The sequence below is a fragment of the Pseudophryne corroboree genome, chromosome 1 (genome assembly GCF_028390025.1).
Source record: "Pseudophryne corroboree isolate aPseCor3 chromosome 1, aPseCor3.hap2, whole genome shotgun sequence".
Classification (NCBI taxonomy): domain Eukaryota; kingdom Metazoa; phylum Chordata; class Amphibia; order Anura; family Myobatrachidae; genus Pseudophryne; species Pseudophryne corroboree.
In genome coordinates, this window is record NC_086444.1 from 1,153,715,102 (window position 1) to 1,153,787,190 (window position 72,089).

The 72,089-nt window shown below is 47.2% G+C and overlaps 1 pseudogene; it reads left to right on the forward strand.

Moving 5' to 3' along the window:
* The first annotated feature begins 41,377 nt into the window (after nucleotides 1-41,377).
* LOC134957101 (5S ribosomal RNA) lies at nucleotides 41,378-41,496 on the forward strand (annotated as a pseudogene).
* The last annotated feature ends 30,593 nt before the right edge of the window (nucleotides 41,497-72,089 follow it).

Below are 72,089 nucleotides of genomic sequence, written 5' to 3' on the forward strand. Positions count from 1 at the left end.
AGAAACTGGGTGTCTCCCTAGTATTAGGAATGCTCAGATGGAAAGAAGCGAGATGTAGTGATTTAATACGTAGAGAACCCGAAATGCTGTTGCTAAGGGCAACAGCAAAACCCTAAAGGGTTACCAACGGGTGTGGCAGTAAACTCCTTGGTCAGAGATGGAATAATAGACACAAGGAGAGTCTCCACAATCCTAGTCCTCACTTGCAGTGCACAGGTTCAGCTTACTGCCACTAAACTGACACCTGAACACCTTGCACAGTGAGAAAGGATTTTGGCAGGCAAGTCTGAGAATACAGCCGCAAACTTGCTAGGTTCACAGAGTAGCAAAAGAACCCCAGCAGGTTAAACGACTGACTCCAGTCTTACTGCTAGGTCTGGATTGGCAGAGTGTAATACCAAATCCCAAGGCCTATTTGCAGTAAGCAACACACAAATACAAAGTTTACACAGTACTAGCTAGCTTTCAGGAACTGACTAACCAACAAAGATTCAGCAGCATCTGCCTAACCTGAGAAGAGGGTTTATATAGCAGGTGCTGTCCACGCCCCACTCAGACCTCACAGACTGTGAGCACAAAAACCAGCACCGGATCCCCTGCCGTGCACAGAGCCTGTAACCACTGCACAGCAAAAGACCCGAACTGGAGTATCAGCTACGCTCAGGTTACTCCGCTAGCACTTGTCTCCCGGTTGCCATGACGACGTGGCAGCACAGAGCAGGAGACCCTAACAATAACCTGGATTTTGTGGCAATTACAGAGTCATGGTGCAATGAAAATCATGACTGGGACATAGCTATACCAGGATATAATTTATATAGGAAGGATAGAATAGGAAGAATAGGAGGAGGGATAGCAATGTATGTGAAAAAAAGCATAAATGCTACTTTAATACAAAATATTGAAGACAAAACTGAGGCCCTTTGGGTCACCATAGAAACCGGGGAGAAGGATGTTATTCGCATTGGGGTGATCTATAGACAACCAGGCCAGGGGCAGGATTTGGACAGGAACCTATTGTTGGACATCACTAAAATAGCTTTAAAGGGAGAAGTCATAATCATGGGAGACTTTAATTTACCTGATGTAAATTGGGAGGGGTCTTTTGCAAGTTCAGCTACAAGTGGCAAATTTCTACATTCCTTACAGGGAGCATCTCTCAAGCAATTGGTGATGGAGCCCACTCGCAAAGATTCAATATTAGATTTAATTCTTACAAATGGTGATAGGATATCCGACATATATGTGGGTGAGCACCTGGGATCCAGTGATCATCAAGCAGTATGGTTTAGTATAAAGACAGGATCCAACTCCTGTCACACAAAAACAAAGGTGTTGGATTTTAGAAATGCTGATTTTGCAAAAATGGGGAGATGTTTAAGTGATTCATTGGCGGACTGGTGGAACTTGAAAGGAGTGCAGGAGAGGTGGGAAAAACTGAAAAGTGCAATACTAAGTGCAACTGATCTTTGTATCAAAAGGGTTAGGAAAAGCACCAGGAAAAGGAAGCAAGTGTGGTTCACAAAAGAAGTATCAACTAGTGTGAAAGCAAAAAAGATGGCTTTTAGGAAATACAAACAGACTCAAAATAATAATGACAAAGAGGTGTATCTTGACAAACGGAAGGATGCTAAGAAAGTGATCAGACGTGCAAAGGCAGAAGCTGAGGAAAAAATGGCCCAGTCAGTAGATAAAGGGGGCAAAACTTTTTTTAAGTATATAAGTGAAAGGAGAAAATCAAATGGAGGAATAATAAGACTTAAGACAGAGAGTGAGCATTTGGTGGAGGGTGACATGGCAATAGCAGATCACCTAAATAATTATTTTTGCTCAGTATTTACTACAGAAGAAGGGATGGGGCCACAGTTAAGTTGCAAGGACATTCATAAAAATAAGGTAGTTGAAAGTACATTTACAGAGGAGAAGGTCCTAACAGAACTTTCACAACTAAAAGTGGATAAATCAATGGGAACAGATGGGATACACCCAAGGATACTTAAAGAGCTAAAAGATGTGCTGGTTACACCGTTAACAGAATTATTTAACCAGTCACTAAATACAGGTGCTATTCCAGAGGACTGGAAAAGAGCAAATGTAGTTCCACTGCACAAAAGTGGAAGCAAGGAAGAAGCAAGTAACTACAGACCAGTAAGCCTTACATCAGTAGTGGGGAAAGTAATGGAAAAACTATTAAAAGAAAGAGTTGTGGAATATCTTAAATCAAACCACTTACAGGATCCAAAACAGCATGGATTTACTGGTGGGAGATGATGCCAAACAAATCTTATTGACTTTTTTGACTCTGTGACAAAAATAATAGATCAAGGGGGAGCTGTAGATGTAGCATATCTAGACTTTAGTAAGGCATTTGACACTGTCCCACATCGCAGACTGCTAAATAAACTTGAAAGCGTGGGGGTGGATTATAAAACAGTTAAATGGATAAGAACCTGGTTGCAGGATAGGAAACAGACAGTTGTAGTTAATGGAGTGCAATCTATGGAGGGAAATGTTACCAGTGGAGTACCGCAGGGATCTGTACTTGGTCCAGTTCTCTTTAATATCTTTGTTAGTGACATTGCAGATGGTATTGAAGGGAAGGTATGCCTTTTTGCAGATGATACAAAGTTATGCAACAGGGTAAACACACCGGGAGGGGTAAAACAAATGATTGATGACCTAGGTAGGCTTGAGAAATGGTCAAGAACGTGGCAACTACAGTTTAATGCTAAAAAATGCAAAATCATGCACTTGGGTCTCAAAAACCCAAAGGCTAAATATAGTATCAAGGGTACTATAATGGAAACTACTGAGGAGGAAATGGATTTAGGAGTCACTATTTCAAGTGACTTGAAGGCAGGAAAGCAATGCAACAAAGCAATGAGAAAGGCAAGTCAGATGCTTGGTTGCATAGGGAGAGGAATCAGTAGCAGGAAAAAAGAAGTGATAATGCCACTGTATAGGTCATTGGTGCGGCCCCATCTGGAATATTGTGTCCAGTTCTGGAGACCATATCTCCAGAAAGATATAAATACATTAGAGAGAGTGTACAAAGAAGGGCAACTAAAATGGTGCATGGCCTACATCACAAAACTTACCCGGAAAGGCTAAAAGATCTTAACATGTATAGTTTGGAGGAGAGAAGGAAAAGGGGGGACATGATAGAAACTTTCCAATATATCAAGGGTCTTAACAAAGGTCAGGAGGGAAACATTCTTCAAAGGAAGAGAAATATTAGAACTCGAGGACATACACTGAAACTGGAGGGGGGGAGGTTCAGGGGAAATTTAAAGAAAAAATTACTTCACAGAAAGGGTAGTGGATAAGTGGAATAGCCTCCCATCAGAGGTGGTAGAGGCTAAGACTGTAGAGTAATTTAAACATGCTTGGGATAGGCAGATGAATATCCTTACAAAGAATTAAGGTTCAAAAAGGGTTGAGATTACCTAAAGGATAAAAAAAAAGGGGCAGACTAGATGGGCCAAGTGGTTCTTATCTGCCGTCAAATTCTATGTTTCTATGTTAACACACATACATGGCCAGCGATACAATTACCATATTTTGCTCAATGCTTTCTACGATCCAGTTCCTCCATCTTTAGCTCTCAACTCCAGCTAACAGAAGCAAAATATTACCAACACTCCATCTCGCTCAGGACCCAGGGGAAAAAGAACAGAGACCTCTCTTGTGTCTGCTATCAGCTATATACCATGTAGTTTGGGGAGTGCAGAAACTAGTCTAGGGGAGGGATCATTCTCATTCATGATGAGTCACTGGTCAATTCATATGCAAACAAGGTTCAGCCTTGATGGACAAATTACAGGAGATAGCCACTGGTCAGGCATGCTGTCTTCCAGGAAATCCATTGTTCTAATAAGAGTGACTTTAGCTTTCATACATTTAATAATATCTACTTGTTGCAATGAGCTACAACGTAATAACATGCATCAAATTGATATACACATTAATCTGGTTGCTTTAATAGCAAATACGACATGTCCATCTTGCTTTGTTCCAATAATACACATACATGAAATTACTCCATTATATAATTAAAACATTATGATGTCTGGTGCTTGATATGTTCAAATTATGTGCTGTATGAAATATGTATCGAATCTATCTCTGTGGCATGTCTATGTAAATGCGTATTTTACCATATATTGCTGTGCTCGCTGCGCATATTTGCAAGCATAGCGACTCATAATGTGTGGAGTCTGTATGTTCTCTCTATATAATATTTTTGACTTCGACAACAGGGAATAACATCGGGGTGTAGAGTTGGATCTTGATCTGAGGCACCAATGGGCTAAAGCGTTCCCAAGATGCACTGCACAGCCTCCTCTATATCCCCGCCTCCAGGCACTGGAGCTCCGTTTGTAAGTTGGTGCCTACAGTGCAGGCAGCTAACAGGGAGGACTGCGTTAGGCAGACCTGAAAAGAGCTTTTCTGAGAAGAAAAACTTCAAGAGCCGCAACACAGGTGACTAGATGCTATATGTCATACTGACATATCGTGCTGTGGCTCCATCACCTCCCCCAGTGCTCCAGTCTCATCAGGTACACATCACCGCTTCTGCTCTCCTGGATCGCGTGGCCGCACTTACAGGGAGGAGGTAAGAGGGTCCCCCATGTGGGACCCGCCGAAATCGCTAATCTGGACGCGGTCCAAGGAGACGGACAGCGCCGCTGGCGTGGACACTGTGGCCGTGCAGGAACCCCACTATATCCACCAGGGCAAGGAGCACAGGTCGGATTTACTAAAATCCGTTCATTACAGGCTCCATAGTACCCGGTAGGGAAGCCCAGCAGAGGGGATAAGGCGCTGACCTGTAGCCCCTCCTCCATCCCCAGGCACCATCTACAGCGGATGTTCCCACCCTGGAGCTGCATCTTATCAGGCTCCCGGGGGCTGCCGTCCCGCTGGTTGGTGCGGCTGTGGTGGCAGGAAGCTGCTGGTGGCAGGTCCTCCTGGACGGATGTGCGGCTGCCGAGGGCCAGGAGTCTGGAGAGCCAGGCACTGCGGCGGGGATCGCTGCGGTAAGGTCCTCTAGTGGTGACACAGTATAGTGTGTCAGAGACAGAAGCTGGCTAAAGCTGTGTGCTAACAGCTGAGTATGTCTCCTGTGCTGGGGGCAGCCATGTTGGAGACCAGAGCATTACCAAGTAAGTTCCCATCCTGTATCCAGCCAATCCTGGGTGTTCTCCCCTTACAAAAGGGGACTGGCTCAGAGGGAGAGTGCAAGTGTTTCAAGTTACCTCCTTGTGAAAGGTTCTCCAGCTCTGTGCTCCCAGGTTACTTCTGGTGCCCTGGTCCTGGTTGCTCTCATCTATCGGTTACCTAAACGCTGCTGCAGTCCTGCTGTCTAAGTCCATTGCCACTCGCGGAAGTGCTCACGGAGTCCCAGCTCGTAGAGGAGCTCCAGGTGCTAACGGTGGTTCTCGCAGACGTCTTCATTTCTTCAAAGTCCAAGTTCTTCTTCCTCGTCTTTCAATCACAAATCACAGTCTTCATTTATTCAAAGGTCACGTTCTTCAGCCTCGTCTTTCAATCACAAATCACAGTCTTCATTTCTTCAAAGTCCAAGTTCTTCAGCCTTGTCTTTTAATCACAATCTTCAGTTCTTCTTTACCGGAGTTCTTCAGCTTCACTCTTCAAGTCATTTAACCATAGACTCTAATTCTTCCAGGTTTATCAATTTCTCCAATATTCGTGTACAGCCTGTTATTCATTAAAACTACAATTATCTTCCTACGGAGTCCTCCTTTTCTTTACGCCCTCCGGCCAACGTTAACAGTTAGTTTGGCCTCCACCCCATGAGGAGGAATTACATTCAGCCGCCCCATTTACTCTCCTCACAGGTAGCTGTTCCATCAGCCAAAACTCGGTTGTTGGAACCCCAACTTACTGGGCGTAAGCACTGGCCCAATGGATCTGGCAAGTGAGCAGGCTACCGGGGGCGATGCCTCTGTGGATATTCTGACTCGTCTAAATAAACAGGAGGCCATGCAGGCACAGATTGTACAGTTCATGCAGTGATATGTCCACTAATTTGGATTCTCTTCACACAGCCATATCCACATCTCGGACTCCGGCTCCAGCTTCCAATCCGCCAGCAAGCACCTAATCCTCCTGTGTCGATTCCAGTACCTCGTTTACAACTACTGCCACCTAGTACATTCGATGGTAGTCCAAAGCAATGCCGAGGGTTCCTCAATCAATGCGAGATACAGTTTGAGCTTCAGTCAGCTAACTTTCCATCCAATTTGACCAAAATCACATACATCATTTCACTTTTGACCGGACAAGCTCTGGATTGGGCTTGGCTCTTGTGGGAGAGAGCTGATCCCATACTCTCGAATTACCCGGAATTCGTGGCAACTTTTCATAAAATCTTTGACGAGCCAGGCCAGACCACCTCTGCCTCTTAGGAGATTCTGCGTCTGCATCAGGGAACCCGTTCCGTCGCCCAGTACGTGATCCAATTGCATACTCTGTCTTCCAAAGTGGGCTGGAATGAAAAGGCTCTCATTGCCGCCTTTTGGAACGGTCTCTGCGACAAAATTAAAGATGACCTGGCCAGCCTGGATGTGCCAACTAAGCTCGATCTGCTAATTTCTTTATGTAACAAGATTGAGGAGCGCTCTGCTAATTTCTTTATGTAACAAGATTGAGGAGCGCTGTCTCAAGAGAACAAGGTTCGAGCGGCCCAAACCTTGGGCCTATCCCACTCCTAGACCATCCTCACCGCCTGTTGAAGAACCCATGCAGGTCAACCGCTCTCGTCTCACCAATGAGGAACGTCAAAGACGCAGACAGGGCAACCTCTGCATGTATTGTGGGCCCGCCGACCACTTCGTTAAGTCTTGTATTTAGCGACTGGGAAACTCCCGCTCCTAGCTTATGCAGGAGAGGTTAAGCTAGGAGCATTCCCCAACCAATTTATCAGGAAGGAGTCACTGTTGGCTGTATGTCTGGAACTTCCCTCTATTTCCCTTCATGTTGCAGCACTTTTGGATTCTGGAGCTGCAGAAAGTTTCATTACTTCTACCTTAGTCCGACAGTCTGAAATACCAACCATTCGTCTGGAGCGAGCTATTTCTATCACCGTGGTTGATGGAAGTTATATACCTGAAGGGATATTCACCCACCGTACGGTTCCTCTGAAGATGAAAGTTGGTATTCTCCATTCTGAAGCTATCTCTTTCTTGGTAATTCTCAAAGCATCTCAAAAAATAATCATAGGATTCCCATGGTTACAGGAGCACAACCCCCGCTTGGATTGGCAAACTATGGATGTACTCGCTTGAGGGAAGTCGTGTTCTTGAAGCTGTTTATCCACCGTCAAGCCACTCCTTACCCTACACTCCACTGATCTCCTGGATGCCTATCAGCCCTTTCTGGACATCTTCAGTAAGCAGGGGGCGGATACTTTGTCTCCCCACCAAAGTTGGGACTGCCCTATTGATTTACTGCCTGGTAAAACACCTCCCAGAGGCCGAACGTACCATTTATCTCTCCCGGAAACCCAAGCGATGTCGGAGTATAGACAGGAGAATTTGGCCAAAGGGTTCCTCTGGCCTTCCTTTTCTCCAGCCGGGGCAGGGTTTTCTTTTAAGAAGAAGGACGGAGGATTACGGCCTTGCATCGACTACCGGGGCCTCAACAAAGTTACAGTTAAGAACAGATACCCCTTGCCCTTGATTCCTGAACTATGGACCTGCGTGGAGCTTATAACCTTATACGCATTTACACGGGAGACGAGTGGAAGACTGCGTTCAATACTCGTGACGGGCATTACGAATATCTGGTGATGTCCTTTGGCTTATGCAATGCTCCAGCAGTCTTCCAGAATTGTCAACAAATTATTTCGAGAACTCCTCCATAAGTGCCTGGTTGTGTATCTGGACGATATTCTAATATTTTCCAAAGATCTGAAGGTCCATCTGGAACAGGTCAGAGAAGTCTTGTGACGTCTAAGGGAAAATCGACTCTTTTGTAAACTTGAGAAGTGCACGTTTGAGGTGTCCTCCATCCCCTTCTTAGGTTACATCATTTCCGGAAGGGAATTACAGATGGATCCTGCCAAAGTCCAAGCAATCAGAGATTGGACCCTTCCTACCACTTTCGCCAATTTCTATAGGAAGTTCATTAAAGATTACTCCTCCATCATTGCTCCGATTACAGCACTAACAAGAAAAGGGTCGAAATTTTGCAGCTTGGCCACCTGAGGCACTAAAAGCCTTTTAGTTTCTGAAATAGGCTTTCGTGTCAGCTCCTATCCTTCGGCAAACTGATTTCAGTTGTCCTTTTCAGGTAGAGGTGGATGCTTCTTCAGTAGGAGTGGGGGCCGTCTTATCCCAATTCTTCGAGGATCAGAAAGCTCATCCTTGTGCTTATATTTCCCAAAGATTCTCTCTGGGAGAACAAAACTATGCCATTGGGGAACAAGAATTGCTTGCCATAAAACTTGCATTTGAAGAGTGGAGGTACTTGCTGGAAGGAGCTCAGCACCCAATCTCTGTAACCACAGATCACGAAAATCTTTTATATCTTCAGACCGCGCAATGTTTAAACCCATGGCAAGCCAGTGGGCACTCTTCTTCTCCCGTTTTTCTTTCAAGCACAGTTATCGTCCAGGGTCTCTTAATTGGAAAGCAGATGCACTTTCTCGTTCATTGAATTCAGATGAGTCCACAGATCTTCCGGACAGACAATTCATCCTAGATCCTGCCTCCTTTGCTGCAACTCATACTACTTCACTTCGTCCACCGGGTAGAACCTTTGTTGCACCAGAACTCCGAAAAAGACTGCTCATGTGGGCTCATACCTCACCTTGTATGGGTCATGCATGTAGCCTCAAGACTCTTAAATTAATCCAGCGCTCTTATTGGTGGCCTCATCTGAAGACGGATGTTTTGGAATTCATCGCTGCCTGCCCAAAGTGCTCCCAACAAAAAAGTCTAAGAGGATCACCATCTGGTCTTCTTCATCCGCTATCAGTTCCACAAAGACCCTGGACACACATCTCCATGGATTTTATAACTGACCTGCCTGTCTCCAGAGGACAAAACACCATTTGGGTCATTGTGGACCGATTTTCCAAGATGGCGCACTTTGTCCCACTCACAGGTCTTCCAACCGCTCCGCAGCTATCGAAATTGTTCATATCAGACATCTTCCCGTTACATGGACTTCCACAAGAGATAGTTTGATCGAGGGCCTCAATTTGTGGCTAAATTCTGGAGAGCACTGAGTTCAGCCCTTGGAATGAAATTAAGTTTCTCCTCTGCATACCATCCCCATTTGGATGGCCAGACTGAGAGAGTGAACCAAGACTTAGAGACTTTCCTACGACTCTTCATGTCTTCTTCTCAGGACGATTAGCTGGACTATCTTCCATTTGCTGAATTCGCTCATAATAATCTTTACCATTCCGCTACCCATTCCACATCCTTTTATGTGAACTATGGACTTCATCCACATGTTCCTGTTTTTCAATCTCTTCCAGCTCTCGAAGTACCTGCCGCAGAGTTAGCCCTTCAGCAATTCACTATGATGTGGAGACAAGTTCATGAGGCTTTGCTTAAAACATCCAATAAATACAAATTCTTTGCAGATCGGAAACGGAAGGCTGTCCCTAGTCTCAAAGTGGGGGATCAAGTCTGGATTTCTACTTGAAACTTAAGACTCAAAGTCCCTTCCAAGAAATTTGCCCCCAGATTCATTGGTCATGTCCTATTGAAAAAGTATTGAATCCAGTAGCATACAAGGTTACATTGCCTCCGTACTTGAAAATCCCAAATGCATTTCACATCTCCTTACTGAAGCCTCTCATACTTAACCATTTTCGGGCTGCGCTCCCTAGACCTCCCTAGACCTTCTCCTTGAGCAAGCTGCTCAAGGAGAAGAATTTGAAGTTCATAGGATCCTTGACTGTCGTAAAAGATATGGTCGTCTCCAATATCTTATTGATTGGAAGGGTTATGGACCAGAGGAAAGGTCCTGGGTTTCTGAAGAGGACGTCCACGCTCCAAGATTAGTCCAGGCCTTTCATACCAAGAATCCAATGAAAGCAGAAGGGTGTTTCGGAGCCCACCCTAAAAAGGGGGGGGGTACTGTCAGGCTCTGGAGCCTTACCTCCGGCGGGTGCTCCCAGGGGTTGCCGTCCCGCTGGTTGGTGCGGCTGCGGCAGCTGGGAGCTGCTGGCGGCAGGTCCTCCTGAACGGATGTGCGGCTGTCGAGGGGTCTGGAGAGCTGGGCACTGCGGCGGGGATCGCTGCGGTAAGGTCCTCTAGTGGTGACACAGTATAGTGTGTCAGAGACAGAAGCTGGCTAAAGCTGTGTGTTAACAGCTGAGTATGTCTCCTGTGCTGGGGGCAGCCATGTTGGAGACCAGAGCATTACCAATTAAGTTCCCATCCTGTATCTAACCAATCCTGCCTGTTCTCCCCTTACAAAAGGGAGCTGGCTCAGAGGGAGAGTGCCAGTGCTTCAAGTTATCTCCTTGTGAAAGGTTCTCCAGCTCTGTGCTCCCAGGTTACTTCTGGTGCCCTGGTTGCTCTCATCTATTGGTTACCTAAACGCTGCTGCAGTCCTGCTGTCTAAGTCCATTGCCACTCGCGGAAGTGCTCACGGTGTCCCAGGTCGTAGAGGCGCTCCAGGTGCTAACGGTGGTTCTCGCAGACGTCTTCATTTCTTCAAAGTCCAAGGTCTTCTGCCTCGTCTTTCAATCACAAATCACAGTCTTCATTTCTTCAAAGTCCAAGTTCTTCAGCCTTGTCTTTTAATCACAAATCACAGTCTTCATTTCTTCAAAGTCCAAGTTCTTCAGCCTTGTCTTTTAATCACAATCTTCAGTTCTTCTTTACCGGAGTTCTTCAGCTTCACTCTTCAAGTCATTTAACCATAGACTCTAATTCTTCCAGTTTCATCAATTTCTCCAATATTCGTGTACAGCCTGTTATTCATTAAAACTACAGTTATCTTCCTACGGAGTCCTCCTTTTCTTTACGCCCTCTGCCCAACGTTAACACTTAGTTTGGCCTCCACCCCATGAGGAGTTATTACATTCAGCCACCCCGTTTACTCTCCTCACAGGTAGCTGTCCCTTCAGCCAAAACTCGGATGTCGGAATGCCAATTTACGCCCAGCGTGACAGTAAGCACTGGCCCAATGGATGCAGCAAGTGAGCAGGCTACTGGGGGGCAATGCCTCTGTGGATATTCTGACTCGTCTAAATAAACAGGAGGCCATGCAGGCACATATTGTACAGTTCATGCAGTTCACGCAGCCATATCCACATCTCGGACTCCGGCTCCAGCTTCCAATCTGTCAGCACCTAATCCTCCTGTGTCGATTCCAGTTCCTCGTTTACAACTACCGCCACCTAGTACATTTGATGGTAGTCCAAAGCAATGCCGAGGGTTCCTCAATCAATGCGAGATACAGTTTGAGCTTCAGTCAGCTAACTTTCCATCTGATTTGACCAAAATGGCATACATCATTTCACTTTTTTTTTTAATTCTTTATTTTCATTTTGCAAATTAAAACAATTTCCATATATTTCAGTATATATATCAAAAATAAAACTTTGACAGTAGTCTCATAGCATGGTAACTGTAGTCATAAAGATGGCAACAAAGAAAAAAGGATACAGATATTCCATCATATGCTGTACATCGTTCAATATGAGACATAATATTTGAAGGAAAGAGCTACCTCGTAACAATATCACTCATTAACGTAGTAACTATACAAAGTGTGAGGCAACAAACATTTAGAAACAATTAGAAAGAGAAGGACAAGGGGAAAGGGGGGGGGGGGGGAGTGGAAAAGGTCACAGATGTAGATCATTTGCAAACCAGAGAGGAGGCATTAGCAACCTTTTAAACTTTTTTTAAGTATATAAGTGAAAGGAGAAAATCAAATGGAGGAATAATAAGACTTAAGACAGAGATTGGGCATTTGGTGGAGGGAGACAAGACAATAGCAGATCACCTAAATAATTATTTTTGCTCAGTATTTACTACAGAAGAAGGGATGGGGCCACAGTTAAATTGCAAGGACATTCATAAAAATAAGGTAGATGAAAATACATTTACAGAGGAGAAGGTCCTAACAGAACTTTCAAAACTAAAAGTGGATAAATCAATGGGACCAGATGGGATACACCCAAGGATACTCAAAGAGCTAAAAGATGTGCCGGTTACACCTTTAACAGAATTATTTAACCAGTCACTAAATACAGGTGCTATTCCAGAGGACTGGAAAAGAGCAAATGTAGTTCCACTGCACAAAAGTGGAAGCAAGGAAGAAGCAAGCAACTACAGACCAGTAAGCCTTACATCAGTAGTAGGGAAAGTAATGGAAAAACTATTAAAAGAAAGAGTAGTGGAATATCTTAAATCAAACAACTTACAGGATCCAAAACAGCATGGATTTACTGGTGGGAGATCATGCCAAACAAATCTTATTGACTTTTTTGACTCTGTGATGAAAATAATAGATCAAGGGGGAGCTGTAGATGTAGCATATCTAGACTTTAGTAAGGCATTTGACACTGTCCCACATCGCAGACTGCTAAATAAACTTGAAAGCCTGGGGGTGGATTATAAATCAGTTAAATGGATAAGAACCTGGTTGCCGGATAGGAAACAGACAGTCGTAGTTAATGGAGTGCAATCTATGGAGGGAAATGTTACCAGTGGAGTACCCCAGGGATCTGTACTTGGTCCAGTTCTCTTTAATATCTTTGTTGGTGACATTGCAGATGGTATTGAAGGGAAGATATGCCTTTTTGCAGATGATACAAAGATATGCAACAGGGTAGACACACCGGGAGGGGTCAAACAAATGATTAATGACCTAGGTAGGCTTGAGAAATGGTCAAGAACGTGGCAACTACAGTTTAATGCTAAAAAATGCAAAATCATGCACTTGGGTCTCAAAAACCCAAAGGCTAAGTATAGTATCAAGGGTACTATAATGGAAACGACTGAGGAGGAAAGAGATTTAGGAGTCACTATTTCAAGTGACTTGAAGGCAGGAAAGCAATGCAACAAAGCAATGAGAAAGGCAAGTCAGATGCTTGGTTGCATAGGGAGAGGAATCAGTAGCAGGAAAAAAGAAGTGATAATGCCACTGTATAGGTCATTGGTACGGCCCCATCTGGAATACTGTGTCCAGTTCTGGAGACCCTATCTCCAGAAGGATATAAATACATTAGAGAGTGTACAAAGAAGGGCAACTAAAATGGTGCATGGCCTACATCACAAAACTTACCCGGAAAGGCTAAAAGATCTTAACATGTATAGTTTGGAGGAGAGAAGGGAAAGGGGAGACATGATAGAAACTTTCAAATATATAAAGGGTCTTAACAAAGTTCAGGAGGGAAACATTCTTCAAAGGAAAAGAAGTATTAGAACTCGAGGGCATACACTGAGACTGGAGGGGGGGAGGTTCAGGGGAAATTTGCGGAAAAATTACTTCACAGAAAGGGTAGTGGATAAGTGGAATAGCCTCCCATCAGAGGTGGTAGAGGCTAAGACTGTAGGGCAATTTAAACATGCTTGGGACAGGCATATGAATATCCTTACAAAGAATCAAGGTTAAAAAAGGGTTGAGATTGCCTAAAGGATAAAATAAAAAAGGGGCAGACTAGATGGGCCAAGTGGTTCTTATCTGCCGTCAAATTCTATGTTTCTATGTAACCTCCATCCTCAGTGTATAATCAGGGGTGCATAATCAGCATAGGTCTTAGTGGTCTTAAATTCTATCCAATGAAGCCAAGTAGCTATATAGTCTGAGTATTTGTCTAAGGCGGCAGAGTAAACATCCTCCATATGCATATAAAAATCAATGCGTTGGAACCACTCCCATATTGTCGGCGGGTTAACGGACTGCCAGTGTACTGGGAGTACAGCTCTTGCCACGTTATTTAAGTGCTTAAGGAGGGACTTCTTGTAGTGAGACAGGGGGATATTTGAGTGTGACAAAAGCCAAAAATCCGGACCCGTTGGTACTGGGCCTCCCAAAATCTCTATTGATAGTTCAATAATTGTGCTCCAGAAGGGGGCAGTAGACGGGCAATCCCACCAAATGTGGATCAACGTGCCAGTATCTCTACTACAGCACCAGCACAAAGGAGAAACTGAGGGGTAAAATTTATGTAAAAGAGACGGGCACCTGTACCATCTCATCAGTAATTTGTATTGTGTTTCCACAACTTCCAAGCTAGTGGAGCATTGTGCTATAACCTTGCAATGTGTGTCCCAGTGGATCTTAATTCCCCGGAGCGCCAAGTCTTTATCCCAAGCATCACAGAAAGAAGGGACAGGAGGGAAGTAGCCCTGCAGAAGGATTTTGTAAATACCCGACACTACATGTGAGGGGCCATCGCCTGATTGCACATGGATTCAAAGGGAGTAAGAGCCTTATAAAGGTCTATCGCTCCTCTCTGTGAGGTAATGAAGTGGTGTACCTGAAGATAGAACCAATAATCCTTAGCAGGTATATCGCCCGCTGTCTGTATCTCAGAGAATGTTTTGAGTTTGCCATGTGCAAGCAAGTGAATTACCCTAGTCACACCTGCCCTCTCCCATCTAGAAGCAATCTTATTGGACCTTCCCGGGGGGAACATCGGGTTATCGAAAATAGGCATAAGGGATGTTTGTCTAGACGAGACTCCCATCCTATAACGAAGCGTCCGCCATAAAGCTAAAGTGGGCCCCACAGTGGGATGTAATGAGCGGCTAAATTTAGGAGACCAGGGCAATGCTTGTAGATTAAGAGTGGTGGAAGAAGTCTCCAGGTCGACCCACTGTTTCCTATATGGACTGGGGCGGGACCAATCTACAATCCTATGCAGTATCGTGGCATGATAGTATGCAGAAATCATAGGTAGTTGTTGTCCGCCTTGAGATTTCAGTCTAGACAAATGGCTATGTTTGAACCTAGGTTTCCGTCCGCCCCAAATGAAGTGGCTTATCGCCTTGTGCGCTTCAGCTAAGAATTGAGGGGGAAGATTCAAAGGGATGGTTTGAAAAAGATATAACAGCCTGGGGAGAATATTCATTTTCACTATATTTATACGGCCCAGCCATGAAAACCTCTGCGTGAGCCAATGCACCATCTCCTGTCGCAGTTTGCGAAGAAGAGGGATGTGGTTAATGGTAACTATAGTGTTGAGTGCCGAAGGGATTTGAATCCCTAAATATGTAATATGGGATTTTTGCCATATGAATTGAAATGACTGCGATAAGAGAGAGGCCGTTGTAGGTGGGAGCGTAACATTCATTGCCATAGATTTGGAATAATTAATTTTCAAATTTGATAGGTTTCCGAACCGTGTGAATTCTTTCATAAGGTTAGGTAGAGAAATCAAAGGATTAGTTATGACTGCCAGTAAGTCATCTGCGAAGAGGGCCAAGCGATGGTTAACGTTGCCCACCTGCAGGCCCGTAATGTTAGGGTTGCATCTGATCGCACGGGCCAGAGCCTCCATACACAGGACAAAGATTAAAGGTGACAGTGGGCAGCCCTGGCGTGTGCCATTAGAAATTTGTATTGGTTCAGAGAGAACGCCATTCACCCTAACCTGAGCAGATGGAGCTCTATACAGTGAGAGAATCCTCTGTAAGAAAACATCTCCCAGACCCAGTCGTCTGAGCACCGCTTCCATGAAATCCCAGTCCACCCGATCAAAGGCCTTCTCTGCGTCTGTGGAGAGGAGCATGAAGGGGGTGTCAGTTGCCTGTGCGTGTGCTATCAAATCAATGACTCTGATAGTGTTATCTCTTGCCTCTCTGCCCATAACAAAACCGACCTGATCAGGGTGGACTATATCTGGTAATAATGGCCTAAGGCGATTAGCCATGAGTTTTGCAAATAGTTTAATATCTACATTCAGCAGCGATATCGGCCTATAGCTGGAAGGGAGTGTCGGATCTTTAGATTCTTTTGGTACGACAGTAATATGGGCACTCAGGGACTGGCCCGACATAGGGACCGCTGATGATATAACATTGCAGGCCTGCAGGAGAAGGGGGTTGAGCTTATCTTGAAAGGCTTTATAATATGTGACTGGGAAACCATCCGGCCCTGGGCTTTTGCCATTAGGAGATGACCCTAGGGCGGCCAGTAGTTCTTCCCCAGTGAAAGGATCATCTAGGGCCTGAGCAACGCCTGTTGGAAGAGTCGGAAAAGTAATGTCATCTAAAAATTTCTGTATGTTATGTTTGTGATCCATGCGTGCAGATGATGTACGCGCGGAGGTCAGATTATATAAGGCCGAGTAATAAGTATGAAAAATCCCAGCTATCTCTGTATCAGAGGCATGTGACAACCCGTCAGTATCCGTGAGTTTAGATATATATGTTAAGGATCTTTGAGCCCTAAGGGCACGTGCCAAGAGTTTACCGGGTTTATTTCCCCATCTATGGTGTTTATGTCGACATTTACGAAATGCCCTGCGAGTACCATCGCTGAGCAAAGTATTAAGAGCTTGTCTCGCCGTTTGGAGTTCGACAAATGTATCTGAAGCTAACGTGGATTTATGTGTCAATTCTAATTTTTTTATTTTCTCCAATAGGGCGTTTCTACACTCAACCTTTTGTTTTTTCAGGTATGTGCCCAGTTGTATGCACTTGCCTCTTATCACACACTTATGTGCCTCCCATAGTGTTACCGGGGAGACATCACCAGTCGCATTTAAAGAGATGTAATCCTCTATTGCCTTCTCAATCTGGGCTCGGCAAACAGGATCCCGAATAAGTTGTTCATTGAATCGCCAACGCCAGTGTTTAGGGGGTGGATGTCGGAGAGAAAGTGTGAGTGTGACTGGGGCATGGTCTGATAGTGCAATTTGGCCGATGGTTGCATCAACCAGTAGATTCAGATGGGCATGGCTCACGCAGAGGTAATCTATTCGGGAGTATGAGTTATGTGGGGATGAGTAAAAGGTAAAATCCCTATCTGAAGGGTGTAGAAGACGCCAAGTGTCAACCAATTGAAAATCGTTCAAAACAGCTCTAAATCGTCTGGATTCTCTAAGAGTAGTTCTCGGAGACCCAGAAGAGGAATCCAAGCGGGGTTCAAGGACCCAGTTAAAATCCCCTCCCACCACCAAAGTACCCACCAGGTTTTGCTCAACCAGTTCTAAGAAATCGGGTTTGGCCCTGGTTAGGAAGGTAGAGATTAACAAAAGTGAATGTCTGATGGGCTATGGTAGCTCTAACCAGAATCCCTCTTCCATCACCTATTAACATTTCCGAGACATCTGTCAGTCTCAGATGCTTGGCAAAAAGAATGGCGACACCCCTAGCCTTCGCTCCGGAGTAATCGTTAAAGTAACCATTTAGGAAGTGGCGAGAGCGAAGACCTGGGGAAGCCCCCCTCTTGAAATGTGTTTCCTGTAAGAAAACAACCTCTGCCCCATCAGTATGTAAGGTGTGTAGTAAGCCTGACCTCTTTTCAGGGATATTTAAACCTTTCACATTGTAAGAAACAATTTTTAAGTTAGCCATAATGGAAGGAATGCAGGAACCAACTTTCTAAACGATGTACCATAGCTATAGCTCCAGCATATTCTAGCACCAAGAATTACCTGGAATTGGTGGTGGCATGGGAGGGAAGGGGTGGGTAGGGAAACAAATGAGGGAAGAGAAGAGGACACGGAAAGCTTAACATAAAAAAAAAACAAAGACATAGAAAACAACATACAATAGCAACCTCTGCATTGAAAGCCATGGGTGAAAACTAAACATCCCATGGTCTAGGAAATGTACAGCAGAGAAGGGGGTCCAAAGGGTGAGAACGGTTGCAACAATTCTTTATAATTGATTAAATGAGTATTTCAGAGGGATACGTCATGGGCAGGAAGGAGAGGAGCGGAGAAAAAGAAAAACAACCGCCATCTCCCATCCCTCCGCTCAATCCCACATAGCACACACAAAACTTCCCAGGCAAGGTACAAACAGAACCTCTACCAGTGAGAAAACAGTAAGCATTCCCAAAGCAGTGTAAGTCCATACATTAAGTAAACAGTGAGAGAATTAATGTGAGCATTTAGAGAGATAATGCAGAGAAAAAGGCCATCACAAATTAGAGTGACGAGTGCAGTCACGGGGTTTCAGAGGTATCATCAGTCCTGCCAGCACGATTGCGTCATCTGGGGTTGCTCACTCTTTTCCAAGGCTCCCTGCGTGAGAGCGATGCAGTGGGAAGTTGTAGGGGGTCCGTCCAATTTGGCAGTGATATTAACGGTAGTCCCAGTGCAGAGCAGAACGATGGGACGTCTTCATAATCTTCAAGAGTATAACGGGTCCCATCACAGGTCACTTGGACACAGAGGAAACCCCCAGCGGAACCTGATATCATTCTTCCGAAGAGCCTCCGTGAGAGGGTGGAGAAGACGTCCCAGCTGTAGAGTTGCCCATGAAAGGTCCTGAAAAATCTGTATGTGATGGCCATTAAAGTCAATATTCGAGGCCTGTCTGGACTTCTGTAGGATAGTCTCTTTCACTTGAAAATAATGTAGACGGCAGACGACGTCTCTAGGCCTTTCTGTGGGTGCTCCTTTCGGTCGGAGTGCCCGATGTGCTCTGTCAAACATTATTTGAGAACTAGGGTCGGCACCAAGAAGGTCGTTGAATATTTTAGTTAACGCAGCAACTAAGCCTTGAAGAGGTACATCTTCCAGTAGACCTTTGACCCTCAAGTTATTTCGCCTACCTCTGTTATCCATATCATCTAATCTGCGTCTCATTTCAGTGGTGGTACGCAAGTATCGAGATACAAGATCATGTAAGTCAGTGAGCTTGGAATCCATTTCATCCCTGTGGTCTTCCAGGTCGACCACTCTATTCGCTACTTGCGTGAGATCAGATTGGATGGTGGAGAGACTCGCCTGTAGAGAATCATGAATCCGTTTTTCCATGCTGGATAAATCCTGCTGAATGTCTTGGCGAGTCAGAAGAGAGCGTAGCTGTATTAGGACTGCTGCCATGTTGGCGGATTCTTTACTGGCAGACCCAGATTGGCGTTTTGGGGAAGAAGTCGGAGCCCTATTATCCTCCATGATGTTCGACGTGAAGGATTCAGAGAGGGGTGTAGAGGTAGTGGTGTCGGATACGGGAGTGCCAAATAAAGTACGAAAGGCTGCAGCTTGCAAGGTTGCGGATTTAGCTTTTGAAGATTTACCAGAACGGCGCCGTCTTGTCATTTGTCTGAGTGGAGAGAACAGAATCCAGAACAGTGCCTCGTGGAAGGGATTGTTAGGACATATCCCAGTAGGTATTGCAACACATTATCCCCTCTGCGCAGCTTGTTCACATTATAGAAGAATATACAACAGGCAGTTATCTGTGGGCGCAGGAGTCAGCAGCAGGGCTGCATACAAAGGAGGAAGGTTGGCTATGTCCCCCAGCTGGTATTCACACAGCCCAGGTGAGGAGACTGTGCTGTTACTGGAGGCTAAAGATGGCCGCCGTGGAGCAGCAGGGGAGGCAGCTCACTCGATGAGCTTCAGCCAGCCTCTTTCAGCAGGACACAGCCGCGGGGAGAGCTCTCGGTGGACGATGGAAGGGCCCAGGGTGGTATCAAGCTGGCGGGGAGTCTCCGCGGGCGACCGCAGCGGTCTGTTGTGGAGCGCGCGTCCCGGAGCTCACAACCCGGCCGCGGCTCAAACTAAAGGTCCCGGCTTCCGGAGCTCGACTAGGCCGGAAGTCACGAGTGTCCGCACTGCCGTCTCCCGGTTCCGTGAGTGGGGAAAACAGGTAGGGGGATTGCAGGGCACTGTTGGCCAGGTCAGGGATCCAGTGGGGTACCCCAAATATAGGTGGAAAGGGGTGTAATAGCCCAGTAGATGGGGGAGCCCTTTTCTCACACATCTGGCCACTCAGCACGCCAAGCCACGCCCCCAGTGCATGCAGTTTTAAGCGATAACGCTATTAGTAGTGGGTACCGTGTCGTAGTGTAGGAGATTTCAGGGCGGGAGTCCGCAGCAGGCTTATAGGTACACTGAAGTTGAGGGGGGAACAGAGGCCGCAGCCGAAAGTCGTCAGTGGTACCCCAGATGCTGGATGCCAGATCTCTCCCACTCCATGAGACTTCAAGATGGCCGCCGCTGTGGAGCACCTTTGCCCGGAGGTCCCGAACGCTCTGCTCCCGCCGGCTTCAGCCGCACAAGATGAGCCCAGACGGTAATGGGGTGCAGAGAGGTAAGCGCCGGCGAGCGGCCCGCCAGTGAGGACAAACCCGGCCACCCGCGCGCGGCTCCGTCTCCCGTCCAGGATTTCCTCCAAAATATAGTCCCCGGCTTCGCGGAGGTGAGAGGGCCGCAACCCGCAGAGTTGGCCTAAGCCTCCTCCCGATTCCGCGGCGCACTCCCACTGAAGCAGGGGTACAGGGTGAGAGATTGGGGCACAGATGCCGGGGGATTGAGGGTGCAGAGAAGGGTGAAAAGGGCTTTTTGCACGAGTGCAGGCAGGAGCCCTTGGAAAGTGCAGCTCTCCCAGTTGCCAGCCAGGCCACGCCCCCCATCATTTCACTTTTGACCGGACAAGCTCTGGATTGGGCTTTACCCTTGTGGGACAGAGCTGATCCCATACTCACAAATTACCCGGAATTCGTGGCAACTTTTCGTAAAATCTTTGACGAGCCAGGCCGGACCACCTCTGCCTCTTTGGAGATCAATATCTGACAATATCTGACCAGTATGGTAATCTGATAATAATTGAGCAGTTCATCAACTGTAACACAGTGGGTGTTGTCTATTGTATCTCCTGCAGCTGTGATATGAAATACGTGGGCATTACAACCAGAGCCCTGAAACAACGTGTTTTGGAACACATTGGATCAGTAAGAAATGCTCCAGCTGATCTCTCCAAAATGAAAAAATTTACATCTGTAGCACATCACTTTTACAACTACCATCAAAGCAATCCGAAAGAATTGAAAGCCTTCGGCTTGGAGAAAATCAACCTTGGTATACGTGGAGGAGATCTTATGCAGGAATTACTTAGACATGAATCTGAATGGACATTCGAATTAGACTGCTAGGCACCAAAAGGCATGAATGAACATATCAACTATGCAGTGTTCCTATAATAATAATAATAATAATAATAATAATAATCTCTTTCTCAGCGTTTATATCTATAGCTATTATTACTAACATCACTAACCCTATCAACACTACCTTATACAATTACACATAATATCACTTACCATTAGCAGCTCACCTTAATTATATCATGATTCAATACCAAACCATTACTTACTAGACATGATTCAAAATACTTGCTCACTTGAATTATACTACAATATATCACTTATCCCTACCCGACTCATGACTAATTCATTATCAATTCAAGGGAAACACTACCAGATTCTCTTACACATTTTCTCTATCGTCCTAGTGGATGCTGGGGTTCCTGAAAGGACCATGGGGAATAGCGGCTCCGCAGGAGACAGGGCACAAAAAGTAAAGCTTTAGGATCAGGTGGTGTGCACTGGCTCCTCCCCCTATGACCCTCCTCCAAGCCTCAGTTAGATTTTTGTGCCCGGCCGAGAAGGGTGCAATCTAGGTGGCTCTCCTAAAGAGCTGCTTAGAAAAGTTTAGCTTAGGTTTTTTATTTTACAGTGAGTCCTGCTGGCAACAGGATCACTGCAACGAGGGACTTAGGGGAGAAGAAGTGAACTCACCTGCGTGCAGGATGGATTGGCTTCTTTGGCTACTGGACATTAGCTCCAGAGGGACGATCACAGGTACAGCCTGGATGGTCACCGGAGCCTCGCCGCCGGCCCCCTTGCAGATGCTGAAACGAGAAGAGGTCCAGAATCGGCGGCAGAAGACTCCTCAGTCTTCTTAAGGTAGCGCACAGCACTGCAGCTGTGCGCCATTTCCTCTCAGCACACTTCACACGGCAGTCACTGAGGGTGCAGGGCGCTGGGAGGGGGGCGCCCTGGGAGGCAAATGAAAACCTTTTTTGGCTAAAAATACCTCACATATAGCCTCCGGGGGCTATATGGAGATATTTAACCCCTGCCAGAATCCATTAAAGAGCGGGAGACGAGCCCGCCGAAAAAGGGGCGGGGCCTATCTCCTCAGCACACAGCGCCATTTTCCCTCACAGAAAGGCTGGAGGGAAGGCTCCCAGGCTCTCCCCTGCACTGCACTACAGAAACAGGGTTAAAACAGAGAGGGGGGGCATTAATTTGGCGTTAGAAATATATAAAAGATGCTATAAGGGAAAACACTTATATAAGGTTGTCCCTATATAATTATAGCGTTTTTGGTGTGTGCTGGCAAACTCTCCCTCTGTCTCTCCAAAGGGCTAGTGGGTCCTGTCCTCTATCAGAGCATTCCCTGTGTGTGTGCTGTGTGTCGGTACGTGTGTGTCGACATGTATGAGGACGATGTTGGTGAGGAGGCGGAGCAATTGCCTGTAATGGTGATGTCACTCTCTAGGGAGTCGACACCGGAATGGATGGCTTATTTAGGGAATTACGTGATAATGTCAACACGCTGCAAGGTCGGTTGACGACATGAGACGGCCGACAAACAATTAGTACCGGTCCAGACGTCTCAGAAACACCGTCAGGGGTTTTAAAACGCCCGTTTACTTTAGTCGGTCGACACAGACACAGACACGGACACTGAATCCAGTGTCGACGGTGAATAAACAAACGTATTCCTTATTAGGGCCACACGTTAAGGGCAATGAAGGAGGTGTTACATATTTCTGATACTACAAGTACCACAAAAGAGGGTATTATGTGGGATGTGAAAAAACTACCGTAGTTTTTCCTGAATCAGATAAATTAAATGAAGTGTGTGATGATGCGTGGGTTCCCCCCGATAGAAAATTATGGGCGGTATACCCTTTCCCGCCAGAAGTTAGGGCGCGTTGGGAAACACCCCTTAGGGTGGATAAGGCGCTCACACGCTTATCAAAACAAGTGGCGGTACCGTCTATAGATAGGGCCGTCCTCAAGGAGCCAGCTGACAGGAGGCTGGAAAATATCATAAAAAGTATATACACACATACTGGTGTTATACTGCGACCAGCGATCGCCTCAGCCTGGATGTGCAGAGCTGGGGTGGCTTGGTCGGATTCCCTGACTAAAAATATTGATACCCTTGACAGGGACAGTATTTTATTGACTATAGAGCATTTAAAGGATGCATTTTCTATATATGCGAGATGCACAGAGGGATATTTGCACTCTGGCATCAAGAGTAAGTGCGATGTCCATATCTGCCAGAAGATGTTTATGGACACGACAGTGGTCAGGTGATGCAGATTCCAAACGGCACAAAGGTGTATTGCCGTATAAAGGAAGAGGAGTTATTTGGGGTCGGTCCATCGGACCTGGTGGCCACGGCAACTGCTGGAAAATCCACCGTTTTTACCCTAAGTCACATCTCTGCAGAAAAAGACACCGTCTTTTCAGCCTCAGTCCTTTCGTCCCTATAAGAGTCATATCTGCCCAGGGATAGAGGAAAGGGAAGAAGACTGCAGCAGGCAGCCCATTCCCAGGAACAGAAGCGTTCCACCGCTTCTGCCAAGCTCTCAGCATGACGCTGGGACCGTACAGGACCCCTGGATCCTACATGTAGTATCCCAGGGGTACAGATTGGAATGTCGAGACGTTTCCCCTTCGCAGGCTCCTGAAGTCTGGTTTACCAAGGTCTCCCTCCGACAAGGAGGCAGTATGGGAAACAATTCACAAGCTGTATTCCCAGCAGGTGATAATCAAAGTACCCCTCCTACAACAAGAAAAGGGGTATTATTCCACATTATATTGTGGTACTGAAGCCAGAAGGCTAGGTGAGACCTATTCTAAATCTAAAAAAATTTGAACACTTACAAAGGTTCAAATCAAGATGGAGTCACTCAGAGCAGTGATAACGAACCAGGAAGAAGGGGACTATATAGTGTCCCGAGACATCAGGGATGCTTACCTCCATGTCCAAAATTTGCCCTTCTCACTAAGGGTACCTCAGGTTCGTGGTACAGAACTGTCACTATCAGTTTCAGACGCTGCCGTTTGGATTGTCCACGGCACCCCGGGTCTTTACCAAGGTAATGGCCGAAATGATGATTCTTCTTCGAAGAAAAGGCGTCTTAATTATCCCTTACTTGGACGATCTCCTGATAAGGGCAAAGTCCAGGGAACAGTTGGAGGTCGGAGTAGCACTATCTCGGATACTGCTACAACAGCACGGGTGGATTCTAAATACTCCAAAATCGCAGCTGATCCCGACGACAAGTCTGCTGTGCCTAGGGATGATTCTGGACACAGTCCAGAAAAAGGTGTTTCTCCCGGAAGAGAAAGCCAGGGAGTTATCCGAGCTAGTCAGGAACCTCCTAAAATCAGTGCATCATTGCACAAGGGTCCTGGTAAAGATGGTGACTTCCTACGAAGCAATTCCATTCGGCAGATTTCACGCAAGAATTTTTCAGTGGGATCTGCTGGACAAATGGTCCGGATCGCATCTTCAGATGCATCAGCGGATAACCCTATATCCAAGGACAAGGGTGTCTCTCCTGTGGTGGTTACAGAGTGCTCATCTTCTAGAGGGCCGCAGATTCGGCATTCAGGATTGGATGCTGGTGACCACGGAGGCCAGCCCGAGAGGCTGGGGAGCAGTCACACAAGGAAAAAATTTCCAGGGAGTGTGATCAAGTCTGGAGACTTTTCTCCACATAAATATACTGGAGCTAAGGGTAAATTTATAATACTCTAAGCTTAGCAAGACCTCTGCTTCAAGGTCAGCCGGTATTGATCCAGTGGGAAAAACATCACGGCAGTCGCCCACGTAAATAGACAGGGCGACACAAGAAGCAGGAGGGCAATGGCAAAAACTGCAAGGACTTTTCGCTGGGCGGAAAATCATGTGATAGCACTGTCAGCAGTGTTTCATTCCGGGAATGGAAACTGGGAAGCAGACTTCCTCAGCAGGCACGACCTCCACCCGGCAGAGTGGAAACTTCATCGGGAAGTTTTCCACATGATTGTAAACCGTTGGGAAATACCAAAGGTGGACATGATGGCGTCCCGTCTGAACAAAAAACGGGACAGGTATTGCGCCAGGTTAAGAGACCCTCAGGCAATAGCTGTGGACGTTCTGGTAACACCATGGATGTACCAGTCGGTGTATGTGTTCCATCCTCTGCTTCTCATACCTAAGGTACTGAGACTTATAAGACGTAGAGGAGTAAGAACTATACTCATGGCTCCGGATTGGCCAAGAAGGACTTGGTACCCGGAACTTCAAGAGATGCTCACAGAGGACTTATGGCCTCTGCCGCTAAGAAGGGACTTGTTTCAGCAAGTACCATGTCTGTTCCAAGACTTACCGCAGCTGCGTTTGACGGCATGGCGGTGGAACGCCGGATCCTAAGGGAAAAAGGCATTCCGGAAGAGGTCATTCCTACCCTGGTCAAAGCCAGAAAGGAGGTGACCGCACAACATTATCACCACATGTGGCAAAAATATGTTGCGTGGTGTGAGGCCAGAAAGGCCCCACGAAGAAATTTCAACTCGGTCGATTCCTGCATTTCCTGCAAACAGGAGTGTCTATGGGCCTCAAATTGGGGTCCATTAAGGTTCAAATTTCGGCCCTGTCGATTTTCTTCCAGAAAGAAGTGGCTTCAGTTCCTGAAGTCCAGAAGTTTGTCAAGGGAGTATTGCATATACAACCCCCTTTTGTGCCTCCAGTGGCACTGTGGGATCTCAACGTAGTTCTGGGATTCCTCAAATCACATTGGTTTAAAACCAGTCAAATCTGTGGATTTGAAGCATCTCACATAAAAAGTGACCATGCTCTTGGCCCTGGCCTGGACCAGGCGAGTGTCAAATTGGTGGTTTTTTTCTCAAAAAAGCCCATATCTGGTTGTCCATTTGGACAGGGCAGAGCTGCGGACTCGTCCCCAGTTCTCTCCCTAAGGTGGTGTCAGTGTTTCACCTGAACCAGCTTATTTTGGTGCCTTGCGCCTACTAGGGACTTGGAGGACTCCAGGTTGCTAGATGTTGTCAGGGCCCTGTAAATATAGGTTCCAGGACGGCTGGAGTCAGGAAAACTGACTTGCTGTTGTCCTGTATGCACCCAACAAACTGGGTGCTCTTGCTTCTAAGCAGACTATTGCTAGTTGGATGTGTAATACAATTCAGCTTGCACATTCTGTGGCAGGCCTGCCACAGCCAAAATATGTAAATGCCCATTCCACAAGGAAGGTGGGCTTATCTTGGGCGGCTGCCCGAGGGGTCTCGGCTTTACAACTTTGCCGAGCGGCTATTTAGTCAGGGGCAAACACGTTGGTAAAATCCTACAAATTTGATACCCTGGCTAAGGAGGACCTGGAGTTCTCTCATTCGGTGCTGCAGAGTCATCCGCACTCTCCCGCCCGTTTGGGAGCTTTGGTATTATCCCCATGGTCCTTTCAGGAACCCCAGCATCCACTAGGACGATAGAGAAAATAAGAATTTACTTACCGATAATTCTATTTCTCGGAGTCCGTAGTGGATGCTGGGCGCCCATCCCAAGTGCGGATTATCTGCAATACTTGTACATAGTTACAAAAATCGGGTTATTATTGTCGTGAGCCATCTTTTCAGAGGCTCCGCTGTTATCATACTGTTAACTGGGTTCAGATCACAGGTTGTACAGTGTGATTGGTGTGGCTGGTATGAGTCTTACCCGGGATTCAAAATCCTTCCTTATTGTGTACGCTCGTCCGGGCACAGTATCCTAACTGAGGCTTGGAGGAGGGTCATAGGGGGAGGAGCCAGTGCACACCACCTGATCCTAAAGCTTTACTTTTTGTGCCCTGTCTCCTGCGGAGCCGCTATTCCCCATGGTCCTTTCAGGAACCCCAGCATCCACTACGGACTCCGAGAAATAGAATTATCGGTAAGTAAATTCTTATTATTACACACTTAACACTCTCACCAACTTTCAACATACTTCACTGAGATATTTCCTTACCCTTACCCTTCTTATAATTGTTGTTAATACACAATTTGACACTTGTTTTCCTTCTGACACATTGCTTATAATACGACATTCTATCATAAATCATTTTATGTTTCCATATACTGAAACTATTTAAGGGATTAATAGTAAGCATCAGTGCTTAGTAGGTATAGCGGTCACTTATAACTAGTGATGAGCGGGTTCGGTTTCTCGGAAACCGAACCCCCCCGAACTTCACCCTTTTTACACGGGTCCGAGCCATACTCGGATTCTCCCGTATGGCTCGGGTAACCCGAGCGCGCCCGAACGTCATCATCCCGCTGTCGGATTCTCGCGAGATTCGGATTCTATATAAGCAGCCGCGCGTCGCCGCCAGTTTCACTCGTGCATTGGAAATGTTAGGGAGAGGACGTGGCTGGCGTCCTCTCCGTTATTGTTGAACTTGATTGTGCACTATTGCTTAATTGTGGGGAGGGCTGGGGAGCAGCTGTATACTATAGGAGGAGTACAGTGCAGACTTTTGCTGATCAGTGACCACCAGTTATCCGTTCTATGCCTGAAAAAAACGCTCCATATCTGTGCTCAGTGTGCTGCATATATCTGTGCTCACACTGCTTAATTGTGGGGACTGGGGAGCAGCTGTATTATATAGCAGGAGTACAGTGCAGAGTTTTGCTGACAGTGACCACCAGTATACGTTGTCTGCCTGAAAAACACTCCATATCTGTGCTCAGTGTGCTGCTTTATTGTGGGGACTGGGGACCACCAGTATAATATTATATAGGAGGAGTACAGTGCAGAGTTTTGCTGACCAGTGACCACCAGTATATAATATATAGCATTACGGTACAGTAGGCCACTGCTGTACCTACCTCTGTGTCGTCATTAAGTATACTATCCATCTAGATTCTATACCTGTGGTGCATTTCAGTTGTGCAGTTTGCTGACACAGTGACCACCAGTATATATAGCAGTACGGTACGGAAGGCCACTGCTGTACCTACCTCTGTGTCGTCATTAAGTATACTATCCATCTACATTCTATACCTGTGGTGCATTTTAGTTTTGCAGTTTGCTGACACAGTGTCACAGCGCCGCCGCGGTCTCCATACTTACCCCTCCGGGCGCGCTGGGTCTCCGTGCGGCCGTCCTCACTGGCGGTTCCCGGCGTCCAGCGCTTTGTCCGGCCAGCGTGTGCGCTCGACATCCACGGGAGGTGCGGGTGACGTCATCGGTACCTCCACCAATCAGGCCCTGGCGGGAAGTTCAAATTCAGACGCCGGGCAATGCTCCGGCGCCTGAGTATCATCGTTGCTGCGACTGTGGTGGTGATCTCCAGAGCTCCCGTTTCTCCGTGCTTCCCTGCATCTCCGTGCCTCAGCACCTCCGTGCCTCAGCACTCAGCACCTCCGTGCCTCAGCACCTCCGTGCCTCAGCATCTCCGTGCTTCCCAGCACCTCCATGCCTCAGCATCTCCGTGCTTCCCAGCACCCCGTGCCTCAGCATCTCTGTGCTTCCCAGCACCTCGTGCCTCAGCATCTCCGTGCCTCAGCACTCAGCACCTCCGTGCCTCAGCATCTCCGTGCTTCCCAGCACCTCGTGCCTCAGCATCTCCGTGCCTCAGCACCTCCGTGCCCCAGCACTCAGCACCTCTGTGCCTCCAGTGTCTCCGTGCCTCAGCACTCAGCACCTCCGTGCCTCAGCACCACCGTGCCTCAGCATCTCCGTGCTTCCCAGCACCTACATGCCTCAGCATCTCCGTGCTTCCCAGCACCCCGTGCCTCAGCATCTCTGTGCTTCCCAGCACCTCGTGCCTCAGCATCTCCGTGCCTCAGCACCCAGCACCTCCGTGCCTCAGCATCTCTGTGCTTCCCAGAACCTCGTGCCTCAGCATCTCCGTGCCTCAGCACCTCCGTGCCCCAGCACTCAGCACCTCTGTGCCTCCGGTGTCTCCGTGCCTCAGCACCTCCGTGCCTCAGCACTCAGCACCTCCGAGCCTCAGCATCTCCGTGCCTCAGCACCTCCGTGCCTCAGCACTTCCGTGCCTCAGCACTCAGCACCTCCGTGCCTCAGCACTCAGCACCTCCGTGCCTCAGCACTCGGCACCTCTGTGCCTCCAGCACCTCTGTGCCTCCAGCACCACTGTGCCTCCAAGCATCTCAACGTCTCTAAGCGCCTCAGCGCCTTCAAACACCTCAGTAACTCTAGCATTTCGGTGCCTCCAGCACCTCAGTGCCTCCAGCACCCCAACATCGCTCACAGTAAGCTTTTGGTACTCTCCACCAATTCATCAGCACCTTTACAAGTCTTGTCTTTCAGGAGACCTTCAAGCATTCACCTGTGCCTCCTGCCTACCGTCCTAATCCTGTATGAGGAAGACCTACATCCGGCCATCTCTACTGCGACCCAGTAGCGGTTCCTCTTCCCAGTCACCGGAAGAAACCCCGAGTCCACAACACTTCCAAACCAGGTCAGTGATAGTATACTCAGGCCACATGGACCCGGGGAATCGGAACACAGAGTCAAGCGCCATCCAAAGTTTGGCTTCCCGAGTTCAGTCTCAAGAGGCGACACAGGGTCAGGTGATGCAATATCTCCAGGAATTGTCCGGCCGATTGGATAAAATGCAAGCATCCTTAGCCTCCGCAATTCCGGCTCCAGCTCCCGTAACTGCTCCAGTTGCTGTTTCCAGTAATGTCCAACCTCCTGCCGGTACCAGGTCACGTCTTCAGCTTCCTACTCCTTCCCGCTATAATGGGAACCCAAAGAATTGCTGTGGTTTATTAAATCAGTGCGAGGTGCACTTCGAGCTGCTCTCTCATAACTTCCCTATGGATTGCTCTAAGGTAGCGTATATCATTTCCCTGCTTGAAGGGTCAGCGTTGGATTGGGTGTCTCCGTTGTGGGAACGATCTGATCCCGTGGTTTCCAACTACACCAACTTCATCACGTCCTTTCGAAGAATCTTCGACGAGCCCGGCAGGATGACCACTGCTTCTTCCGACTTGCTCCGTGTTCGTCAGGGCTCCCGTTCCGTGGGTCAGTACGTGGTTCATTTCCAGACCATTGCCTCTGAATTGCGCTGGAATAATGACACTATGAGAGCTGCCTTCTGGAACGGTCTCTCCGACCGGCTGAAAGATGAGTTGGTCACAAGGGATCTGCCGGATCCATTAGAAGAGTTGATTTCCCTTTGCGTCAAGGTGGATCTTCGGATGCAGGAGCGTGGAAGAGAACGTAGCCGTTCAGATCGTTCCAGGTTCCGGAATCCTACTCCTAGACCGGTGGCTATGCCTAGCTCGGACGAGCCCATGCAAATTAACCGATCCCGACTGTCTCCGGAAGAACGACAGCGTCGTCGTGAGGGTAAACTTTGCCTTTACTGTGGAGCCGCAGATAATTTCCTCAAGTTTTGTAAATCCCGTCCGGGAAACGGGCAGGCCTAGCTTGTTCCGGAGGAGTCAAGCTGGGGGTTACGACAAAATCTTCTCCAATTTTGGACTGTTTGCTTCCTGTAACTTTAGTCACCGATTCAGCCTCCAAGTCTTGTGAAGCCCTGTTGGATTCCGGAGCTGCGGGGAACTTTGTTTCTTCCTCCTGTGTCCAAAGCATGGATTTAAAGTTACGGCCTATCGAGCGGCCTATTTCGTTGACGGCTATCAACAGTACTAGAATTTCCAAGGGTCTCATAATGTGGCGCGCAGAGCCAGTTAAGCTGCAGGTCGGGGCTCTACATCAAGAAAGTCTGGAACTCTTGGTGATTCCAGAAATGCATCACAATCTGGTCCTTGGAATGCCTTTGCTGAAAATTCATAAAACCCACATTGACTGGAAGTCTTCTCAAATTCTGTCTTGGTGTTCCTTTTGTCACGCTAACTGTCTCACTCCCGTTTGTCCGCTCCGTGTCTCTTCTAAGACGGATGAAGAGCATATTCCGGAGGCGTATCAAGGGTACAAGGATGTGTTTTCGGAACAAGCAGCTGATCTGTTACCACCTCATAGGCCTTGGGACTGCCCTATTGACCTTGTCCCAAGGAAGACGCCACCTCGTGGTCGCACATATCCCCTGTCTCTTCCCGAGACTCAAGCTATGTCGGAATATATTAACTCCAATCTGCTCAAGGGATTTATTCGTCCCTCTTCCTCCCCTGCTGGAGCGGGCTTCTTTTTCGTGAAGAAGAAGGACTGGGGGTTGAGACCATGTATCGACTACCGCGGCTTAAACGATATCACAATCAATAATAAATACCCCTTGCCACTAATCACAGAGTTATTTGATAGGGTTCGTGGCGCCCGCGTTTTCTCCAAACTCGACTTGAGGGGAGCTTATAATCTTATACGCATCCGAGAAGGGGATGAATGGAAGACTGCCTTCAATACCCGGGATGGGCATTACGAATACCTGGTGATGCCGTTCGGTCTTAGTAATGCTCCCGCTGTTTTCCAGGGATTCGTCAACTAAATCTTCCGAGACATGTTATATCAGAGTGTTGTGGTATATTTGGACGACATACTGATTTTTTCCAAAAATCTTGTTGAACACAGGACTCAAGTCAAAGAAGTGCTCCACCGTTTACGAGAGAATCATCTCTATGCTAAGCTTTCCAAATGTACCTTTGAAGTAACATCAATTCCGTTCCTCGGTTATATCATCTCGGGGACGGAGCTTCGCATGGATCCGGAAAAGCTATCTGCCATTCGTGACTGGACTCAGCCTCTCTCTTTAAAAGCAATACAAAGATTCCTGGGCTTTGCGAATTACTACAGGAAATTCGTTAGAGGTTTCTCCACCATTGTTGCGCCCATTACTGCCTTGACGAGAAAGGGCTCTAATCCGAGTTTGTGGCCTCCTGAAGCCATTGAGGCCTTTTCCCACTTGAAGTTAGCTTTGATGTCTGCTCCTGTTCTCCAACAACCAAATTTCGATGAACCTTTCTTCCTAGAGGTTGACGCATCTTCAGTCGGGGTTGGGGCCGTTCTATCTCAGTACTCCGACGATAAGAAATTACATCCGTGTGGCTTCCATTCTCGTAAATTCTCTCCGGCCGAACGAAATTACACTATTGGAGACCAGGAACTTTTGGCAATTAAATCCGCCTTGGAAGAGTGGAGATACCTCTTAGAAGGGGCTAAACATGTGTTTACCATTTACACGGATCACAAAAATTTGTTGTACATCAAATCCGCACAATGCTTGAATCCTCGCCAAGCGAGATGGGCACTTTTCTTTACTCGATTTTCTTTTGTTATCAAGTACCGGGCCGGGACTCTCAATACTAAAGCAGATGCGCTGTCCCGTTCACAAGTTTCCACAGACGAGGATGAATCTTTTGAGCGGAGTTTAATTCTAAATCCAGTTTCTGTCTCCGCTGCTTTAACTACTCCAGCTCCTCCTCCTGGAAGAATGTCCGTACCTGCTAGATTCCGGCCAAGAATATTACAGTGGGCCCATAACTCCAAGTTTTCCGGTCATCCCGGTGCCCAGAAGATGTACAAGTTTATGCAAAGGTCTTACTGGTGGAACACCATGAGGAAGGATGTACAGGATTACGTTAATTCTTGTCCACAGTGTACACAACATAAATCTCCTCGCCTGCCTCCTGCTGGGTTGCTTCGTCCTTTGCCTATTCCTGTGAGACCCTGGACTCACATTTCCATGGACTTCATCACTGACTTGCCCTGTTCCAAGGGTTGCAACACCATCTGGGTGATCGTCGACCGTTTTTCGAAGATGGCACACTTCGTTCCATTGACTGGTCTACCGACAGCTCCGAAACTAGCTCTACTATTCATCCAAGAACATTTTCGGTTGCATGGGTTGCCACAGGAAATAGTCTCTGATCGTGGGGTACAGTTCACCGCATGGTTTTGGAAAGCCCTCTGCTCAACTTTACAGATTAAACTTTAGTTTTCCTCCGCTTATCATCCCCAAACGAATGGACAAACGGAACGAGTCAATCAAGATCTAGAGACTTTCCTTCGTCTTTATCTCTCCCCTTCACAGGACAACTGGGTGGAGTTGTTACCTTGGGCGGAGTTTGCCCATAACCATTCGTTTCATTCTTCCACTGGTGAATCTCCATTCTTCGTCAACTACGGGTTCCATCCACGTGTTCCGGAATTACCAAGCCTTCCGATAGAAGAGATTCCAGCTGTAACGTCCACTCTACAACACTTCGGACAAATTTGGAGTAAGATTCATGCTAATCTTAAGAAGGTTTCAGTCCGGTACAAGTTCTTCGCAGATAAGAAACGGCGAGCCGCTCCTCAATACAAGGTTGGTGACAGGGTATGGCTGTCCACACGTAATCTCCGGTTGAAGGTGCCCACCATGAAGTTTGCTCCAAGATTCATCGGTCCTTACCCTGTGCTACAAGTCCTAAATCCTGTGGTCTGTAAGCTGGGTTTACCTTCTCACCTACGTATACCAAATGCCTTCCATGTTTCTCTTCTTCGTCCTCTCGTCCTTAATCGTTTTCATTCAAAGACCTCTAGCCCCACCTCTGTGCAGACTGAAACGGGAACAGACTTCGAGATCAAAACTATTCTAGACTCTTGTTACCTTCACAAGAATCTGCAATATCTGGTGGAATGGAAAGGATATGGTCCTGAGGAGAGAAGTTGGATAAAGGCTTCTGAGGTCTCGGCTCCTCGACTAATCCGGATTTTCCATTCTAGACACCCTACGAAACCAGCAAAGTGTCCAGGGGCCACTCCTAGAGGAGGGGGTACTGTCACAGCGCCGCCGCGGTCTCCATACTTACCCCTCCGGGCACGCTGGGTCTCCGTGCGGCCGTCCTCGCTGGCGGTTCCCGGCGTCCAGCGCTCCGTCCGGCCAGCGTGTGCACTCGACGTCCACGGGAGGTGCGGGTGACGTCATCGGTACCTCCACCAATCAGGCCCTGGCGGGAAGTTCAAATTCAGACGCCGGGCAATGCTCCGGCGCCTGAGTATCATCGTTGCTGCGACTGTGGTGGTGATCTCCAGAGCTCCCATTTCTCCATGGTTCCCAGCATCTCCGTGCCTCAGCACCTCCGTGCCTCAGCATCTCCGTGCTTCCCAGCACCTCCGTGCCTCAGCATCTCCGTGCTTCCCAGCACCCCGTGCCTCAGCATCTCCGTGCTTCCCAGCACCTCGTGCCTCAGCACTCAGCACCTCCGTGCCTCAGCATCTCCGTGCTTCCCAGCACCTCCGTGCCTCAGCATCTCCGTGCTTCCCAGCACCTCGTGCCTCAGCATCTCCATGCCTCAGCACCTCCGTGCCTCCAGTGTCTCCGTGCCTCAGCACCTCCGTGCCTCAGCACTCAGCACCTCCGAGCCTCAGCATCTCCGTGCCTCAGCACCTCCGTGCCTCAGCACTCAGCACCTCCGTGCCTATGCACTCAGCACCTCCGTGCCTCAGCACCTCCATGCCTCAGCACTCAGCACCTCTGTGCCTCAGCACTCGGCACCTCTGTGCCTTCAGCACCTTCGTGCCTCCAGCACCACTGTGCCTCCAAGCATCTCAACGTCTCTAAGCGCCTCAGCGCCTTCAAACACCTCAGTAACTCTAGCATTTCGGTGCCTCCAGCACCTCAGTGCCTCCAGCACCCCAACATCGCTCACAGTAAGCTTTTGGTACTCTCCACCAATTCATCAGCACCTTTACAAGTCTTGTCTTTCAGGAGACCTTCAAGCATTCACCTGTGCCTCCTGCCTACCGTCCTAATCCTGTATGAGGAAGACCTACATCCAGCCATCTCTACTGCGACCCAGTAGCGGTTCCTCTTCCCGGTCACCGGAAGAAACCCGAGTCCACAACACTTCCAAACCAGGTCAGTGATACACAGTGACCACCAGTATACTATATATAGCAGTACGGTACGGAAGGCCACTGCTGTACCTACCTCTGTGTCGTCATTAAGTATACTATCCATCTACATTCTATACCTGTGGTGCATTTTAGTTTTGCAGTTTGCTGACACAGTGACCACCAGTATACTATATATAGCAGTACAGTACGAAAGGCCACTGCTGTACCTACCTCTGTGTCGTCATTAAGTATACTATCCATCTACATTCTATACCTGTGGTGCATTTTAGTTTTGCAGTTTGCTGACACAGTGACCACCAGTATACTATATATAGCAGTACGGTACGGAAGGCCACTGCTGTACCTACCTCTGTGTCGTCATTAAGTATACTATCCATCTACATTCTATACCTGTGGTGCATTTTAGTTTTGCAGTTTGCTGACACAGTGACCACCAGTATACTATATATAGCAGTACGGTACGGAAGGCCACTGCTGTACCTACCTCTGTGTCGTCATTAAGTATACTATCCATCTACATTCTATACCTGTGGTGCATTTTAGTTTTGCAGTTTGCTGACACAGTGACCACCAGTATACTATATATAGCAGTACGGTACGGAAGGCCACTGCTGTACCTACCTCTGTGTCGTCATTAAGTATACTATCCATCTACATTCTATACCTGTGGTGCATTTTAGTTTTGCAGTTTGCTGACACAGTGACCACCAGTATACTATATATAGCAGTACGGTACGGAAGGCCACTGCTGTACCTACCTCTGTGTCATCATTAAGTATACTATCCATCTACATTCTATACCTGTGGTGCATTTTAGTTTTGCAGTTTGCTGACAGTGACCACCAGTATATATAGCAGTACGGTACGGAAGGCCACTGCTCTACCTACCTCTGTGTCGTCAAGTATACTATCCATCCATACCTGTGGTGCATTTCAGTTGTGCACAGTATATATAGTAGTAGGCCATTGCTATTGATAGTTACGGGCATATAATTCCACACATTAAAAAATGGAGAACAAAAATGTGGAGGTTAAAATAGGGAAAGATCAAGATCCACTTCCACCTCGTGCTGAAGCTGCTGCCACTAGTCATGGCCGAGACAATGAAATGCCATCAACGTCGTCTGCCAAGGCCGATGCCCAATGTCATAGTAGAGAGCATGTAAAATCCAAAAAACAAAAGTTCAGTAAAATGACCCAAAAATCAAAATTAAAAGCGTCTGAGGAGAAGCGTAAACTTGCCAATATGCCATTTACGACACGGAGTGGCAAGGAACGGCTGAGGCCCTGGCTTATGTTCATGGCTAGTGGTTCAGCTTCACATGAGGATGGAAGCACTCATCCTCTCGCTTGAAAAATGAAAAGACTTAAGCTGGCAAAAGCACAGCAAAGAACTGTGCGTTCTTCTTAATCACAAATACCCAAGGAGAGTCCAATTGTGTCGGTTGCGATGCCTGACCTTCCCAACACTTGACGGGAAGAGCTTGCGCCTTCCACCATTTGCACGCCCCCTGCAAGTGCTGGAAGGAACACCCGCAGTCCAGTTCCTGATAGTCAAATTGAAGATGTCACTGTTGAAGTACACCAGGATGAGGATATGGGTGCTGCTGGCGCTGGGGAGGAAATTGACAAGGAGGATTCTGATGGTGAGGTGGTTTGTTTAAGTCAGGCACCCGGGGAGACACCTGTTGTCCGTGGGACGAATATGGCCATTGACATGCCTGGTCAAAATACGAAAAAAATCAGCTCTTCGGTGTGGAATTATTTCAACACAAATGCGGACAACAGGTGTCAAGCCGTGTGTTGCCTCTGTCAAGCTGTAATAAGTAGGGGTAAGGACGTTAACCACCTCGGAACATCCTCCCTTATACGTCACCTGCAGCGCATTCATCATAAGTCAGTGACAAGTTCAAAAACTTTGGGTGACAGCGGAAGCAGTCCACTGACCACTAAATCCCTTCCTCTTGTAACCAAGCTCCTACAAACCACACCACCAACTCCCTCAGTGTCAATTTCCTCCTTAGCCAGGAAAGCCAATAGTCCTGCAGTCCATGTCACTGGCAAGTCTGACGAGTCCTCTCCTGCCTGGGATTCCTCCGATGCATCCTTGAGTGTAACGCCTACTGCTGCTGGCGCTGCTGTTGTAGCTGCTGGGAGTCGATCGTCATCCCAGAGGGGAAGTCGGAAGACCACTTGTACTACTTCCAGTAAGCAATTGACTGTCCAACAGTCCTTTGCGAGGAAGATGAAATATCACAGCAGTCATCCTGCTGCAAAGCAGATAACTCAGGCCTTGGCAGCCTGGGCGGTGAGAAACGTGGTTCCGGTATCCACCGTTAATTTAGAGGCAACTAGAGACTTGATTGAGGTACTGTGTCCCCGGTACCAAATACCATCTAGGTTCCATTTCTCTAGGCAGGCGATACCGAAAATGTACACAGACCTCAGAAAAAGACTCACCAGTGTCCTAAAAAATGCAGTTGTACCCAATGTCCACTTAACCACGGACATGTGGACAAGTGGAGCAGGGCAGACTCAGGACTATATGACTGTGACAGCCCACTGGGTAGATGTATTGCCTCCCGCAGCAAGAACAGCAGCGGCGGCACCAGTAGCAGCATCTCGCAAACGCCAACTCATTCCTAGGCAGGCTACGCTTTGTATCACCGCTTTCCAGAAGAGGCACACAGCTGACAACCTCTTACGGAAACTGAGGAAGATCATCGCAGAATGGCTTACCCCAATTGGACTCTCCTGGGGATTTGTGACATCGGACAACGCCAGCAATATTGTGCGTGCATTACATCTGGGCAAATTCCAGCACGTCCCATGTTTTGCACATACATTGAATTTGGTGGTGCAGAATTATTTAAAAAACGACAGGGGCGTGCAAGAGATGCTGTCGGTGGCCCGAAGAATTGCGGGCCACTTTCGGCATTCAGCCGCCGCGTACAGAAGACTGGAGCACCACCAAACAGTCCTGAACCTGCCCTGCCATCATCTGAAGCAAGAGGGGGTAACGAGGTGGAATTCAACCCTCTATATGCTTCAGAGGATGGAGGAGCAGCAAAAGGCCATTCAAGCCTATACATCTGCCCACGATATAGGCAAAGGAGGGGGAATGCACCTGACTCAAGCGCAGTGGAGAATGATTTCAACGTTGTGCAAGGTTCTGCAACCCTTTGAACTTGCCACACGTGAAGTCAGTTCACACACTGCCAGCCTGAGTCAGGTCATTCCCCTCATCAGGCTTTTGCAGAAGAAGCTGGAGACATTGAAAGAGGAGTTAAAACAGAGCGATTCCGCTAGGCATGTGGGACTTGTGGATGGAGCCCTTAATTCGCTTAACCAGGATTCACGGGTGGTCAATCTGTTGAAATCAGAGCGCTACATTTTGGCCACCGTGCTCGATCCTAGATTTAAAACCTACGTTGTATCTCTCTTTCCGGCAGACACAAGTCTACAGAGGTTCAAAGACCTGCTGGTGAGAAAATTGTCAAGTCAAGCGGAACGTGACCCGTCAACATCTCCTCCTTCACATTCTCCCGCAACTGGGGGTGCGAGGAAAAGGCTAAGAATTCCGAGCCCACCCGCTGGCGGTGATGCAGGGCAGTCTGGAGCGAGTGCTGACATCTGGTCCGGACTGAAGGACCTGCCAACGATTACTGACATGTCGTCTACTGTCACTTCATATGATTCTCTCACCATTGAAAGAATGGTGGAGGATTATATGAGTGACCGCATCCAAGTAGGCACGTCAGACAGTCCGTACGTATACTGGCAGGAAAAAGAGGCAATTTGGAGGCCCTTGCACAAACTGGCTTTATTCTACCTAAGTTGCCCTCCCTCCAGTGTGTACTCCGAAAGAGTGTTTAGTGCAGCCGCTCACCTTGTCAGCAATCGGCGTACGAGGTTACTTCCAGAAAATGTGGAGAAGATGATGTACATCAAAATGAATTATAATCAATTCCTCCGTGGAGACATTCACCAGCAGCAATTGCCTCCACAAAGTACACAGGGACCTGAGATGGTGGATTCCAGTGGGGACGAATTAATAATCTGTGAGGAGGGGGATGTACACAGTGAAAGGGGTGAGGAATCGGAGGATGATGATGAGGTGGACATCTTGCCTCTGTAGAGCCAGTTTGTGCAAGGAGAGATTGATTGCTTCTTTTTTTAGTGGGGGCCCAAACCAACCAGTCATTTCAGTCACAGTCGTGTGGCAGACCCTGTCGCTGAAATGATGGGTTCGTTAAAGTGTGCATGTCCTTTTTATACAACATAAGGGTGGGTGGAAGGGCCCAAGGACAATTCCATGTTGCACCTCTTTTTTCTTTCATTTTTCTTTGCATCATGTGCTGTTTGGGGACTATTTTTTTGAAGTGCCATCCTGTCTGACACTGCAGTGCCACTCCTAGATGGGCCAGGTGTTTGTGTCGGCCACTTGTGTCGCTTAGCTTAGTCACACAGCGACCTTGGTGCGCCTCTTTTTTTCTTTGCATCATGTGCTGTTTGGGGACTATTTTTTTGAAGTGCCATCCTGCCTGACACTGCAGTGCCACTCCTAGATGGGCCAGGTGTTTGTGTCCGCCACTTGTGTCGCTTAGCTTAGCCATCCAGCGACCTCGGTGTAAATTTTAGGACTAAAAATAATATTGTGAGGTGTGAGGTGTTCAGAATAGACTGGAAATGAGTGTAAATTATGGTCATTGAGGTTAATAATACTATGGGATCAAAATGACCCCCAAATTCTATGATTTAAGCTGTATTTTAGGGTTTTTTGTAAATAACACCCGAATCCAAAACACACCCGAATCCGACAAAAAAAATTCGGTGAGGTTTTGCCAAAACGCGTCTGAATCCAAAACACGACCGCGGAACCGAATCCAAAACCAAAACCCGAAAAATGTCCGGTGCACATCACTACTTATAACAAACAAATGTGATGGCCTTCTGTCATATATACACCCATATTAATAACCTTTAATCTTCATATAAAAATACTAGTAAATTTACCAATACGGCCACATATTACGGGACCTAATAACATTATATATGTCAACCAATGCTTTCATATATATAATGAACTTTATTATGTATGTAACAAAAAAACTTTTTTCTGTGCCAATAATATTCACTCACTTAATATAGGACACCAAAATCCTTATTAATTTTTTTTATCTCTTGTTTATTACAAAAGTGGACCTCTTATTCTGGTCCCTGTATACAGGTGCCTTATACCACATCATTGTAATCCCTAGCATCAATCATAAACTGTATATAAATCAGTTTTTATTTTTACTCGCTAATATTTGCCATCGTAGTACAGATAATCCTTTTAAGGAGACTCTGCAATACTGAACATTGGGGTATCGAACTTAGCAATACTCTTTAATTAAATCCACATATTCAGAATGCCTCAATCCAGTGATCGAACATTACCATTATGGTTGCTTAGCAACAAGCTTAAATTTCTATGTAAGTACCAAAATTGTGATTACAACTGTTTATATCACTTTAAATGACACGAATGACGTAGCCTTCGCACTGACGTGCTTTTACAAATCCACACGGCACGCACTTCAACATATCCGGTTGCTGAGCAACCTAGAGACAACTACGTCCTCACTCCACCGTTCTGTTACCTAGCAACCCATTCAATGACACCTTTGACGTCACGCCCGCTGGAAACCGGAAGTGACGCGTAAGACGTGGCTCCCGGATGGACGCGTTCAGGTAACCATGGACATTCAATGCTATGCAAGTATGCCCCTCCCCTATCGACCTTAAATACAGCAGTGCCCTCAAGTCCACACACAGTGAACAAGCCATCTGGTGAAACGGCCGTCTGTGGACAGTGTGTCTGAACCGTGTACAGTTCAGCACACCCATACTCTCTCCTGGTATCATATTTGCCCATTTGGGTCCCTAATTATTTACTTTGCTTTCTGTACAGATACTTTTCTGGATCAAAATGCATATCAATTACTTTAAGCAATTACTTTAAGCAAAGATAGAAACTGACTCTCTATCTTATTTACAGCAGCATAACAATGTACTTTAAACATGTTTAAGCTGTACTGGAATCCCACCATATGAGCGCATCTTGGCACCACATTATTTGACTAATTTATGCTAATAATGCACCTTCTCATATATATTTGATGTCAATGTTAAACTCAAATTTCCTGAAAGAATTGTAATTGGCGTGATACAATTTATTGAGAAAAGTTTTTTGGTGTCAAAGTTAACTACTGATCTCAGGAAGACATTAGGACTTATTTGTTTATCTTGCAATATCAATATCCTACTTTCTGATTTCAATAGGTCTAGGCAGCCCACCTCTCTCATCTACTGTCCACTATATCTATTTATATGACAGTAAGACAGCAGAAGGTGGAGCCCCTACCCTATTCTTTATGCGCTAACTTGATTTCAGTACTCTTCCATTCAGTTGCCAGCAATCTATTCTCTGCAATGCGAAAGTAACAGAGAACCTGTGCAATTCCACTGACCAGCAGAAGTACTCTCTCTCTAGGTAAAAGTCAGCAACCACACTCTCTCATTTGTCCTATTTGGATATATTACTGCCATATTTCACTGGTAACACTCAATCTCATCTGATCTTGGAAGCTAAGCAGTGACTAGCCCGATCAGTACCTGGATGGGAGACCTCTAGGGAATATCAGGTGCAGTAAGTACAACTCCCCAATCGGATACAAACAGCAGAAGTGGTGGTGAAACCTTTGACCTCTTTACCATTACCTATCATCCATTTTTCTAATCTACATTAAGTGTGCAGCTACTCAACCCATACCAGGAGTCTCTCATAAAACATAAAGCATTTTATATTGGATAAAAACACTGTAATTGGAACCATTTTATATAATGTCTATGTGCTTCTGGATATCCACTGAGATTCCAGATCTAAATAAATAATTTTTTTTAATATTTTCACTTCAGGTGCACCTAATATATTACAAGTATCTGTACTCTATGAGTAACTTTGATATCATTTAACATCTCACACTTTTGCTTGTGGAGGTGCCATATATAATTGTGTTTTATATATGATTGTGTTCTTCTAGGTATCAATAATTTTATAAAGTACATAATTAAAAGTTAAGTTTTAATATTTTCAAATTTTTCAAGCGTGCCGCAACACAGAGTCTCTCTTCTCCTCTCCTTCTATAAACAGAAGCTAATCCTTGCCAGGTGGGCCTGCCTGCCTCACTGGATCAGATCTCACATGATCTCCTTGACTCCGGAGGTTCGTTTGTCACTGAGCTGGTGGCTACAGGATCAACAATTGAGCAGGGGTCATTCCCTCTGGATCTCCAACAGCGTCCTCCTAACGACGGATGCCAGTCTGCGGTGTTGGAGCAACACTCTCTTCAGGGTCGGTGAACCAGGGAGGAATCTCTCCTCCCAATAAATATTCTGGAGTTGCGGGCAGTGTTCAATGCTCTGAAACTTGCCCTGCCTCTGGTACAGAACAAGCCTGTTCAAGTACAGTCAGACAATGCCACCACGGTGGCATAGATAAATAATCAAGGTGGCATGTGAATCCGCATGGCAATGTTAGAAGTTTCAAAGATTCTTCAATGGGCAGAACGCCATCTGCTAGCCATATCGGCAGTGTTCATTCCGGGGTCAACTGGGAAGCGGACTTCCTCAGTCATCAGGACGTACACACCAGAGAGTGGAGCCTTCATCCAGAAGTATTTCAACTCCTAGAGGACAAGTGGGGCCTACCAGATGTAGACCTGATGGAGTCTCGACACAATCACAAGGTTCCGGTCTTCGGAGCAAGAACAAGGGATCACTGCTGCCCAAGGTAATAAGGAAGTTCAAGCAAGGAGGAATACTACTTCTAATCGCTCCAGAGTGGCCCATACGGCAATGGTTCTCAGACCTGCAGGGTCTCTCGATAGAGTGTCCTCTTCTGCTTCCGCAACGCCCAGACCTCCTCGTTCAGGGCCCTTGTGTCTACTAGGATCTGGCCCGACTGGCTTTGACGGCGTGGCTCTTGAAGCTTCACTCCTGAGGGCCAAAGGATTTTCTGAGGCGGTCATTCAAACTATGTTGAAAGCCCGTAAACCAGCTTTGGCTCGGATTTATTATAGGGTCCGGAATTCTTACTTCACCTGGTGTGTGGCTAATAATTACGATGTATACAAATTCAGTACTGCCAAATTTTTGGCATTTCTGCTACAGGTCCTGGACTTAGGCCTTCGTCAAGGCTCATATATCTGCCTTGTCGGTGTGGTTTCAGAGAAAGATTGCGTCTCTTCCTGACGTTCATACTTTCACTCAGGGTGTTTTACGGATTCAACCTCCCTATGTCCTTCCAGTGGCTCAATGGGTTTGTCTGTTGTTCTGAGTGCCCTGCAAGAGTCTCCATTTGAGCCTCTTGAGTCTGTGGACCTTAAATGGTTTACACTTAATGTCTTGTTTTTGCTGGCTATTGCCTCTGCTCGACGGGTTTCAGACCTGGATGCCTTATCATGTCGGTCACCCTTTCTGATTTTTCTGATTTTTCACTGTGACCATGCGGTTCTTAGAACTCGCCCTGGTTATCTACCTAAGGTGGTGTCATCTTTCACCTTAACCAAGAGATTGTGGTTCCGGCCTTTATCTCTCCTGGTTTGGCCTCCAAACAGCGGTCTTTGGATGTGGTACGGCTCTCCGTATCTATATGAAGAGAACCGCCTCCCTTTGGAGATCTGATTCTCTCTATGTCCTTTTTGGTTTTCACAAACGTGGCTGGCCTGCGAATAAGCAAACTTTGGCCAGATGGATTAGAATGGTGATTGTACAAACTTATGCGCAGGCTGGACTTCCAGCTCCTGCTGTTATCAATGCCCATTCTACTCGGTCTGTTGGAACTTCTTGGGTGCCTCTTCATGGCGCGTCCGCTGAACAATTGTGCAAGGCGGCTACGTGGTCCTCAATGAACACGTTCATAAGGTTCTATGCCTTTGATACCTCCGCCTCCCAGGATGCCTCCTTTGAACGCTGGGTTCTTGTGCCCACTACAGTGCATCCCCTCCCATGAGGAACTTCTTTAGGACATCCCCGATGTTATTCCCTGTGGAATCCTGTGTACCCCGCTGCAGAAAAGGAGATTTATGGTGAGACTTACCATGGTTAAATCTCTTTCTGCGAGGTACACTGGATTCCACAGGGCGCACACCCTGACGCACTTAGCTTCTTTGGGTTTGTATGGCATTAGCCGCTGGTACCTTCTCCTGTCGTCAGAATGTGGTTCTATGTGGCTAACATCTACTGTCTTTTTTGCCTGCTACTGCATTGGACTAGTTAACTGAGCTGCAGTGCCTGGAGGCGGGAATATAGAGGAGGTGGTGCAGTGCATCTTGGGAACAGTCAGAGCTTTAGCCTGTTGGTGCCTCGGATCAAGATCCAACTTTACACCCCAATGTTATTCCCTGTGGAATCCAGTGTACCTCGCAGAAAGAGATTTAACCATGATAAGTCTTACCATAAATCTCCTTTTTTAACATGAAGAAATTCCCAGACAGTCCGCCAATCATCAATGGCCGCAACTCGGCGGTTCCAGACATTCCTTTAGTCTGGGAAATTGTGTCTCTGAAACATATATGGATGGTCAAACAGGTCTCTTACTCAGCAATTTGATGAGATATTAATGAGGAATATTTGGCACATACCGTGTTGTACCCCAAATCTAGGAATTCGTTATTTTTGTTTATTAATTTTGCAATTAATCTTTTTGTGATCACATTTTCTCATTCACCCTGTTATAACTTATTTATTAGAGCTTGCATCCGCTGTTTCCATAGGTGCGTTACAACAGGTGTGTTGGTAACTGCCTCACCTTTAAAAGCAAAGTTGCCATGAGCTTTAGACCAGGTAGCATACCTAAAGTTTAACACTAATGTGATAACTATTTTTATGATAATTATTTTGAGCAATAGAGTAGGACCTGCAGTACATTAGGGAACTCCAGCACTATTGGTGTGAGACCCCTATAGCCCTCAAGAGGGTCTTCTGCCACTAGCACCCCCCTGTTGTTCCCTTAGTGCTTAATACGCACACACTGGTACTTAGGGAGCCCCTGGACTTAAAACCTCCAGAAGGGGCTCACACAATAGGCTGGAGACCACAAGGTAAAATGAGTTTTATGGTAAGAACTTACCTTTGTTAAAACTCTTTCTGCGAGGTACACTGGGCTCCACAAGGATAGACATAGGGGTGTAGAGTAGGATCTTGATCCGAAGCACCAACAGGCTCAAAAGCTTTGACCTTCTTCCCAAGATGCATAGGGCCGCCTCCTATATCACCTCGCCTCCGTGAACAGGAGCTCAGTTTTGTTAACCAGCCCAATGCAGTAGCAAGTATAAGAGACGACAACTGCCAGTTGCCACAAACACCACACTCTCTCGACAGGAGAAGTGTCAGCGGCTAATGCCATACCAACCCAAAGAAGCTAAGTGCGTCAGGGTGAGAGCCTTGTGGAGCCCAGTGTACCTCGCAGAGTTTTAACAAAGGTAAGTTCTTACCATAAAACTCGTTTTCTGCTGCGGGGTACACTGGGCTCCACAAGGATAGACATAGGGGATGTCCTAAAGCAGTTCCTTATGGGAGGGGATGCACTGTAGCGGGCACAAGAACCCTGCGTCCAAAGGAAGCATCCTGGGAAGCGGCAGTATCGAAGGCATAGAACCTTATGAACATGTTCACAGAGGACCACGTAGCCGCCTTTCACAATTGTTCAAGGGTCGCACCACGTTGGGCCGCCCAAGAAGGTCCAACAGACTGAGTAGAATCGGCCTTAATGTGATCAGGAGCAGCGAGACCAGCCTTCACATAACCATGTGCAATCACCATTCTAATCCATCTGGCCAGAGTTTGCTTGTGAGCAGGCCAGAGCCGTTTGAGAAACCCAAACACAACAAAAAGAGAATCAGATTTCCTAATAGGAGCAGTTCTCTTCACATAGATATGGAGAGCTCGTACCACATCCAAGGACCGCTCTTTGGGAGACAGATCAGGAGAAACAAGTGCCAGAACTACAATCTTCTGATTAAGGTGGAACGAAGAAACCACCTTAGGTAGATAGCTGGGACGAGTCCTAAGAACCGCCCAGTCACGGTGAAATATCAGATATGGAGAACTACAGGACAAGGCACCCAAATCCGACACTCTTCTAGCTGAAGCAATAGCCAGCAGAAACACCACCTTAAGGGAAAGCCACTTAAGGTCAGCTGAACCAAGAGGTTCAAACGGAGACTCTTGTAACGCCCCCAAAACCACCGACAAGTCCCAAGGAGCCACAGGCGGGACACAGGGAGGTTGGATACGCAACACGCTCTGAGTAAAGGTATGCACATCAGGTAAGGTCGCAATTTTTCTCTGAAACCACACCGACAAGGCAGATATTTGAACCTTGAGGGAGGCCAGACGCTGGCCTAAGTCCAGGCCCTGCTGAAGAAAAGCCAACAACTTGGCTATACTAAACTTGGAAGCGTCATAATCGTTAGATGCGCACCAAACAAAGTAAGAATGCCAGACCCTATAGTAAATCCGAGCAGAAGACGGTTTCCAGGCCCGCAACATAGTTTGAATGACCACCTCAGAAAACCCTTTAGCCCTTAAGACGGAAGCTTCAAGAGCCACGCCATCAAAGACAGCCGGGCTAGGTCCTGGTAGACACAGGGGCCCTGAACGAGGAGGTCTGGGCGTTGTGGAAGTAAAATTGGACGCTCTGACGATAGGCCTTGCAGGTCTGAGAACCAGTGCCGTCTGGGCCACGCTGGAGCTATGCGAAGCAGAATTCCTTTTTCTTGCTTGAACTTCCGAATTACCCTGGGCAGAAGTGACACCGGAGGGAACACGTACGGCAGCCAAAACCTCAACGGTACCGCCAGCGCATCCACGAATGCTGCTTGAGGATCCCTTGTCCTTGCTCCGAAGACCGGAACCTTGTGATTGTGTCGAGACGCCATCAGATCTCTGTCTGGAAGGCCCCACCTTTCCACTAGGAGTTGAAACACTTCTGGATGGAGGCCCCACTCGCCGGCATGCACGTCCTGACGACTGAGAAAGTCCGTTTCCCAATTCAGGACTCCCGGAATGAATATTGCCGATATGGCCGGTAGATGGCGTTCCGCCCACTGTAGAATCCGTGAGACTTCCTTCATTGCTAGGCGGCTTCGAGTGCCACCTTGATGATTTATGTAAGCCACTGTGGTGGCGTTGTCCAACTGTACTTGAACAGGACGGTTCTGAATTAAATGCTGGCCTAGGTTCAAGGCATTGAAGACCGCCCGCAACTCCAGAATATTGATCGAGAGGAGGGACTCCTCCTTGGTCCATCGCCCCTGAAGGGAGTGTTGCTCCAGCACCGCGCCCCCAACCTCTTAGACTGGCATCTGTCATCAACAGGACCCAGTCGGATATCCAGAACGGACGGCCCCTGCACAGTTGCTGGTCCCGGAGGCACCAGAGCAGCGAGAGACGGACCTCCGGAGTCAATGAGATCATTTGAGAACTGATCCGGTGAGGCAGGCTGTCCCATTTGGCTAGAATCAGCCTCTGGAGAGGGCGAGAGCGAAATTGAGCGTACTCCACCATGTCGAATGCTGACACCATAAGGCCCAGCACCTGCATCGCCGAATGTATCGACACTTGCGGACGAGATAGGAAGCAACGAATCCTGTCCTGAAGTTTCAGGACTTTCTCCTGAGACAGGAACAACTGCTGCTTGTGCGTGTCCAATAGTGCTCCCAGATGCACCATGCTCTGAGCAGGGATCAGGGATGACTTCTTCCAGTTGATGAGCCACCCTTGGGCTTGCAGAAACCGGACCGTCACATCTAGATGACGCAGAAGAAGTTCTGGGGAATTTGCCAGGATTAACAAGTCGTCCAAATATGGCAGTAAAGACTCACGGAGCCGTTGTTAAACCAAAAGGTAATGCCCGAAACTGGTAATGGCAGTTGCCAATCGCAAATCTCAGGTATTGCCGATGAGACACTGCTATAGGAATATGCAGGTAAGCATCCTGTACAGTATATCCAGGGAGACCATGAAGTCCCCAGGTTCCAAGGCCAGAACTATAGAGCGAAGGGTTTCCATCTGGAACTTGGAAACCTTCACAAACCTGTTCAATGCCTTGAGGTTGTGAATAGGCCGGGAGGACCCATTCGGTTTCGGGACGAGAAACAGCGGAGAATAGTACCCCCGGCCCCTCCGCGCATGAGGCACCTGTACTACGACTCCTGTATCCAGGAGGGTCTGTACCACCGAATGTAGAGTGTTTGCCTTTTTCTTGTCCAACGGGACATCTGTCTGGCAAAATCGATGAGGGGGTCGGTTTTTGAAGGCTATGGCGTAACCACGAGTGACGACTTCCCGTACCCAGGCATCTGAAGTGGTCTTCAATCATTCCTGGGTATACCCTAGAAGCCGGCCCCCCACCCTGGAATCCCCCAGAGGGAGGCCCGCCCCGTCATGCGGCAGGCTTATGTGTCTTGGAAGCTGGCTGACGGGCCGCCCAGGCTCTTTTGGGCTTAGGCTCACCAGGTTTGGAAGTGCGGGCCTGCTTGTTGTACGCCTGACCTTTTGCTTTACCTGAAGGACGAAAGGGGCGAAAGGAAGTACCTTTAGCCTTCGACACAGAAGGAGCAGTACTTGGCAGACAGGCAGTTTTGGCAGTAGCCAAGTCAGCCACAATCTTATTTAAATCCTCCCCAAACAGAATATCTCCCTTAAAAGGGAGTACCTCCAGAGTTTTTCTAGAGTCCAGATCCACAGACCAGGATCTCAGCCACAATATCCGGCGAGCCTGGACTGACGTAGTAGAGGCCTTGGCTGCCAGTATACCGGCATCAGAAGCCGCCTCTTTAATACAACGAGAAGCTGTGACAATATAAGACAAGCATTGTCTAGCATGGTCAGAGGAGATTTCAGCATCTAACTCCAAGGCCCATGCTTCAATGGCCTCTGCAGCCCAAGTAGCTGCAATAGTGGGTCTTTGTGCAGCACCCGTGAGGGTGTAAATTGCTTTCAGACAACCCTCCACACTTTATCCGTAGGCTCTTTTAGAGACGTGACGGTGGTGACCGGTAGAGCTGAGGAAACCACCATCCTAGCCACATGTGAGTCCACTGGAGGAGGCGTTTCCCAATTCTTAGACAGCTCCGGCGCGAGGGGATAGCGAGCCAGCATCTTCTTTTGAGGCACAAACTTCGTACCCGGGTTTTCCCAGGGTTCCTGACGTATATCAATTAGGTGGTCAGAGTGAGGTAAAACTTGTTTAATCACCTTCTGACGCTTGAACCTATCTGGTTTCTTAGGAGGAATGGATGGCTCGGGATCATCCGTAAACTGTAAAATCAACTTAATAGCCTCCAAAAGATCAGGAACATCCACATGTGAACCACCCTCCCCATCAGCCGTATCTGAGTCAGAGCCTGTGGGGTCAGTGTAAGTGCCGTCTTCATCCGACGAGGTGTCAGTGACAGCAGTGGATCGTGAGGACCACTTGGACATGGGCGAGCACCGGTCAGACTTTTTAGTAGTCAAGGACTGGTTCAACTTCTTTATTTGAGCAGATAAATCGTCCGCCCACGGCGGGTTAGCTGCAGGGACCACAAACGGTTGTACCGGCATTGGGGATCCCATAGGGGGTGTTAGTTTATGAACTAGCGTATGCAGAAGCGTGGAAAAAGTGGCCCACGGCGGGTCATTATTTGCCCCCGTTGCCACCGTCCAACTGGGGGGCAAGGAGCTTCAGAACCAGAGCCCAAAGCTGCTATATTCTCCTCATAGGTATCTGCGGCTTCAGCAACACCGGCAGTGTGTTCAGCCCCAGAACCGTTACCCTCAGAAGCAGACATGATATAACTTGCAGTATCAGGTAACACAGTACAATTATCAGCAGCATGATACCTCTAGCCCAAATCCCTGCACAGTGTAGTCAGCACCAGCAGAGATAAAGGAGAGATATGGTGACTAAATCACAGAGAAAAATACGTAATACAGTATATCTTTGTGAAAATCCTATATTAGATAAAACCTGATGCACCAAGCCCCCTCAGGTTATAGAATATAGGGATAGCAGGTTGAGTGAAAGACACGAAATGGACACCACTCAGCTATCAAATGCACACACAAATAGTCACAGTCTGTACAATGCAGAGGTTATTACTAACAATAATACTGCACTGGACTAGCTTACACAGCTATATAACAATAGATATAACAGTACACAGTAAGAACTGGATGTATATCACAGGGTAATTGTACTAGAAAACCCTGACTAAGTGCACTCTTTCTTAACTAACACTGACTAAAAAAGGCAGGTAGAATACTTAAGTGTCTTGTAAAGTCACAGCACTGACAACCAGGCGGCTTTACATAGGAGGATTTGCCCAAGCATTCCCAAGAACAGTGAGCTGAGTGATAATGGCGCCGCAGACACTGCCAGGGAGTGAGGGAGAGACAGATATGCAGCTCCAGGGCGGGAACATTTGCGGGAAATGGCGCCCTGGGGCTGGGGGAGGGGCTCCAGGTCTAAGCCTTATCCCCTTTGCTGGCAAAACCACCATGTACTGTGGGCTACTTGTAAAAAAGATATATACACACAAAATCCGGCGCAATTGTTGTTGTGAAGACGCCTGCTGCTATGTCCAAAAGGCTGGGTTCACAGCCTGAACAACAACATACAAAAAATACAAGGACAGCGCTGGCACATTCACATTAAAATTAATTGTTTTTAATGGTGATCTAGTGGGATCGCCTGTACTGCCACAGTGTCCACTGCCAGTGCGCGCGCTCCGCCTCTCACCGGCAGTGCCAGATCGCGATAAAGTGTGGGTCCCACGAGCGGGACCCACTTACCTCCTCCCGAAGTGCGGCCACGCGATCCCGGAGAGCCCCAGCCGTGTGTGACTAACTTGGAAGAAAATCGGAGCCTCCTGCTGTAGGTACCCGGCAACCAGGGCACGGGAGTGTACAGCGACGCTGGGGGAGAGATGGAGCTGCAGCAGGCAATGTCTACTGACATCCAGCACAATCTGTGCCTCTGCTGCAGCCCTTGTAGTCTTCTTTTTTCCTCAGAAAAAGCTTTTCTAGAGCTGCTGTGAGCAGTTCTACCTGTCACATGCTTGCACTGCAAGCACCAACTACAAACTGAGCTCCTGTGCACGGAGGCGGGGTGATATAGGAGGCGGCGCTATGTATCTTGGGAAGAAGGTCAAAGCTTTTGAGCCTGTTGGTGCTTCGGATCAAGATCCTACTCTACACCCTTATGTCTATCCTTTATCACTGACCTGGTTTGGAAGTGTTGTGGACTCAGGGTTTCTTCCGGTGACCGGGAAGAGGAACCGCTACTGGGTCGCAGTAGAGATGGCCGGATGTAGGTCTTCCTCATACAGGATTAGGACGGTAGGCAGGAGGCACGGGTGGATGCTTGAAGGTTTCCTGAAAAACAAGACTTGTAAAGGTGCTGGTGAATTGGTGGAGAGTACCAAAAGCTTACTGTGAACGATGTTGAGGTGCTGGAGGCACTGAGGTGCTAGAGGCACTGAAATGCTAGAGGTACTGAGGTGTTTGAAGGCGCTGAGGCGCTTAGAGACGTTGAGGTGCTTGGAGGCACGATGGTGCTGGAGGCACGGAGGTGCTGAGTGCTGAGGCACGGAGGTGCTGGAGGCATGGAGGTGCTGAGGCACGGAGGTGCTGAGTGCTGAGGCATGGAGGTGCTGAGGCACGGAGGTGCTGAGTGCTGAGGCACAGAGGTGCTGGAGGCACGGAGGTGCTGAGTGCTGAGGCACGGAGGTACTGAGGCACGGAGGTGCTGAAGGCACGGAGGTGCTGAGTGCTGAGGCACGGAGGTACTGAGGCACAGAGGTGCTGAGTGCTGAGGCACGGAGGTGCTGAGGCACGGAGACACGCGACGCTGGAAGCACGGGACGCTGGAAGCACAGGACGCTGGAAGCACAGGATGCTGGAAGCACGGAATGCTGGAAGCACGGAATGCTGGAAGCACAGGAGCTCTGGAGATCACTGGTACGGTAGTAGCGATGATACTCAGGCGCCGGAGCTCTGCCCGGCATCTGGATTTGTACTTCCCGCCAGCCCCTGATTGGAGAGGCGCTGATGACGTCACCCATCCTCGGAGACGTCGGACGCGCCCGCGACGTCCACCCTATGGACGCCGGACGGCGCCGGGCGACAGAAACCGTCAGCGGGGACGGCCGCCCGGGCAGCCAGCAGCCTCGGAGGGACAAGCCCGGCGGCCGCGGCGGGGATCTGACAGTACCCCCTCCTCTAGGAGTGGCCCCTGGACACTTCCCCGGTTTTGTAGGATGTCTAGAATGGAAAATCCGGACTAGTCGAGGAGCCGAGACCTCAGAAGCCTTTATCCAACTTCTCTCCTCCGGACCGTACCCTTTCCATTCCACCAGATATTGCAGATTCTTGTGAAGGTAACGAGAGTCCAGAATTGCTTTGATCTCAAAGTCTGTTCCTGTTTCAGCTTCCACGGAGGTGGAACTAGAGGATTTTGAATGAAAACGATTAAGGACAAGAGGGCGAAGAAGAGAAACATGGAAGGCATTTGGAATACGCAGGTGAGAAGGTAAACCCAACTTACAGACCACAGGATTCAGGACTTGTAGAACAGGGTAAGGACCGATGAATCTTGGAGCAAACTACATAGTGGGCACCTTTAAGCGGAGATTACGTGTGGACAGCCATACCCTACCACCAACCTTGTATTGAGGAGCGGCTCCTCGTTTCTTATCGGCGTAGAACTTGTATCGGACAGAGACTTTTTTAAGACTAGCATGTATCCCACGCCAAATTCGTCCGAAGTGTAGTAGAGTGGACGTTACAGCTGGAACCTCTTCTATCGGAAGACTTGGTAATTCCGGAACACGTGGATGGAACCCATAGTTGACGAAGAATGGAGATTCACCAGTGGAAGAATGAAATGAATGGTTATGGGCAAACTCCGCCCAAGGTAACAACTCCACCCAGCTGTCCTGTGAAGGGGAGAGATAAAGACGAAGGAAAGTCTCTAGATCTTGATTGACTCGTTCGGTTTGTCCATTCGTTTGGGGATGATAAGCGGATGAAAACTTAAGTTTAATCTGTAAGGACGAGCAGAGGGCTTTCCAAAACCTCGCGGTAAACTGTGCCCCACGATCAGAGACTATTTCCTGAGACAACCCGTGCAACCGAAAATGTTCTCGGATGAATAGTAGAGTTAGTTTCAGAGCTGTCGGTAGACCAGTCAATGGAACGAAGTGTGCCATCTTCGAAAAACGGTCGACGATCACCCAGACGGTGTTGCAACCTTTGGAACAGGGCAAGTCAGTGATGAAATCCATGGAAATGTGAGTCCAGGGTCTCACAGGGATAGGTAGAGGACGAAGCAACCCAGCAGGAGGCAGGCGAGGAGATTTATGTTGTGTACACTGTGGACAAGAATTAACGTAATCCTGTACATCTTTCCTCATGGTCTCCCACCAGTAAGACCTTTGCAGAAACTTATACATCTTCTGGGCACCGGGATGACCATAAAACTTGGAGTTATGGGCCCACTGTAGAATTCTTGGCCGAAATCTAGCTGGTACGGACATTCTTCCAGGAGGAGGAGCTGGAGTAGTTATAGCAGCGGAGACAGAAATTGGATTTAGAATTAAACTCCGCTCGAAAGATTCATCCTCGTCTGTGGAAATCTGTGAACGGGACAGCGCATCCGCTTTAGTATTGAGAGTCCCGGCCCGGTACTTGATAACAAAAGAAAATCGAGTAAAGAAAAGTGCCCATCTCGCTTGACGAGGTTTCAAGCATTGTGCGGATTTGATATACAACAAATTTTTGTGATCCGTGTAAATTGTAAACACATGTTTAGCCCCCTCCAAGAGATATCTCCACTCTTCCAAGGCGGATTTAATTGCCAAAAGTTCCTGGTCTCCAATAGTGTAATTTCGTTCGGCCGGAGAGAATTTCCGAGAGTGGAAGCCACACGGATGTAATTTCTTATCAGAGGAGTACTGAGAGAGAACGGCCCCAACTCCAACTGAAGATGCGTCAACCTCTAGGAAGAAAGGTTCATCGAAATTTGGTTGTTGGAGAACTGGAGCGGACATGAAAGCTAACTTCAAGTGGGAAAAGGCCTCAATGGCTTCGGGAGGCCACAAACTTGGATTAGAGCCCTTTCTCGTCAAGGCAGAAATGGGTGCAACAATGGTGGAGAAACCTCTAACGAATTTCCTGTAGTAATTCGCAAAGCCCAGGAATCTTTGTATTGCTTTTAAAGAGAGAGGCTGAGTCCAGTCACGAATGGCAGCGAGCTTCTCCGGATCCATGCGAAGCTCCGTCCCCGAGATGATATAACTGAGGAACGGAATTGATGTTACTTCGAAGGTACATTTGGAGAGCTTAGCATAGAGATGATTCTTTCGTAAACGGTGGAGTACTTCTTTGACTTGAGTCCTGTGTTCAACAAGATTTTTGGAAAAAATCAGTATGTCGTCCAAATATACCACAACACTTTGATATAACATGTCTCGGAAGATTTCGTTGACGAATCCCTGGAAAACAGCAGGAGCATTACTAAGGCCGAACGGCATCACCAGGTATTCGTAATGCCCATCCCGGGTATTGAAGGCGGTCTTCCATTCATCCCCTTCTCAGATGCGTATAAGATTATAAGCTCCTCTCAAGTCGAGTTTGGAGAAAACGCGGGCGCCACGAACCCTATCAAATAACTCTGTGATTAGTGGCAAGGGGTATTTATTCTTGATGGTGATATCGTTTAAGCCGCGGTAGTCGATACATGGTCTCAACCCCCCGTCCTTCTTCTTCACGAAAAAGAAGCCCGCTCCAGCAGGGGAGGAAGAGGAGCGAATAAATCCCTTGAGCAGATTGGACTTAATATAGTCTGACATAGCTTGAGTCTCGGGAAGTGACAGGGGATATGTGCGACCACGAGGTGGCGTCTACCCTGGGACAAGGTCAATAGGGCAGTCCCAAGGCCTATGAGGTGGTAACGGATCAGCTGCCTGTTCCGAAAACACATCTTTGAACCGTTGATACGCCTCTGGAATATGCTCTTCATCCATCTTAGAAGAGACACGGAGCGGACAAACGGGAGTGAGACAGTTAGTGTGACAAAAGGAACTCCAAGACAGAATTTGAGAAGACTTCCAGTCAATGTGGGGATTATGAATTTTAAGCCAAGGCATTCCAAGGACCAGATCGTGATGCATTTCTGGAATCACCAAGAGTTCCAGACTTTCTTGATGTAGGGCCCCGACCTGCAGCTTAACTGGCTCCGTGCGCCACATTATGAGACCCTTGGAAATCCTAGTACCGTTGATAGCCGTCAACGAAATAGGCCGCGCGATAGGCCGTAACTTTAAATCCATGCTTTGGACACAGGAGGAAGAAACGAAGTTCCCCGCAGCTCCGGAATCCAACAGGGCTTCACAAGATTTGGAGACTGAATTGGTGATTAAAGTTACAGGAAGCAAACAGTCCAAAATTGGAGAAGATTTAGTCGTGACCCCCAGCTTGACTCCTCCGGAACAAGCTAGGCCTGCCCATTTCCCGGACGGGATTTACAAAACTTGAGGAAATGATCTGCGGCTCCACAGTAAAGGCAAAGTTTACCCTCACGACGACGCTGACGTTCTTCCGGAGACAGTCGGGATCGGTTAATTTGCATGGGTTCGTCCAAACTAGGCACAGCCACCGGTCTAGGAGTAGGATTCCGGAACCTGGAACGATCTGAACGGCTACGCTCTCTTCCACGCTCCTGCATCCGAAGATCCACCTTGACGCAAAGGGAAATCAACTCTTCTAATGGATCCGGCAGATCCCTTGTGACCAACTCATCTTTCAGCCGATCGGAAAGACCGTTCCAGAAGGCAGCCCTCATAGTGTCATTATTCCAGCGCAATTCAGAGGCAATGGTCTGGAAATGAACCACGTACTGACCCACGGAACGGGAGCCCTGACGAACACGGAGCAAGTCGGAAGAAGCAGTGGTCATCCTGCCGGGCTCATCGAAGATTCTTCGAAAGGACGTGATGAAGTTGGTGTTGTTGGAAACCACGGGATCAGATCGTTCCCATAACGGAGACACCCAATCCAACGCTGACCCTTCAAGCAGGGAAATGATATACGCTACCTTAGAGCGATCCGTAGGGAAATTATGAGAGAGCAGCTCGAAGTGCACCTCACACTGATTTAAAAAACCACGGCAATTCTTTGGGTTCCCATTATAGAGGGAAGGAGTAGGAAGCTGAAGACGTGACCTGGTACGGCCGGAGGTTGGACATTACTGGAAATAGCAACTGGAGCAGTTACGGGAGCTGGACCCGGAATTGCGGAGGCTAAGGATGCTTGGATTTGATCCAATCGGCCAGACAATTCCTGGAGATATTGCATCACCTGACCCTGTGTCGCCTCTTGAGACTGAACTGGGGAAGCCAAACTTTGGATGGCACTCGACTCTGTGTTCCGATCCGCCGGGTCCATGTGGCCTGAGTATACTATCACTGACCTGGTTTGGAAGTGTTGTGGACTCGGGGTTTCTTCCGGTGACCGGGAAGAGGAACCGCTACTGGGTCGCAGTAGGGATGGCCGGATGTAGGTCTTCCTCATACAGGATTAGGACGGTAGGCAGGAGGCACGGGTGGATGCTTGAAGGTTTCCTGAAAAACAAGACTTGTAAAGGTGCTGGTGAATTGGTGGAGAGTACCAAAAGCTTACTGTGAATGATGTTGAGGTGCTGGAGGCACTGAGGTGCTAGAGGCACTGAAATGCTACAGGTACTGAGGTGTTTAAAAGGCGCTGAGGCGCTTAGAGACGTTGAGGTGCTTGGAGGCACGATGGTGCTGGAGGCACGGAGGTGCTGAGTGCTGAGGCACGGAGGTGCTGAGTGCTGAGGCACGGAGGTGCTGAGGCACGGAGGTGCTGAGGCACGGAGGTGCTGAGTGCTGAGGCACGGAGGTACTGAGGCACGGAGGTGCTGAGGCACGGAGGTGCTGAGGCACGGAGACACGCGACGCGATGCTGGAAGCACGGAATGCTGGAAGCACAGAATGCTGGAAGCACAGGAGCTCTTGAGATCACTGGTACGGTAGTAGCGATGATACTCAGGCGCCGGAGCTCTGCCCGGCGTCTGGATTTGTACTTCCCGCCAGCCCCTGATTGGAGAGGCGCTGATGACGTCACCCGTCCCGGAGACGTCGGACGCGCCCGCGTCGTCCACCCTATGGACGCCGGACGGAGCGCCGGGCGACAGAAACCGCCAGCGGGGACGGCCGCCTGGGCAGCCAGCAGCCTCGGAGGGACAAGCCCGGCGGCCGCGGCGGGGATCTGACATCCTTGTGGAGCCCAGTGTACCCCGCAGCAGAAAAAACCTTAATTGTAGTAGCTGGCAAGGCAACAGTTAACAGCAGACAGACTGGATATTGAAATGGTAACTGTAGATAGGCTTGACGAGATATGATGACTGAAGACTGCAGGACCGAATATGGGGGGTCATTCCGAGTTGTTCGCAATATTTTTCGCTCGCACAACATAATCGCACAATTGCGATTATGTTGTAAAATTGCGAACATCCGCCCACATCGTAATTTTGCAATTTCGCACGCAGTACTACACATGGTAGGCGTATGCCAAAATACATCGCATTATTGCGAAACCAACGCATACGCACAAACATCTTTGCAAAAATACGATGTAATCGTAGATTTACGCATTCATCTTAAATATGCTAAGGTTTGTGCAAACAAACGCACAGCAATGGTATTTATCTACTAATTTAGATGACACCTTGCAATTCAAACTCAGCAAGCGTCCCTCAATTAAAATTCCAATTAGTGTAATTGATTGTGTGCATGACCAATTAAGTCTGCAAAGAATACCTCAAGAACACTTTGTATGCATAATTGGACATTACCATGTTTATTTTTAAAGAAGTGCAAGAGATGTGTAAGCCGTGCCTGCCCAAAATGTAAATAGTTAAATTTGGTGTGGATGTTTAGTGTGTGAATGTATGTGCTTACATGTTTTTTAAATAAATAAGCTACTAACTAACCTAATTTGTATGTATTAAATAAGACTTTTTCTCTTTTTTTTTTTTGGTTAGTTTTTTTGTTAGTTAACCAATTTCTGATTTGTAATATGCTTTAATTTTTGGACAATCAAAACATCACAAGCGCATAACGGTTCAAATTTTGTTTTTATTTTGAAAAAAAAATGTTTTTTATTTTATTTTATTTTTCAAATAATTATTTTTAAACAGTTTTTAAACTAATAAGTTTTATTTTTTTAGAACAATTTCTTTTAAATTTTTTACCTCGGCCAACATGGCCTCCAAATTCTCCTGCATTCTGGAAATTATGGCTGACAGGCTTGAGGGATCTCCAATGGCAACATCTGAAATGCAGAGTAAAAATGATATTTAAAATAAAATCACATTACCTATTACATCACAATTCCACAAAGCACACTTTAATATAAAATGATATACATCATGGATGTATAAATTTCAAAACAGTAGCATAACAACACACAAGCATACTCAGCAATGTTTTTTTTGAGAAATTGTCAATGTGTAAAAGTTTAACACACCATGATGTACATTTCCTAAGATGGGAGTTATATTTAAGATGTGATGTTGCCCATAGCAACCAATCACATTAAACTTATCTTCTAGAAGGTGTTAAATTACAGAGAAGTTGTTATTGTTTGTTTGCTATGGTAAACATCCAAGCTTGAATCACACCCCCAAATTAGTACATGTAACCCCATACTGGTCTTCTTTCACATCTGTAGTGAAGCAGACTTTTTTTTTGTGCTGTTTTCACCTGCATCATCATACTGCATATCAACATCTTCAGAAGGACAACATATCCTAGCATGCCCACACTCCCTGTAAGCCTGCCTTACATCAAATATCAGGTCAAACATGTTTTAAAAAAGCAAATAAGTATTTTGTGAGTGTAACTTTCATAACACAAATCATTGTGTCGTTAGTCTGGCTAACAAAGTGACTCCTGCGACTTTTGTTTGTAAATTTTGCAATACCCAAGCTCAATTGTAAAAGTAAAAACACACCAAAAAAAACTCTCAGGTCTAAATGTGTTGCATAAAATGTTTCACATACAAACCTTGTTGTGCAGGCAAACCTGTCAACATAGTGATTAACAACCAGATGTACACACTGTACATATAATGTCCCGCACACAAATGTGAATGCATCATCCATACCATGATGAAGAAGACAAGCATTTAACCTAGACAAAAGATTGGCCACAGTACAACACTGCATTTTTTAAAAAGTTTCTATTTATTTTATAATTTAAAAATAATGAATGTGTGGGAACTTACTCTCCTCTGCCACTTGGCCACTTCCCTCTAGTGGCTCCGGGGCCTCTGCTGCCCATTCGGTCAGCGACGTCGGCTGGCTGGGTGATGGAGGCTGGATGGGGGATGGTTGCTGGCTGGGGGATGGAGGCTGGATGGGGGAGGTTGGCTGGATGGGGGATGGGTGCTGGATGGGGCAAGGAGGTAGGATGGGGGAAGGAGGGTCCAATTGGGTGAGAGGATGGAAGGGGGAGGTAATTTCAGAGGGTGTTTTGGAATTATAGGGTGAGGGTGGTGGTGATATTTTTGGGGACACAGAGGGGGAGGGTGGCAGAGAGGGGAATTTGCAAAGAGAGTTGCCTTGGGCTGGAGAGGGAGTGTGGGCTGGAGAGGGGGATTGGGAAAGAGAGTGGGCTTGGGCTGGAGAAAGTGAGTGTGAAAATGAGGCTGAGTTGGGTGGAGAGGGTGAGGTGGCTGGAGAGTGGGATTGGGCAGGAGAGGGTGAGGTGGCTGGAGAGTGGGATTGGGCAGGAGAGTGGGATTGGGCAGGAGAGGGTGAGGTGGCTGGAGAATGGGATTGGGCAGGAGAGTGGTATTGGGCAGGAGAGGGTGAGGTGGCTGGAGAGTGGGATTGGGCAGGAGAGTGGGATTGGGCAGGAGAGGGTGAGGTGGCTGGAGAGTGGGATTGGGCAGGAGAGTGGGATTGGGCAGGAGAGGGTGATTGGACAGGAGAGGTGGATGGTGAGCCAGAAGGGGATGTTCTTTGCTGTTGAGCCTGTTGTGGCCTCCCTGCAGCAGCAGCAGCAGCAGCACCTTGCCGTTGTGCTCGCCCTAGAATGACATATGTAAATTTTAGTGTGTAATCTTACACATTTAGAACATCAGCATATTCAGAATACTCAGTTCTGTCCCATGTTAAAGAGACAGGGGTAACATTACTAAGTGTGTAAAATGTTTATACTGGTGATGTTGTCCTTAGCAAACAATCTGAACATAATGTAACTTTATTCAGCACCTTCTATCCGATAATATTTAGATTCAGAATGTTTGTTATAGCCAACATCACCAGTTCCTTAAAACCACCAAATTTTTTTAACATAAACCACTGAGCAGGTTATTGTGTTCAGTTGTGAGCCTGTGTAGTAATTATGCACAACATACAGTCAGTACCATACCTACCAACATGACCCTCTCTAGGAGGGACAGAATGTTGTGCTACGTCACTTTCCTCTTAATGTATGTTTGCCATCACCTGTGCAGAAACCCCTTTTTTTTTTTTAAAAAAAGTGACAAGTCCACAAGCAGAGTATTCTGTCCCTCCTGGAGAGGGTCATGTTGGGAGGTATGCAGTACTGCTTGCCCTACACACACACACACACACACACACACACACACACACACACACACACACACACGCACGCACACACGCACGCACACACTCATGCTTATTGTAAGTGTGCTAATTTTCACAATGTCACTTAGTGAAAGTATGCAAAGGTTATGTGTAAAATCCGTGATGTACCAAAATGTAACTTACTGCGGCCACGTAGGGTCCGGATCTGTTGGCGGAGCTCCGCCAACAAATCTGGCGTGCGCCTCCGCAGGTCGCTCCAGCGCCTCTCCAGTTGTATGATAGACCTCCAGCTGCGGATGCGGCTCCTTAACAGGCAGCGGACCTCCGCGTAGGCCTCGCGCTTTACCCTATTTGGGACAAAACGCCCTACGCGGCCTACGCGGCGGTCCATCACCGCCACTAGCACGCGGAGTTCCCGCAGGGTGAAGGGTGCTGCACGCATCATGGCAATGGCGTTTTCCATATTTGGGCATATATTTATAGTGTGTGTTGGCATGTGATTGGTCAAAAATCTATGCTGTCATCTAAATAAACTTTATTGATGTGTGCATTGAAGAAACTTTATTGCTGGCTGCAGTGCTGTGAAGAGTAGAGGGGTGTTCGCTAGAGCGGACATACGCAGTCGCGGAAGTGTATGACAATAAACGCACCTATTCGCACAATTACACACACACACACACACACACACACACACACACACACACACACACACACTTTTAATAATAAATAATCAAAAATCTGTGTACTCACCACATTTTGTATGAACAATCAGCTGCACTGCACAGTCACAAAGTGTTCAACATTTAGTATCATAAGTTGTTTGGTAATTTCAAGAAAACAGGATTCGAAAATAAATAATATAGATTACATTTTGCTACCAACTTACCAAAAATTTACAACATAAACAAACATTGTAAGGTTAACATGTTATAATATTTACATAAACAAATAATAATATATTCACACACACCAAAACAATTACACAATGACCTTTCAATAGCTACCTTAATGACATCAGAGCAAAATTCACACAGACAGTGTTTTTTCAAACTTAAAAATGTAAAAACAAATAAAAAACTATACCTGAAATATTCTTGCACAATGCGTGCCCTTACTTCACTGCCCCTCCGGGAAACACTCCCCCCACCGTATATCCGGCCAACCCCTGGCTCCTCATCAGGCAATTCATCTGTTTGAGGAAGCTCCACGCGACTCCTTACAGCGATGTTATGTAGTATAGCGCACAGGACCACTATTTTACTTACCATCTCCGGCGAATACATGATGTCGCCACCAGTGCGGTGGAGCACACGAAAGCGTCCTTTAAGGACACCAATCGTGCGCTCCACCAGCTGTCTAGTGGCAGTAAGCGCGGAGTTAAATGCCGTCTGTGGTCCTGGCCTGGGCTTACGGTAAGGAGTCATGAGCCAGGGGGTGCAAGGATATCCACGGTCTCCTGTTTGATGATAAGAAAATATTTGAATTATAATCTTCTATTTATAATATATTATTGTTAGAAAAATGCAAAAACAACTCACCCAATAACCACATGTCTTGTCCTTACCTCGATCTTAATCTCTGCCATATCCCTGATTGTCGAATTACATAGCCATCATGGGAGTTCCCCCGGGAACTTCGCATTCAGGGACAGGATCTGGAGGGATGGCCCACAAACAACCATTACATTCAGAGAATGAAACAGTTTCCTGTTTCTATAAATTTCTTCATTATGTCTTGGTGGTACAATTGCTACATGTGTGCCATCCACAACCCCAATAACATGTGGGAAGCGACTACCACCTTCCTCAATTTGCCGCTTCACCACATCTAGGGCCCCAACATCCAAAGGCATAGCAATAAATTGCTTCACACGCTTGATGAAAGCCTGGCTGACACGCCGCAGGACCTTACTGAATTGGCCCTGCGACATGCCAACCAGATCTCCCACAACATGCTGGTATGACCCAGTGGCAACAAAATGTAACACAGCAAGGAATTGTGTCAATGCTGGTATTGCTGTAGGATACCGAATGGAATGTTCAAGATCACTCTCTATTATGGAGAGTGTCTAGGATTAGAGGAGGTGGCAGCCTGTATCTTCGCAAAACCACATCATCAGGCATCCCAAAAAGGAGGACACGGGTACGGAAAATTGGTGGCCTAGCACGCCTCCGTTGCCTTGGTTGATGAGGAGCCGGTTGCGGTTGGAGGGCTTGCAGCGGTTGGGGTGGGAGTGGTTCCATGGGTTGGGGTGGGAGGGCTTCAGCAGCCACATAAATGGACATCACCAACTTAAAATGAAGGTAAGAATATTATTAAAAATGATTAAATTCTAAACACACATTGTCAGCCATAATCAAAGTAAAAGTGTATGGGTGTTAACTTACTGCAGGAGCATACGACATTTCTTCAGTAATAAATTACGGGTCATAATTTCAAAATTGGAAAAAAAAGAAAAAGAAAAAATTAGCTAAGTATTTTCAACATACGTTAACATCACAATTCCAAAAGATTAAAAGATTACAAACATACCCATATAATAACAGCAACAAAATATATTCTAACAACTAAGTAAGAATAATGTAAATGAGTTTTCGAATTCGAGACCCATAAAAAAAAAAAAGGTGGCCCTTTAGTAGGTATTACAGCCAAGAACAGCCCTACTTTGATCAAAAAAATAACTTGGTAAAACAAAATAAAAAATCTACTACATACATTAATGTGCAAAAAAACATAAGATACACACTTTTTACACACACATACTCCAGGACACACAGGGATAGGGTACTTACCTGCACAATAAATGCAAAAACACTTGCTTCAGAAAATTCAACTAAGGAAAAAGGCTAATTGGCCCCAAACAAAATAAGGATCCAAAATCCAAACAGTCACCTACAAGAGACACACAAGGAGGCTAAGAGATCATATAGACAATTACACAAAATAAAAACACACACAGGGATAGGGTACTTACCTGCACAATAAATGCAAAAACACTTGCTTCAGAAAATTCAACTAAGGAAAAAGGCTAATTGGCTCCAAACAAAATAAGGATCCAAAATCCAAACAGTCACCTACAAGAGACACACAAGGAGGCTAAGAGATCATATAGACAATTACACAAAATAAAAACACACACAGGGATAGGGTACTTACCTGCACAATAAATGCAAAAACACTTGCTTCAGAAAATTCAACTAAGGAAAAAGGCTAATTGGCCCCAAACAAAATAAGGATCCAAAATCCAAACAGTCACCTACAAGAGACACACAAGGAGGCTAAGAGCACAAAAAAACTTGCAACAAAATATAACATACACACTGTAAAGTACAGGTAAGAAATAAAAAACATATGGCATACTAAACCATTTACATAACAAACAGATATCCTCCCAAATACAGAAACCCACCTCCATTGCACCACCATACATACTTGCCTTTAAAATTGACTAATGTAGGAATACTCACAAAAGAAACTTCCCCAAAAAAGCGCACTACGCTCTACATGTTATAAGCTAATAAACGGACATCTGTATGCTTGACAATGCAAAAATACTCACTCTGCAAAGTACAACAAAAGACGAGCACCTTCTCTGAAAAAACACAGCAGCTACTTTCATCATACACCCACTCACACAGCCTGCAAACCAGCCTCTTAAATAAGCAGTACAATCAGGCACACTATTAGCATAATTTACACCTGTGTGAATTTACGCGCCGCACGCAGCTATAAAAACTTACACACCTGTGCGTACAAACATGTCATTACCAACATGGCTACTCGTGAGTTTTTAGCAGCAGAGATGGACCGCTTGCAGCGGCAGCAGGCAGAATTGGCACAAAGACTAATCGCATTGCAGCAGCGAATGCTGGAATCCGCCTCTGCGGATTCTGAAGAAGCAGGACTCAGTACTAGAGACATTCCAGCTTCTGATACCCAACAGTTAAGTGGGGTTACCCTGCCAGACACACATACTGGGCAAACTGAGGGAGATTCAGCATTAGCCACACAACAACATACAGAAGCTGCTAGTGACGAGGAAGATGGTGAGGAGCAACAGGACCAAAGCTCACAGGCTACTTCAAGACGTAAAAAAAGGCAGCCAGCATTCACTAAGAGGGAGTTGCGTGTTTTGGTCACGCAGGCCATGTCAAAAATACATAGAGGACCGAAAAACATGGGTGCTGCTTAGAGATGAGCGGGTTCGGTTCCTCGGAATCCGAACCCGCCCGAACTTCATTTTTTTTTACACGGGTCCGAGCGACTCGGATCTTCCCGCCTTGCTCAGTTAACCCGAGCGCGCCCGAACGTCATCATCCCGCTGTCGGATTCTCGCGAGGCTCGGATTCTATCGCGAGACTCGGATTCTATATAAGGAGCCGCGCGTCGCCGCCATTTTCACACGTGCATTGAGATTCATAGGGAGAGGACGTGGCTGGCGTCCTCTCCGTTTATAGAGAAGAGAGTGAGACAGTAGAGAGAGACACAGTAGTAATTTTGGGGAGCATTAGGAGGAGTACTAGACTAGTTACTTGCTAAAGTGATAGATAGTGTGACTGTATTATCTGACTTGTGGGGGAGACACTGACAGTGGGGAGCAGTTAGAGTCTGAGAGCAGGACTCAGGAGTACATATAATGTACAGTGCACACTTTTGCTGCCAGAGTGCCACACTGCCATTGTGACCACACTGACCACCAGTATAATATATATTGTGATTGTCTGCTTAGGAGTACTACTTGCAAGTTGCTGATAGTGTGACCAGTGACCTGACCACCAGTTTAATAATCACCACCAGTTTAATATATATTTATATATATATATATATATATATATATATATATATATAATTGTATATAATATATATATAATATTGTATACCACCTACCCGTGGTTTTTTTTCTTTTCTTTCTTCTTTATACATACTACTATAGTAGCTTACTGTAGCAGTCTGCGGTGCTGCTGAGCTGACAGTGTCCAGCAGGTCCGTCATCAGTCATTACATAATAAATATATCTACCTGTCCGGCTGCAGTACTAGTGTGATATAATATATATTGATTTCATCTCATTATCATCCAGTCTATATTAGCAGCAGACACAGTACGGTAGTCCACGGCTGTAGCTACCTCTGTGTCGGCAGTCGCTCGTCCATCCATAATTGTATACCACCTACCCGTGGTTTTTTTTTTTCTTTCTTCTTTATACATACTACTATAGTAGCTTACTGTAGCAGTCTGCGGTGCTGCTGAGCTGACAGTGTCCAGCAGGTCCGTCATCAGTCATTACATAATAAATATATCTACCTGTCCGGCTGCAGTACTAGTGTGATATAATATATATTGATTTCATCTCATTATCATCCAGTCTATATTAGCAGCAGACACAGTACGGTAGTCCACGGCTGTAGCTACCTCTGTGTCGGCAGTCGCTCGTCCATCCATAATTGTATACCACCTACCCGTGGTTTTTTTTTTTCTTTCTTCTTTATACATACTACTATAGTAGCTTACTGTAGCAGTCTGCGGTGCTGCTGAGCTGACAGTGTCCAGCAGGTCCGTCATCAGTCATTACATAATAAATATATCTACCTGTCCGGCTGCAGTACTAGTGTGATATAATATATATTGATTTCATCTCATTATCATCCAGTCTATATTAGCAGCAGACACGGGCCCTCATTCCGAGTCGTTCGCTCTGTATTTTTCATCGCATTGCAGTGAAATTCCGCTTAGTACGCATGCGCAATATTCGCACTGCGACTGCGCCAAGTAATTTTACAATGGAGATAGTATTTTTACTCACGGCTTTTTCATCGCTCCGGCGATCGTAGTGTGATTGACAGGAAATGGGTGTTACTGGGCGGAAACAGGCCGTTTTATGGGCGTGCGGGAAAAAACGCTACAGTTTCCGGAAAAAACGCAGGAGTGGCCGGGGAAACGGGGGAGTGCCTGGGCGAACGCTGGGTGTGTTTGTGACGTCAAACCAGGAACGACAAGCACTGAACTGATCGCAGATGCCGAGTAAGTGTGGAGCTACTCTGAAACTGCTAAGTAGTTTGTAATCGCAATATTGCGAATACATCGTTCGCAATTTTAAGATGCTAAGATACACTCCCAGTAGGCGGCGGCTTAGCGTGAGCAACTCTGCTAAAATCGCCTTGCGAGCGATCAACTCGGAATGAGGGCCACAGTACGGTAGTCCACGGCTGTAGCTACCTCTGTGTCGGCAGTCGCTCGTCCATCCATAATTGTATACCACCTACCCGTGTTTTTTTTTTTCTTTCTTCTTGATACATACTACTATAGTAGCTTACTGTAGCAGTCTGCGGTGCTGCTGAGCTGACAGTGTCCAGCAGGTCCGTCATCAGTCATTACATAATAAATATATATACCTGTCCGGCTGCAGTACTAGTGATATTATATATATATATATTAATTTCATCTCATTATCATCCAGTCTATATTAGCAGCAGACACAGTACGGTAGTCCACGGCTGTAGCTACCTCTGTGTCGGCAGTCGCTGGTCCATCCATAATTGTATACCACCTACCCGTGGTTTTTTTTCTTTTCTTTCTTCTTGATACATACTACTATAGTAGCTTACTGTAGCAGTCTGCGGTGCTGCTGAGCTGACAGTGTCCAGCAGGTCCGTCATCAGTCATTACATAATAAATATATATACCTGTCCGGCTGCAGTACTAGTGATATTATATATATATATTAATTTCATCTCATTATCATCCAGTCTATATTAGCAGCAGACACAGTACGGTAGTCCACGGCTGTAGCTACCTCTGTGTCGGCAGTCGCTGGTCCATCCATAATTGTATACCACCTACCCGTGGTTTTTTTTCTTTTCTTTCTTCTTGATACATACTACTATAGTAGCTTACTGTAGCAGTCTGCGGTGCTGCTGAGCTGACAGTGTCCAGCAGGTCCGTCATCAGTCATTACATAATAAATATATCTACCTGTCCGGCTGCAGTACTAGTGTGATATAATATATATTGATTTCATCTCATTATCATCCAGTCTATATTAGCAGCAGACACAGTACGGTAGTCCACGGCTGTAGCTACCTCTGTGTCGGCAGTCGCTGGTCCTTCCATAATTGTATACCACCTACCCGTGGTTTTTTTTTCTTTCTTCTTGATACATACTACTATAGTAGCTTACTGTAGCAGTCTGCGGTGCTGCTGAGCTGACAGTGTCCAGCAGGTCCGTCATCAGTCATTACATAATAAATATATATACCTGTCCGGCTGCAGTACTAGTGATATTATATATATATATATATTAATTTCATCTCATTATCATCCAGTCTATATTAGCAGCAGACACAGTACGGTAGTCCACGGCTGTAGCTACCTCTGTGTCGGCAGTCGCTGGTCCATCCATAAGTATACTAGTATCCATCCATCTCCATTGTTTACCTGAGGTGCCTTTTAGTTGTGCCTATTAAAATATGGAGAACAAAAATGTTGAGGTTCCAAAATCAGGGAAAGATCAAGATCCACTTCCACCTCGTGCTGAAGCTGCTGCCACTAGTCATGGCCGAGACGATGAAATGCCAGCAACGTCGTCTGCCAAGGCCGATGCCCAATGTCATAGTACAGAGCATGTAAAATCCAAAACACCAAATATCAGTAAAAAAAAGGACTCCAAAATCTAAAATAAAATTGTCGGAGGAGAAGCGTAAACTTGCCAATATGCCATTTACCACACGGAGTGGCAAGGAACGGCTGAGGCCCTGGCCTATGTTCATGGCTAGTGGTTCAGCTTCACATGAGGATGGAAGCACTCAGCCTCTCGCTAGAAAAATGAAAAGACTCAAGCTGGCAAAAGCACCGCAAAGAACTGTGCGTTCTTCGAAATCCCAAATCCACAAGGAGAGTCCAATTGTGTCGGTTGCGATGCCTGACCTTCCCAACACTGGACGTGAAGAGCATGCGCCTTCCACCATTTGCACGCCCCCTGCAAGTGCTGGAAGGAGCACCCGCAGTCCAGTTCCTGATAGTCAGATTGAAGATGTCAGTGTTGAAGTACACCAGGATGAGGAGGATATGGGTGTTGCTGGCGCTGGGGAGGAAATTGACAAGGAGGATTCTGATGGTGAGGTGGTTTGTTTAAGTCAGGCACCCGGGGAGACACCTGTTGTCCGTGGGAGGAATAGGGCCGTTGACATGCCTGGTGAAAATACCAAAAAAATCAGCTCTTCGGTGTGGAAGTATTTCACCAGAAATGCGGACAACATTTGTCAAGCCGTGTGTTGCCTTTGTCAAGCTGTAATAAGTAGGGGTAAGGACGTTAACAACCTCGGAACATCCTCCCTTATACGTCACCTGCAGCGCATTCATAATAAGTCAGTGACAAGTTCAAAAACTTTGGGCGACAGCGGAAGCAGTCCACTGACCAGTAAATCCCTTCCTCTTGTAACCAAGCTCACGCAAACCACCCCACCAACTCCCTCAGTGTCAATTTCCTCCTTCCCCAGGAATGCCAATAGTCCTGCAGGCCATGTCACTGGCAATTCTGACGAGTCCTCTCCTGCCTGGGATTCCTCCGATGCATCCTTGCGTGTAACGCCTACTGCTGCTGGCGCTGCTGTTGTTGCTGCTGGGAGTCGATGGTCATCCCAGAGGGGAAGTCGTAAGCCCACTTTTACTACTTCCACCAAGCAATTGACTGTCCAACAGTCCTTTGCGAGGAAGACGAAATATCACAGCAGTCATCCTGTTGCAAAGCGGATAACTGAGGCCTTGACAACTATGTTGGTGTTAGACGTGCGTCCGGTATCCGCCGTTAGTTCACAGGGAACTAGACAATTTCTTGAGGTAGTGTGCCCCCGTTACCAAATACCATCTAGGTTCCACTTCTCTAGGCAGGCGATACCGAGAATGTACACGGACGTCAGAAAAAGACTCACCAGTGTCCTAAAAAATGCAGTTGTACCCAATGTCCACTTAACCACGGACATGTGGACAAGTGGAGCAGGGCAGGGTCAGGACTATATGACTGTGACAGCCCACTGGGTAGATGTATGGACTCCCGCCGCAAGAACAGCAGCGGCGGCACCAGTAGCAGCATCTCGCAAACGCCAACTCTTTCCTAGGCAGGCTACGCTTTGTATCACCGGTTTCCAGAATACGCATACAGCTGAAAACCTCTTACGGCAACTGAGGAAGATCATCGCGGAATGGCTTACCCCAATTGGACTCTCCTGTGGATTTGTGGCATCGGACAACGCCAGCAATATTGTGTGTGCATTAAATATGGGCAAATTCCAGCACGTCCCATGTTTTGCACATACCTTGAATTTGGTGGTGCAGAATTTTTTAAAAAACGACAGGGGCGTGCAAGAGATGCTGTCGGTGGCCAGAAGAATTGCGGGACACTTTCGGTGTACAGGCACCACGTACAGAAGACTGGAGCACCACCAAAAACGCCTGAACCTGCCCTGCCATCATCTGAAGCAAGAAGTGGTAACGAGGTGGAATTCAACCCTATATATGCTTCAGAGGTTGGAGGAGCAGCAAAAGGCCATTCAAGCCTATACAATTGAGCACGATATAGGAGGTGGAATGTACCTGTCTCAAGCGCAGTGGAGAATGATTTCAACGTTGTGCAAGGTTCTGCAACCTTTTGAACTTGCCACACGTGAAGTCAGTTCAGACACTGCCAGCCTGAGTCAGGTCATTCCCCTCATCAGGCTTTTGCAGAAGAAGCTGGAGGCATTGAAGGAGGAGCTAAAAGGGAGCGATTCCGCTAGGCATGTGGGACTTGTGGATGGAGCCCTTAATTCGCTTAACAAGGATTCACGGGTGGTCAATCTGTTGAAATCAGAGCACTACATTTTGGCCACCGTGCTCGATCCTAGATTTAAAACCTACCTTGGATCTCTCTTTCCGGCAGACACAAGTCTGCTGGGGTTCAAAGACCTGCTGGTGACAAAATTGTCAAGTCAAGCGGAACGCGACCTGTCAACATCTCCTCCTTCACATTCTCCCGCAACTGGGGGTGCGAGGAAAAGGCTCAGAATTCCGAGCCCACCCGCTGGCGGTGATGCAGGGCAGTCTGGAGCGACTGCTGATGCTGACATCTGGTCCGGACTGAAGGACCTGACAACGATTACGGACATGTCGTCTACTGTCACTGCATATGATTCTCTCCCCATTGAAAGAATGGTGGAGGATTATATGAGTGACCGCATCCAAGTAGGCACGTCAGACAGTCCGTACTTATACTGGCAGGAAAAAGAGGCAATTTGGAGGCCCTTGCACAAACTGGCTTTATTCTACCTAAGTTGCCCTCCCACAAGTGTGTACTCCGAAAGAGTGTTTAGTGCCGCCGCTCACCTTGTCAGCAATCGGCGTACGAGGTTACTTCCAGAAAATGTGGAGAAGATGATGTTCATTAAAATGGATTATAATCAATTCCTCCGTGGAGACATTGACCAGCAGCAATTGCCTCCACAAAGTACACAGGGAGCTGAGATGGTGGATTCCAGTGGGGACGAATTGATAATCTGTGAGGAGCGGGATGTACACGGTGATATATCGGAGGATGATGATGAGGTGGACATCTTGCCTCTGTAGAGCCAGTTTGTGCAAGGAGAGATTAATTGCTTCTTTTTCGGTGGGGGTCCAAACCAACCCGTCATTTCAGTCACAGTCGTGTGGCAGACCCTGTCACTGAAATGATGGGTTGGTTAAAGTGTGCATGTCCTGTTTATACAACATAAGGGTGGGTGGGAGGGCCCAAGGACAATTCCATCTTGCACCTCTTTTTTCTTTCATTTTTCTTTGCGTCATGTGCTGTTTGGGGAGGGTTTTTTGGAAGGGCCATCCTGCGTGACACTGCAGTGCCACTCCTAGATGGGCCAGGTGTTTGTGTCGGCCACTAGGGTCGCTTATCTTACTCACACAGCTACCTCATTGCGCCTCTTTTTTTCTTTGCGTCATGTGCTGTTTGGGGAGTGTTTTTTGGAAGGGCCATCCTGCGTGACACTGCAGTGCCACTCCTAGATGGGCCAGGTGTTTGTGTCGGCCACTAGGGTCGCTTATCTTACTCACACAGCTACCTCATTGCGCCTCTTTTTTTCTTTGCGTCATGTGCTGTTTGGGGAGTGTTTTTTGGAAGGGCCATCCTGCGTGACACTGCAGTGCCACTCCTAGATGGGCCAGGTGTTTGTGTCGGCCACTAGGGTCGCTTATCTTACTCACACAGCTACCTCATTGCGCCTCTTTTTTTCTTTGCGTCATGTGCTGTTTGGGGAGTGTTTTTTGGAAGGGCCATCCTGCGTGACACTGCAGTGCCACTCCTAGATGGGCCAGGTGTTTGTGTCGGCCACTAGGGTCGATTATATTACTCACACAGCTACCTCATTGCGCCTCTTTTTTTCTTTGCGTCATGTGCTGTTTGGGGAGTGTTTTTTGGAAGGGCCATCCTGCGTGACACTGCAGTGCCACTCCTAGATGGGCCAGGTGTTTGTGTCGGCCACTAGGGTCGCTTATCTTACTCACACAGCTACCTCATTGCGCCTCTTTTTTTCTTTGCGTCATGTG